Source organism: Indicator indicator, chromosome 8 (genome assembly GCF_027791375.1).
Source record: "Indicator indicator isolate 239-I01 chromosome 8, UM_Iind_1.1, whole genome shotgun sequence".
In the NCBI taxonomy this organism is placed as follows: Eukaryota; Metazoa; Chordata; class Aves; order Piciformes; family Indicatoridae; genus Indicator; species Indicator indicator.
In genome coordinates, this window is record NC_072017.1 from 15,579,640 (window position 1) to 15,651,728 (window position 72,089).

Genomic DNA, 72,089 nt, shown 5'->3' on the forward strand with positions numbered 1-72,089 from the left:
GCCCCAATACTGAGCAACGGGGAATGTCACTAGTGATCGTCTGCCACCTGGATTTAACTCCATTCACCACCACTCTCTGGGCCCATTCATCTAGGACTCATCATTTTTTAAGATAATCTCACGATTCTTTGGGAGTAAATTGTCCTGTCTGAATATGAAATTGCAAATAGTGGGTATAAATATGAATAAATGTTTCACTTCTTCAAAGATTATATTAATTGTATCATCCCATAATAGTTATTTTTTAGCACAGTAGCACAATAGCACAGCGATTTGAAAAAAACCCAATCACTTTAGATTTTTGAAATTCTGCATATTTATTTTCACTTTTAGTCATAAATTTATTAAATAGAATGAGCTCTATTAATTTAAAGTGACACACCCTACACAGCAGGAAAACTGCCTTTCTAGAAGAAAAGTTCCTGATTTAACAATATATTCAGACAAAATTATGGATAAAAATAAAAAATCAAGTATTCAATAATTTGTTTAAATTTTTCACTGCATTTCTTTTCTTTAGTCATTTCCGTCTGTAAGAACAGAAGTGTCCCTGATTTGAAGTAAGCATTTTGACCTTTCCTCATTATTTGTACTACAAATAACAAATCTAATTCAAAATGAACTTATGTAGAAACATCATTTTCAAAGCCTTCTGATTTTTAAGCCAATAGCTCAATAAACATAACTTCAGATGCATCTATTAATCATATTAGAAAGACTAGAAATAGTAAAAGCTGAAGTTGACATTTCCGTAAATAAAAGCTTCTGTTTCACACAGTTATATGATATAGTGAAGTAACCAAATTGATTTGCATTATTTTCCTTCTACTGTCACCCATCTGTTTTATAGTTTTTCTTTCAGTTTTTTATCAGAACATACTTAAATTCTCTCCACAGTAGTTTAAGGAACACAGCTAACCACTTGAGAAAATTTTATATGGAAGGTTGGATGAGAGAGTGGCATGGGATTTTTTTCTTTTTACAGCACCTTTGCAGAATAAAACTGAAACAGTAAACCATAATAAAGGTAACTTGCTTGCAAATGAAAAGCCACAGATAAACTGTCCTTTTGCTACAGCAGCTTACTGAGTTCCCCACTGCAGTATTTTTTGGTGATAGCTTTGATTTATTTAAGAGTGACATGAAGAAACAGGAAGGAAGCTAAAATGAAAACATTGTGAATGCAAGAAATACATTTCAAAAAATTTCAAAATCTACTGGCTTTTAATTTGGTTATTTTATTTGATATTGGGAAAAATTCAGGAAATAAAATGTCCATCGTTGGAGCTTCAGACACAGCCTGTGTCAACATTACACATCCTTTTCATAACAAATATAGTAAGAAAAATGTAAAAGATTTTATACAGTAAGAATAAAACTCTATTAAAACCTTCAGCTTCTGACAGTGTTTCTAATGAGCTGGAGTGGCATAGCAAACCATACTGCATAGAACTCTTTCACACTTTGGGTCCATAGTGTACTGGTGCATAAAAGACCTGTGATAAATCCTCCACAGTTACAGGTGACTGGAATAGGTGCAGTAAGAGTTGTACTCAGTATTCTTGTACAATTTCACTAAATTTGTAGCAATTTTGAACTCAGCTCATGAGATAATTACTTTTAAAGTCAAAAGTGCTTCTGTGAAAAACTTTGAAATGTGAATCAGTTTTTACCATTTTTAGGAGTAATTTGAAGTTACAAGATGAAAACCAGTTCCTTCCTTCACTAATTAGTTTGTTGCTTAAATACATACTTATTATTTTTGCAAGAATAGAGCTATCTTTTATTTTAGAGGATACTATTAAAACCTAAAAAAAAAAAAAAATACACCATTTAGCCTCACTGTAGATATTTTGACATCATTTAAAATGTTGAGATGAACTAGTTCCTTAATTTAATTCCCCTAACACTTAGCCAATTAATTAGTCTCATCAAATTTGATGGAGCCAAATGCTAAATCGCTGTCCTGTGGTTTTGACCTTTTTTAGAGCTATTTTCCGTCTTGCTCCTCTTTGCTATTTCACATTTCTTTATTAACTTCTCAACCTGTAAGTTTGTAGCCTTTTTTCCAGAATTCATTGTTAGTTGCCTTTTTTTGTGTACTCTCTATGTATTACAAGAAAGTACAGAAAAAATTTGGGCCCAGATTTTCTGCTCCAGTGAGAATCTGTGGAATCGCAATTATACGCATCCTTATGAAATGTGACTTCTACTACATTAAAAAATAAGAAAATGTTTCCACTTTGGTTTCTGTGAGCATAAGATTTTATAAAACTGAGATTTTGAAGGCAAATCTCCCTTTACATCTGTAGTTCAGCCTATAAAATGTAAAAATACAGCATTAATTAAAAAATACATTAAAAAACCCAAACCTCACCAGAATTTCAGTTGATCAAAATATTGAAATACAAGACATAAGAATATATCAATCACATGAACTGTAAATGTAATTGAAAAAAAAAATCTTGCACTCTCACTCTTCAAATTTACATCACCTCAGCTGTTTTGATAATGTTTAATTCAAAATGTCTGACATAATGGAGCAAAAAAACCCAGACAAGGAGGTGAACAACCTTTTCTTGGGCATGTAAACAGAAACTATTCCTTCTTCCATTGTTCCCATTTTTCTGATATTTAGATGCTAAATGGCATATAGTTTTGAAGTGTAACATCAAAGAAGCTGAGGTCCTATCAGTGAATAAAAATTGCTAGAGGTGAGCAAGAGGGGGGGAGTATCTGTGTGTGTATTGAAGTTCAAGTGTTGTGACTTTGTGGCTTATGTTATAACTCGGTGTGCTTTGTGAGCTTAAAGTAGTAACAATAAAGTTGGAAGTTGCTATGTCACTGTAAGCAAACTTTCAGATTAACAGCTTTTCTTTTTGATATTCCTTGTAGCATGTCAATCACTATTTTGCAGTGGTTTATATATATTAAATGTTATTGCTTTGATGATAAACAGTGCTATATTCTCTTACCAAGAATGATATGAGAACCCCGAGCCTATTATATTTGGACATAGCAAACACTGAACCTTGTGTTTATGCAATGCTTTTTCAAAGTCAGAATTCCTGTATATGTATGTATTAGGCAAAGAGTAAGCTGAGATTCTAGGAAAAAGAAAATGTAGTAGTGTATTGTATTGCATCAACATCCCTTTCCTTTATTATACTTGCAGCATGACAATCTCTTCATTTTAGATGATATATGGAAATATCTTTTCCCCTTGAAGGACCACATATGCCTTAAGGACTATATCACATAGAATTTACTTTGCATTGTAGTCTCATACATCTTTTCCATCATTTTGGAGAGGCAAGGAAAATAATCTGTAGAGAGAGTTGGGAGGATGATTTGTTTTCCATCCTGACTAAGATGTATAGATTTCTCTTTTCTCTGTACACTAGTTGTCTGCTTAATGTTGTTTGACAGTTTTACTTGTATTCTAGTGATGAGATTTATTATTGTCATTAATTTTCTTATTTTAAGTGTGGAAGTTTTGATTTACTTATAAAAGAACACTGTCACCTGAAAAGAGGAACATTTCAGAATGGCAGTGATTTTCACTTAAGAGCACTTAGACTGATCTTTAATTTCACAGTTACTGCTGCTTTGTATTTGAATGAATGCAGATGACTCTTGATTTGTATTATTTTTTTTAAAAGTAACTCAAACCAAGGCTCACCCATTCTAACAAATTCTTGCTTTTTAATAAAAGTAAACCAAAAAATGTATGCTATAAGCTGGCAAAAGCCTATAAAATGTATTGAATTATTTTAGTCACAAATAGATAGAATATTTTTTAGAGGCCTAGACTCAAAGCTGGTTAGAAATCATTGAAACATGCTAGCATGTTTCCTTTCCTCTAATATTGACTACTGACTTAATAAGACATAATCAGTGCTTGGAAGTTTGGATTCCAGTTATGTTTTGCACAAGACTTGATTTAGTGGGCATGACCACAGAATGATCACAGAAACCAACATTAGTTGGTTATCTAGCATAGAACTGTAAATAGCTTTTGGATCCCAGGCAGTAAGTACCTGAATATATGAATGTCAACAGCTTACTGCAGAACTTAGGGCTCTTAAGAGACAAAGTTCAGATTGTCTTACGTATGTGGTTGCACTTTATGTTCATGCATGACTGGAGTTCCATGTTAAATATTCTTGATAGTTTGATGGTATTTCCTTCAATGCACCTGAGAGTGCATTAGGTATAATGTGATCAGGAGCTTTGGGTCTCATATCTAAATCATGCCAAGTATTTCCCCAACTATTTTTCCTCTGTGGCAGTCCCTGTGGATTTGAGAAATGTATTAATATTGTCTTAAGGCGAAGTAACAAATGGAATTCAAATTCACCCACTAAAAATGAATGCATCCTGATTTACTGAGGTAAGGTAGAGGACTGGAAGCTTCTTCTTCGGTAGTGAATTGTGACAAGGGATTACAGAATCACAGAGTCAACCAGGTTGGAAGACCATGAAGTCCAACTGATCACCCAACCCTGACTATTCACCCAGACCATGGCACTAAGTGCCTCATCCAGTCTTTTCTTAAACACCTCCAGGGATGTCAACCCCACCACCTCCCTGGGCAGCCCATTCCAATGGGCAATCACTCTTTCTGTGAAGAGCTTCTTTCTAAGATCAAGCCTAAACCTTCCCTGTGCAGCTTAAGACTGTGTCCTCTTGTTCTGTTGATGGTTGCCTGGGAGAAGACACCGACCCCCACCTGGCTACAACCACCCCTCAGGTGTAGAAGAGCCTCCTCTTCTCCAGACTTCAAAATTTTTTGATGGATTATAATATTGATTGAAGCTAGGTCTTCCTTGGAATGTCACAAAAGGGAAAAAAGTCATGCAAAGCTGTAGATTTAGTGACTCAAGACTGTCTTCAATAGCTCCTGTTAGATAAATAATGTGCACTATGACACCCTCTCAACATACGCTTCTTTGTGCCCTTACCCTAAATATTACAACTCCTAAACAATGAGACAAAAAAAACCTTTATGGGATAGACACTGTTCTTATACAATTTGTCCTTGCACTAAAGAATCTACCTGTGTTGTTTCATGATTTAATAAATTAAGTAAAAAACCCACCAAAACCAGCAATGAATATATCTTTTGTATAACACATGAGATTTTAATCGGCAGAGAAAATCACCACCAGAAAAAAAGTAGGATATATATATTTTCGAGGAAGAAAAGTAAGATATATACACAAACTAATAAATGAACCAGAGTAGCTTTCAGGAGAATGGTATGCTTATTGGTATTTTGAGGCACAATAAAATTTCCATGTGAGGTATATCAGTGCCATCTGTGTACCTTTTGTATAGTTTTAACCATACAATCATGTGCATAGTGTGTAAGAATACCGTCTTACTGACTATGTCAAGTAGCAGTTTGAGAAGCTGAGGGTATCTGCATCAGTGATGGACTATTAATTCTGATTGACCATGACAGAATATAAAACAAAATGCATTTTACTTGCAAACAGGATGCAGTTTGGATGTAAGCCTGGAAATTCTTTGTCCTTGAGCCCATGATCAAATACGCATTAAATAGCTCAGCATTTCTTCAAGCAAATTTTCAATCTGTAGCTCAAAGGAGGCCACTACCTTGATGATAAGTTTTATAAAATTTTATATATAGCAGTTGGATGAATGGAAAGTTATGGGTAAAAAGGCTAACAGAAGCACAGGATTTGTAAAAGTGTAGTGAAAAGTGCCTGAGAAGGATGCTTTCACTGAATGAGCTTAGGGGCAAGATTGAATAATGAAACTCTGGAGGACAAAAAAGCTGTAAATAAAAATGTTTTTGATTTTTGTAGTCTTGGAAGGGAAATGCATATACAGCAGACCTCAGTACGTATCAGCAGTTGAGTGAAAACTCAAATAAGATGATTGTCAGTTAATTAGTTTACACTTTTGAATGCTATGAAAATTACTTCAGGTGTTTCATCAACCTATCTGTGAAATCAAGTCCCTTTGTTTTGGTAAATCATGGGATGTATGCTGGATTGGGTTTTTTTAGTATAGTTTTTTGTATAGATTTCTGGCACTATAAATTCTCTGCTAGGTGAGTTCCTTGCATCTCTTAGCCCTCAGATGACTATTTGCCAAGAAAACTGCATATGTTAAGAGAAAAAGGCAAATACATATTTCAAAATGTATTTCACTAAGCAGATTGCTTCTAGTGTTGGTTAACTTCAATTTACTTTTAAGTTTCTAAGACTCAATTACATTTCTATACCTAATATTCAGTGGTTCTGAAAGTATCATATTTGTAACTAGATTTATTTTGGTGACAGATATTTGGGCTTTTTTAGACACTGCATGTGACTGTACATTATCTTTAAGTTTCCTTAGTCAACAGATTTTGTTTCCATCTTTCTCTCTGGCTACTTTCAAATTTATATTGGTTTGTTGTTTATTCTTTCAAAATGGCAAGATATGCAACTAAAGGGTAAGTCTTAAACTTGCATAAAGAAAGAAAAGGAAAGACCACTTGCCAGCAGATCCATATGGCCTTAGAATATGAGCTAAACCTTTGCAAAAGCTAGAACTTGATTTCCTTTCATGAGGTATTGTTTGAGACTTAATTTTTGATAGTGTGTGTGTATATATATATATATTCTTTAGAAGTACAGCATAATACACTTGAGTCTTATAGATTTCTTTGAATAACAATAATTTAGTCTTTAAATTGCTGAGATGTCCTGAGATATCGCATAAAGTGAATCTTTGTGTCTCTAGTATTTCGGTGTTTTTTTCTGCTTGCAGAGAGCAGTCTGCACAACCTTGTTCCACTATTTAATTCCCACAGTTGTTACTGTCTTAACATAAATAGGTGAGTATTTACAAAATTTAGGCATATAGGAACAGTAGGGAAAATGCATAACAAATCTTATCTGTTTTTAATCACAATAATTTTCAATATAAAATAGGGTTCCACAAAACCAACCAAACAAAATAACACAAAAACAAGCAAGCAAGCAAGCAAGCAAGCAAACAAACCAACCAAACAAAAAAACCCACAACAGGAATGGAAGAAAAAGGAGGTTAGTGACTCAAAGTTAAGAAGTGCCCCTACTGGATTTTGACATATAAAGTAATAAATGACTTCAGATTCAGTCTGTAAAATAGTTCTGTATTAAAGTACAATAAGAAAAAATAAGAGGGCTAAAATTCAGGTTAAGGAACATTTTCCTTTCAATTCTGTTACAATGTACAAAGGTTTAAATTTTGGCCTTCCTAGACAATATGAGAAGAAATTGAGGAAAGAAAATAAAGAAATGCAACAGGAATAAAAAACATTCTAAAAAGCTTATTCAGTGTTCAGTTTTGGAAGACATTCTTTGTCTACTGCTTCCAGGAGCCTTTCATGTCCAAGAATTGATAGCAGGAAAGCTGAAAAAGTACTGAAAAGCACTCACAGTATATAGAATTGTATTGTTTCCTGTGTTCCACACCTGTATTTTTATACATCTGACAGGAATTTGCACAGTGGTGGTTCAGAGTTATCCAGTAATCAACAGGACTATCAGAAGACCTTATCTGAACTCATTGCCTCCTGCTGAAGTTATTACAGGATAAAACTTGTATTCAAGACTACTTGACGGACCCACTGTGACACTCCCAATTTCAAGGGAGTTTTAGGAAGGTTAGTATTAATAGCTTCAACATTGAAAAGTCCAGGTATAAGATAATCCACAGGAAAAAAAATTAAGTAGCTTCTATTGATTTTGAGGTGTGGCTCATGCTTAAGTTACTCTTTACAAATACTATGATGAGACAAGGGCCTGCTAAGTGTCAAAATTAAAATTCTGCTGATCCTGTCTTCTCACTTCATGGATGCTCCCCTTATACTGTTCCTGCCTTCTTCTAAACCTACTCATCCTTTCCTAGCACCAAAATGTATGTGTAATTATATACTTTATGCACAATTATGTAATTTGCTACTTAAAGTGATGCTGAAAACTTGTAAATATAGGAATTCAACTGTAAGCCACCAGAAACAGCATTTTCTTCTCTTACAGAATACTATTGGCAACACTTTTATCTTTAGGATTTCTACATGTGCTCCTACTTCTGTAGATAGTCTATAAAGCTTGATTTCTTTTCTTTCCATTTCATATTGTATAATGTTTCTTTTTGTCATGGCATTTTTAAATATATGATTAATCTTTTTTGTTTCATGATATGATGACTGTTTCAACAGTAAGTTAACATCTTTCATCTGGGAAACTCAATTGCAGCCTGTGAAAGCCTAGGGCAGCTTCACCTGCAGTGACCACAGAACAGTGGAGTTGAGGCAAAAACGATCCATATCTAGTGGATTTGGATAGTGTGTGCTTTCCTGTGGCACAACAGTTGTGGTTTTAATATGTTGAAGCTTGTTGCTGACATCTTTTACCAAAGACTGTTTTATGTTATCCTTCTTATTTTCATCTTCTTATTCAGTGTCAGCAGTCTACAGCTTTCCATCTTCTGATTTTTTTTTTCATTTTCCTGCTGACAATTTGCCAAGTGATGATATTCTTCTAAAGAGCAATCTTTGTGCCCTTGTAGAGGATTTTTACCTACTCTTACAAATGTTTACTTTGAAGTGGGGAAGCTGTGATCTGAAACATCACTGATGTAGCAGCAGGCTGAAAAGTTCAAAACAGATTTATAATGAGATCTGCAGACATAAATGATGATTAGTTCCAACACTTCAGTTAATAAGATTGCATGTGAAGATAAATATACTGACTTCTTAAACATCATGAAAATTATTGGCTAAAAGGAAACGAAGAAGAAAAATTGGATCAGACAACAATTATCAATAGTGCATTACTGCAACCTAAGTCTGAATAAACTGCTCTTAGGGAAGAAAACCGAAGGCTAACATGCTGTGTCCATTTCTAGCAATCAATATAGTGACTAATCATGTGGAGCACCGAATGGTGTCCACAGATAGAATCTTCATTTGTTTTTAAGTAGATTACATTGTAAAGTTTCCTTAAATAATTATTTGAAAACATAGATTCTCTAGTAAAATATATGTTATCAGCATTTGTATATATTTGATATTCAATTGCCCTCTTGTTTTACAAAAACTGCTTTACTCTACACATGGTCCTTGATACAATTTTCAAGCAAAAATGTTCCTATATACAGAATAAGCTTAGCTGACACTTTTCTTGATACAAAATTTTCTTTCAGGAAAATGTTGATATATTCATAGTGCAGAAAATATTTTGATATATTTCTTGATTAGCAACCCCAAAATTATTTTGAGATGGAGGAAGCATTTAAAAACTTAGAGGACTAACAACTTAAAATATACTGTGATATACTGTGATACTGTGATACCAATACTTTGTTTTCAGTACCTGGCAAAGGTGGAGGCAAAGAGTGGAGGAGGCAAAAATTGATTCAGAAAAAGGAGTATGTAGAGAACTACAGGCTTTGTCAGATTCTTTTCAGTCCCAGGGATCACTGGTTCTGTAAGCAAAGGGAGAGCACTGCATGTTGCTTATTTTGAGTTTAGCAAGATAGTGAATAGAACTCCAGTAGCCAGACTGGGGAGATGGCTTGGATAGGTGGAATATAAAGGCGTAGACTGACTACATCACTAGGCATGGGGACTATTCTACAATTTAATGTCTAATTGGTGGCTAAATATATATTAGGCATATTAAAAGGATCAATAAAAAAACTAGGGGTAGTGGAAGAAGGCAGAGGACTTGCTCACAGTTTAAGGACTGTGTACTAGTCTTTTCCTCTATCTTGAGGAATATATGAGAGAATATATGAAGAAGGAAATTTATGGACTATATAAAGCAGAGATTTTTAATTTTCCTTTCCTTACAACTGCTGCTGGAGAGCCTTGAACTACTGGAATCTGTTTTCTTAAAGACTCTGAGAATATTTGCATCTATTTCCACAAAGGCTTGAGAGAAAACTGCTTATTTAAACCATTGCAGAAGTTAGCCCATATGCTCTAGTTTAGGGCTGAAGTAGCACTATGTTAATTTGATTTAAACTGACAAGAACAGATTTAAGTCACCTTGAAGGAAGAGCTTAGGAGCTACAATTGATAACTTAATTCCTATAAGAAATATATTTGTTATGTCTATTTAGCTAGTACAGGTTTTAGACACAGCTGTGTAACTTAAGCTCAAAGTAGGTGGAAGCTTAAGAAATAAGTACTACCAGAGCCTTGGTTAATCATCTATTTCTGATTAACTGAAAGGAAACAAAGGAAAGTACAGTGCTCCAGAGGTTATTGCTGCTGTAGATGGTGGGAACCTAAATAATGACATGTAAAATAAAGGTAAAATGAATTTCAACTAATTCTAACTCAAGTTCTAGTAGACAACAATAGGTCACAAAAGGGTGTGCTCATTAAATTTCAGCTAACTTTGCCCTTAATTAGTTTAATTTTTACAAAATAGAAGTTGTACTTTAGTGTACAAATAAAACTAGCTATTTCACATGTAAAGTTTTCATGTACCAAGAAAAATAGAGATGTGATAGGGTTTTTTTTTGGTGATGTCATTCATTCAGAACTGCCCCATCATCAGAAGGAATATGTAGAAAAGTAGTTAAAGCCAATTTAAAAGTGAACAGAAACAATAGAATTGACAAATGATAGCCAGCAGGACTTTGTCCTATTGCAGCTTGCTGAACCAGATGTCCAAGACACTTCCAAAACATTGCAAACAGAAACATAATTTCTTACCTGAAAGTTAATGATATCTATTGTATACTAAAAAAACTGCAGTAGTATTTGAGAAGCTCTATATTTTGGTAAGCAAGACACTTGGAATCAAAATCTGTGCATTGCTTCACTAAAAATTCAGTTGTAGCATGCTCAGAAAAGCTACTGTTGTGGTGCTTATGCAAAATGAGATTGCCAAAACTTACACCATTACCAACTAACTACTGGTGTAGCAAGAAAGCACTGCTTGGTGCTGTGCACATCATCTATTGCAGTAGCATCATAGCGAATTAAGCAGAAAGGCAGTAAAGACAGTGAATATGTTGGTAAGGTACTTGTGAACCAAAGATCACATATTGATGATGAGATCCACCTGGGTCACTGTTTCAGGGAGTTTCCTTCACAGGAAATCTAGTATATGTCTGGACACAAGACTGCCTTCTCTAAAACAAGAAAACACTCTTACATGGAGGCATCAAAAATGCTGCTATGCAAAGATAAATCCATATATGATGAAGAAGAATTAGGGAAAAAAATAAATAAATGAAAGTGGCAGTAATTTTCAGTGAGAGTTAGATTCCTAAATCTCTCTGACCTTCATTTACTTTGATCCTTTGATGGTATGAACAAAGAACTTTCATAGCCTGTAATTTCTGAAATTTCATGGAATGTAATATCCATTGCAGAGATCATCACCTATAATATAAAAATTGTTTCCTACAATGGAAATAAGTCAAATAACTTGTCGTTACTATTCATATCTGTAGGATGGTAAAACCAGAGATGTTAAAAGAGGACTGCTGCTTCATTATGCCAGACTTTACATACCTGATTACTACAACCTGGGGTCAATCTTTTCTTCTACTAAAAATATATTTTAAAAATTATTTAAGAAACACTATACTGCTGTCATTAACAGTTCACATTCATCAACCAAAAATAAATCAAAAAGAAAGAATAAAGTTCAGAAAAAAAAATTAGTCTCAAAACAATCAAGGTATTGGACTAGGAAATATACCAAGTAAGGTCATTCTTCAGGATATTATTCTCTTCCTTCAGCTAGATCTAAACTGTCCTTTTCCTCCTCATGCTTGGAAAACAGCCAGAAAATCTATCATATGTTATGCTGTTTCTATTGTCTTCAAATGAAATACAATGTTCACTTTCTATTCTTGCCAGTGAGGTTTACCTGTCGTGCTCTGGCCTAGGTTTGAGTTTTTCACAATCTTTGGTTTAAGCATTTTGAAACCCCTTTACATAATATATGTGGTGCTATCCATTTCTGCCTGATGAACTAATTTATGGGAATAAGTTCCAAGATCCAGGAACAGAGTTTTACAGAGGAATATAAATGCTGGTAGCTCTTTGTTCAATACTGCTCAAGAAAGATGTAGCAGTATTCAGAATGGAATTCTGATTGTTTTATTCCCAGTTTTATTCTTTTACCACAGTCTTGTTTTTTTACAGATGTTTGGAATTCAGTCTTTGTTACCAGCTGATGTTAACTTCTTTTGTTTCATACACATATGTTTTGAAGTACAACAGAGGAAATGAGAAAATTAACTACCTGCAGTTGAATCTGCAGGATTTTGTCACCATTTTTGAATGTCTTACATAGTGAATGTATATAGAATTATGCAATTTATAATGATATGTCCAAATCCAAGAAAAAAAACAAAGCAATGATAAAAATGAGCAAGCTGGCCAAGGCTTGGCCAAGGGGATAAAGATAGGAGCAGATAATAACAAAGAAATGACAACAGTGTTTGTGCAGCTTGAAGGTCAAGGGAAAAAAATACAGGAGAGCAGCTAAGCCTGTGACAAATGCTTTTATAAGAGAATATAGGGCACAGTGTCAAGAAATGTAATAGTTGTGTTGCAGAAGTGTGCATATGAAAAGAAATCCATCACTTAAGTTGTATTATTTTTTGTTTCATATTTTCCTTTTGTGCCAGACAATCTAGAAAAAGCTGAAATTAATTCAAGTGCTCTGTTTTATATCATGCTTTCCTTAAGCAATTTAATTATTTTAATGGAATAATGCAATTAGATTTTTAATTATTTAGCTAATTTCTTAAATATTATTATTCTTTAAATGCCACCATCACATCTTCTAAAAATTTGGTTTTGAATTAACACCAAACCAAAATGAAAACCCCATTAATTGCATTAGGATAAGTTTTATGTTCCTTTATGTGTTGGACAGAAAGCCCAGAAAAGAAAATATCAACTGGTCATTGTATTTAAAGTGATTGGTAAAGTATTCTCTTCATCATCATGTGTTCATAAATCTAGCATATATTTATGTATTTATGATTATATTTGTATTCTATTTTGAAATGTTCTACTTCAGAAATATTTAAAGATAGCAAATGGTGATTTAATTTTTGTTATTTGTTTAAATTTGAAGACAAAGGAGAGTCAGTGACCTCTTGGCCATCTTGGCATGCCTTTCAGCACTGCTCTGAGTTCTGGTTAAGCCCTACACTGGATGAAGAATAGGATTCCAAGGAGCAGAGAAATGGTAGGAGCATGAGAGAATGGGAGGCTTGAAAGACTATACTTTCAAGAATAAAATGTCAGAAGAATTAAAAAGAAAGTGACTACCATTGCAAAATGAGCAGGATGAACAAAAATAACATTTATAAAATTTATCAGGTCCTGCTAAATGAATGTTGTACCAGGACTAGCAATGTAAGCTTATAACATTATTTGATGTCAGGGTGCATCCATGCATCTGCTTTTATTAAGTTTTTTTCTACTTTCTTACTTTTTTCTTGTTATGGTTGCAAAACAAAATGCAGTAGACACTACTGTTGCAGAAAAAATTGCCTGCTATTTAGGAGCTGACAAGTTCACTAATGTTTATGCCAAGTAGGGAAGAAAACTTCAACATTCCTACTTGTCAAATTTTGGTTATTTGAGAGAAAGTAACATTCAAATAGAAAGATAAACAGCAGAATGCCCTAATTAGGACAAGAAATAAGTATATTTTTGTCTTGATATTTTTTCCTCTGAGTTTAATAGCTTGATACATAATGTAGATATTGTTATCTATAGATATAAGCCTTGATATGTCAAAATATATAAGACATTGAAAAAAAACAAAACTGAGAAAGACCATGTTTGTTTCTCAGTATTTAACAACATTGTTTGTTTTTTTCAAGAAAGTGCTTATCTCTCTTTCTACTCTACTGAAGGGAGAATTTTTTTCCTCATGTTTCCATGGAATTTCCTATGCCTCTCCTTCCACCCGTTGCCCCTTGTCCTGTCATTGGGAATCACCAAGAAGAGCCTAACTCCATTCTCTTGGCACTGATCCTTTGCATATTTATAAACATTAATGAGGTCACCCCTTAGTCTCCTCTTCTCCAAACTAAAGAGACCCAGCTCCCTCAGTCTCTCCTTGTAAGGAAAGATCCTGATGCATCAAATTAATTTGTAGGACTTTGATGTAGTTAGACTCAATTAAGAGCCTACTTCTTGTATAATTAATGGAAAGAGGCTGGAATACATACACAATGAGGCCCATTTAAGATCTTTATTATCTGTTAGAGGTATTTATCTATTTCCCATAAAGAGAGAGAGGAAGCTGATGGTGTCTTTTCTTCCTCATTTAGATGCCATGGATAATTACCTGAGTAGGTTGACTCGGTCACTCCTTTACTTTCAAGACAAGTGAAAAGATAGGCCTGAACTAAAGATATGTACCTCGCAGTGGATATGTTCACCACATAGTTACCACATCTTGCAAAAAATTTAATCATTGAAATCCTTGGACAAATACTATTTAAGCTCATGGATGAACTTTCTAATGCTTTTGCTGGATGAGGTTTGATACTTATTTGAAGTGTCTCTAAAACTGTTTGGAGGGGCAAAATATATATATTTTTTAACTTTTTTTCTTCTGAATATAGACTCCCACTCTCCCCACTTCCAGACAGAGTATCGAAGAGGGCAAAGTTAGCCCTCTTAAAGTCCAGGGTTGAAATTTTCCTTATCACCCTGCTTCTTGGTCTGTTGATATTAAACTCTAACATGTCATGGTCACTACAGCCAAGATTACCCCCCAACCTTAACATCTACAGTCAGTCCTTCTCTGTTTGTTAATACCAGGTCCAGCATTGCACTCCTCCTTGTTAGTTCTTCATCTACCTGCTGGAGAAAGTTGTCATCAATGCACAGCAAGAACCTTTTTGGACTGTTTATGCTTGGCTGAGTGATCTTTCCAACTAATATCAGAGTGATTGAAGTCACCCGTGAGCATCAGGGCACTTGATCTTGAGGCTACTTCCATCTACCTGCAGACAGCCTCATCAACAGCTTCTTCTTGGTTTGGTGGTAAACGCCCACAACCATATCACCCATGTTTGCATGTCCCTTGATTCTTATGCATGAGCTTTCAATGCTTTTATCATCTCCCCCGGGGGTTAAGATCAACTCATTCTTATTCACATAGAGAGCAACTCCACCACCTCGCCTTGTCAGTCTGTCCTTCCTGAAAAGTGCATAGCCGTCCATTACCACATTCCAGTCATGGGAGATGTCCCACCATGTCTCTGTAACTGTGACAAGATCTGAGCCCTGTGACTGCACCCAGCTGTGACTGCACCCAGATTTCTAATTCATCTTGCTTATTTCCCATGCTTCTTGTGTTGGTATACAGACACTTCAGAGACTTAGCAGAGGATTGTGGGTGTCACATAATCTGCCACACACTCCAGCCCTGGGGATAGCAGTGGAGATGGTACCCTGCCTCACAATTGTCCCACGATTGTCTTCAGTGAGCTTGGTTTTGTCCTCTTCCCCCTTTGAAATTAGTTTAAAGACTGTTGTGCATATACATGTGTGCAGCCACACAAACATACATATATATCTATCTATCTATCTATAAATATATATCTCTATCTATCTATCTATCTATCTATCTATCTATCTATCTATCTATCCATATATATATATATATATATATTATATATATATATATATATATATATATATACACACACTGAAATGGTCTTGTGACCCTTCTTGAGTTCTACACCTGCAAAAAGGCATTAGGCAGCTGCTCTAGTGTTAGCTTATTTTCTGCCATAAGCTTTGGTGAGAATAAAATGAGCAGAATATTACAGCTTTCAGTTAGGAGTTTTAATTGGCATTAATTAAATTGGCTTCCGAAGGGCACATTATGTAGGGGACTTCCCCATTTAAATAATTACTTCATGTTTGTCAAACACATTAGTTCTGGTAGAAAGCCAAATTCAGAAAGAGGAGATATAGGCCAGGTAAGCATTCATCTTAAGTGCATCCCTAATTGTTTTTCACTAATTATAGGGAGCTTTTGTTATGCACCTGTTAATAGCATTGCAACTTTCTTCAGAAAGAAGCACTATCAACATGCTTCCGGACTGAATATGTCTTTAGAGTACCAAATCTCTTAATGGAAATATGAAAAATATTAGGAGTAGGAGTGTCCAGAAATTGTCTGTAAACAATAAGACTTGGTCTTCCCATACAACTCTAAAGTAAATGGCTTCTTGTTTAGTAAAGCCAGAAGCTAATTTTCTTAAAGCTGTATTTTGTTTAGCACAGAAACAATAAACATTTGTGTATATTTTAATTTTACTAGTTGGTAAAACATTATGTGGAAACTGCAAAATATTGAGATTCGGTGTATTCTCTTTGACAGAATTATGTTTCCATAATAATAAAACTGCCTAGTTTCCCACAAAAAAAACCCCAACAACACAAACAACAACCAAACCAAACCAAAACCAAACCAACCAACCAAAACTAACTGTTTATTTTAATATTTCAGAAGTGATTAGTCATTTAGAAAATGGTAGAATCCTGAGATGAAACCATTACCACTTACGAAAAAAAGGCTGTTTCTCAGATAAGAGCCTCAGCAAATGAGCTTGGAACAGAATACAGTATTTCAAGAAAATATTTATTAAAATTGAAAAGAACTGTCATAAATTGAATTCAATATTTATTGAGCATAAATTGAATGATACCAAAGGGACTCTACGTCTCCTTCCATGAGTGTGATACAGGATGCTCAAAGTTCAAGAATTTAAGTCATGCTTAAGTCAACACAAGATGATTATATTACTTTTCCTTTTTAGCAAGCTCCTTATAGCATGTAGCAGACATACTTTAATCTGCTTAATTTGTATTTACATTGATTTTTTTTCTTTATATCCTTTCTCCAATAAGTCTTGATTATATTTGGTTTGGCTGAGCAGGAGTTAATTCTTCCCAGAGCATCTTTCTAATGCTGTGTTTTGGGTGTTTCCAACATTCCCCTGCCCCAAGAGTACGCTGTGGGGTGAGCAAGATCTTGGGAGATGACACAGCTGGGCCAGCTGTTCCAAACTAACCAGAGGGGTATTCCATGCTAGATGATGTCAGCTCAGATATATAAGCTAAGGGAAAGAAGGATGTGTAGAAACATTAACTGACGGCATTTGTCCTCCAGAACAACTTGCCATGTGTATTGAAACCCTGCTTCCCAGGAGTGACCAAAGAATACCTGGCTTGAAGGGAAGTAGAGAATAACATCTTTCCTTTCTCTTGTTTGCACATGCAGCCTTTGCTTTGGCTTTGTTTTATTAAATTGTTACTATCTTGACTCCTGTGCCTTTGTTATATTTTCCATCTCTCCTGTCCATCTAAGAAGGGGAGTGATAGAATAGCTTTGGTGGGCATCTGGCCATAAGGATTGGTAATTTCACCATTATATTGCCTTATAATACTGAAGAAGTGCAGGAAGCCTGTGCAGAAAGCGCAGGAAATATCTAGATTTCAGCCCAAAGAATCTAGGATGTAATATTTCTCTACCAGTTCTGTAGATATTCCTGCTGAGATGCTTCTTTCTAGGCATGCACTTTTGTCTGCTGCATAAAATGTGGCCCTGTACAAGGCGAGCATACACTGCTTTAAAACACACAGCAAACTGTCTATCTGCCTAATACATAAAGTGGATACACATGGTACCGGTGCAAGCATTAATGTACTTATCAGTTCTGAGACTCCTTACTGCTCTGACCATTGATCTTGCTGATTTGTCATGTTCAAGTTGCCTGCTTTTTCCTTAAGGTGTTATATTTTCCATGTCTGGCTTTTCTCCTTGTGATTCCCTGAGCTGCCAACTATTGTCATTGCAACAATTTCTCTTCTTCCTGTGTTATTGCTTATTTCATGCGGTTCCCTCTCCTGTATTCTCAAAACTTAACAACAGCATTCTCTGTAGGACTGAGCCAAGGTCATCTAGCTGTGCTACACCAAAGTGGCCCTGAGGTCACAGAGCTCAACTCAGGGACTCTACGTTATGCTCTGCTTATAGTGTAAGTTATCTAACTGCTTACATTATTGATACATTTTATGTAGCTTATAAATTATCAGCCATAAAATAAAACTTCTGTAAATATTCCATTCTGTAGCCTTTATCAGATAGGATAAAAAAAATTATTTGCATGATATAGGACTGAATGATTATTGCATCTTTGAGAAAGAGGTAGAGGAAACCCCTATGATGCCTGGAATATGTAGGTACTTATTTATTTATTTCTACAATTCTTTCTTTGAAAACATGCAGCTCCATATTTTGGAAAAGGGATTCAGATCTTTCCAGTATTGTCTTTGGACAGCTACAGCACCAAATAATGATGTGCCAGTAACACATGGTAAACGTGTTTTATGATTTTGGGGTGTTACAGTAGAGTATAATTCCCATATTCCTGACTATTTTGGGTTTTGTTGAGGCAGGTGGAAAGATATAATAAGCATGTTGCAGTTCTTAGCAATACTTACTTTTCCTAATGTTAATTACTAGACATAATGGCAAATTTCTCTCTCTAATAAAGAGCAGGGAGGGAGCCAACTATTTTATACCCTTGAGGTCAGTGGATAAGTGTAAAAAGCAGAAGCCTAAGAGAAAATATAGAGAGGGCAGAAGAGAAGAGATCTGAGTTTTGGAACCTGAAGAGTGATTTGAGCTAGGGCAGTAGCAAATGCTGGAGAGTGCAAAGTAAAATGGAGAAAGAGATAATCTTTAGACAGAATGTTAAAGGCAGCTGGGTGCCTCCAAAGAGATGCCACAGAGTTGAGACCTCCAGTGTCTGGTGTCCAGTCCAGTGGGCAGACACAGGAAATAAAGTATTTATACCCACAAATCCTGCACCCTTATAAATCTGGCTGCAAAGTTATTGTCTCTCTCTTTCTTCCCTCTCTACTCATGTGGGAGAGAGACACTCTCTTATCTGGTACAAAAACAGGGCAGTTCAGGCCTGGCCAGCCTGATACCAGCCTAGCAATTGCAGGGAGGTGAGAGGGAAGAGTGAGCCCTGGAGGTTTTGGTGTAGTCCAGGTAGGGAGAAGGGGAGTGTTGGGGTTTTGATCTGCTGCAAACTGTAACTTGTGTGTTAAAATTAAATGGGGGATTTCTTTGAACTTTAAATGCTTTGTTCTGCTCACCACTATGCTTTGTAGTTTTTGTAGTATATGAATTGCTTTTCCATTTAAACTTTCTATTACTATCCAACCCATTTGTGTAAGCATTATTCTTTCACCCCTTTTGGAGCAATAGAGCAATCTGTCCCACTCTGAACTAGGACACAGCTCTAGAACAGCAATAGCAAATTTATGCAATGAGAACATGCTACTTTGCAGAAACAGAAAAGCTGTATTTATATCACTTCAAAATGTTGAACCTAAGTCATTGTTTTGAGACTATTTTTTTTCTCTGCAATGAAAATACGGATCTATGACATAGTTCTTTAGTGGGATTTAGCATGTGTCAGACAATGATTACATATGCTTATTTGTTTTCAGTGAGGACCAAACTTCCAGCCAAAGTTTTTATTTTAATCTGAAAATAAACCAGAGTCTCTGTGACATTGGTGTGACTCTGAAACTTATATCAATTCTGTCATAATAGTCTGCACAGATTTCCATTTCAGCCCTCGGCAAAAATCTGTGTGCCCAGTTCTCACTGATCTGAATGTATGTCAGGCATACAGGGATGTTTCATGGGCTGAGAAAGTTAGCAAATAGCTTCACGAGTTATTTTGAAAAATAAGAATGCCAGATTTGTTTCTTTCCTTTTTGAATACCTTTCCCTTTTGTTTCTGTGATGATCTTAATGTTATTCTTAGGCAGTTGACAAGATCTGCGGATTCTGCTTAACTCATTCTAGTTATATATTGTAAAATTAGCATTCAATTAAAAAATGTCTTTGCAAAGGAGAAGGAAGAATGTCTTAATTGTGGGAAGGATGCATCTTTTTTAGTGTTCACAGAGCACTTCGCAAGTTGATTTTCTGATTTTTCTCACCTTCTGTCCTTTGATTCACATTAACATCATGGTCTTGAGACATATGAGCTGGGTTTATCTTTGATGAAACTTAATTAAATCATCCTCCAGAGTTTCATTGTACACTAGCTGCAAATAGGCAGGCAATGACTACTACCAAAAAAAATGAAGCCTAGAAACAACCAAACAAAATCCTGAAATGTGTACAGTTTGTCTCAACAGAGCCACTGTAATTTGTCTGCACAACTTGATGTATAGAGTCTCATACTTCCATCATATATCAATGAAGAGTGTTTCAGTCAAAGTACTGTATTTCAATTCAGCCCAAATTGAAATTCAGGTAGCTGAAATTATCAAGACTAAGAAAACAGGAGCAGAGAAATCCTGTGGGAGTCTTTTGTGCTTGTCTTCAATAAGACTAACTTTGTTTTATCACAGATCATGAGTTGATCTGCGCTGGTAGTGGTGCAAGAAGAAACATCAATCAGTGGTGTAGTGCCTAGTAGTGGCAACATCATGAGTCTTGACTTAAACCCAAAACAACAAACCATGAACTAAATAATGATAGCCCATGACTATAAACACACATCTGATTTAATTCAGATATGTTCTCATCAGATCTCTTTATAGATTCCAATTGTTCATTCTGCAGACACCTAAGTTTTGTTCTTCAAAAATACTGTAAAGATTAAGTTTGTGAACAATAGTCACATTGCACTTCCTGACAGCTATAATTATTCAATAACTTTGTTCAAAGCATCTAATGATCACCTTCCCCTCTATCTCTTTAAATCACAGATTGCAGGGGTTTTTTTGTGTTTTTATTTGTTGTTGTTATTGGTTTGTTTATTTGGTCTTGGGTTAGTTTTTTGTTGTTTGTTTATTTGTTTATTTTGTTGTTGTCTGGGGAATTTTTTTTGTACTGTAGGTTTTAATAGATCATTTTGAGTAAAAGGCCTTGTAAAACTAATAAAATAAAAATCCTGTCGTGATATTGTTTCTATAATGAAAGCATCTGCAAAGAAAGGCAGCACAATTCATGAGGATATTTTTAAACCATTTTATTAACAAAAAGAAGGATCTCAATTTATAATCTTTGCATTGAGGAGCATTTTTATTATTCATTTAAGAGGCTAGCCTTAGATTTATGAGTGTCTCCAAAAACAGTGACAAAAATGTTTCCATGTTTACTCTTCTCAGATTCTGCACAGCTCAAGTAATAAAATTCTGTTATGAGTAAAAAAAAAATTAGAAGAAGACTTTTGAAAATTTTCCACCCCACCCACTCAATTTTCTCCTGTTGGAGTCTCCTCCCACCCCAGGTGTGGCCACTTTTCCCTCCCCACCCGCTCCCCTTTTTAATCCCCACCAGGAAAGACAGAAATCCTAAGCTAAGCCCCTGTGGGCTGAGGATCCTCCTCTCATCACTGGTGAGTCCTCATGGTTCATGCCATGTGACTGGGGGGGCACAAAGGCCAGGGGGCCTGGTGGCCCCCTGGTTAGGTAGGGATAGGGTTGATGACTACTTCGCTATCACCCACAGCTGCTGGCTGGGCCTCCTTACTGGGGCTGATCTCCTCTGTGTGGTATCTTTGTGGTTGAAGGTCTTGCCTCTTGCTCTGGGATGGGTGGTGAAAAGTGGCAGTGGTGGAGCAGGAAGAGCTGTTTAGGCAGGGTAGAGGATGGTCCTGGAGGTCCTATTTCACCTTAGCAAAACTGAAGCATGGCATTGTTCTCCTTTGAAGGGATCTGTCTTTGGGAGAATGTGGATAAAGCTGATGCTGTGAAATGCCCTGAAATGGTGCTGGGGAGGGTTAGGTTGGACATCAGGAAACATTTCTTTGTTGCAAAAGTGCTTAGGGATTGGAACAGGCTGCCCAGGGAGATGGTGGAATCCCAATCTCTGGAGGTGTTCCACAAACATATCGCCATGGTGGTGTTGGGTTGCTGGGTGGACTGGACGATCTTAAGGGGCTTTTCCAACCCAAACAATTCTATGATTCTGTGACTCTAAATCTAGGTGTTTTATTATCATTTTCTCTTCTCCTTCTTCTTCTCCCTCCTCCTCTGCTCTACTTATTTTTCAGCTGTCAGTCTTTCTTCTTCTTCTTTTCTTTTCCTTTATAATGATTTGAATGGGAGAAGTGTCGCAGAATAGCTGCCGGGAAGGCAAGTTGCTGTGCCTGAAATTAATTCTTACCTCTATTAAAGGCAAGAATTATTCTGAAAGCAGTCCTAGTGTAGATGCTTCCAACAGGACGATGTGGGCACCTGGATCACACTGAGCAATAGGATATTCTAACTGGGCTTCTGGCACTGGAATGAGAGCTGTAGTGCTTTGTTCCAAAGAGCAGTGAGATCAATATATCCAGCATATTTGCTGCCTAGAAATCATATCAATGGGCTTTCATTCTATGCTTTTCCCCATTTTCTTTCCTTTCTCATGCTGTTTTTTTCCCTCTTTCTCATGCATATGCCACCAGCATCCTGGTCTGGATCAGCAATGGTGTGGCCAGCAGGACCAGGGGAGGGATGGTACCCTGGACCCAATACTGGTAAGGGCACCTAGAGTGCTGTGGTCAGTTTTGGGGCCCTCACTCCAGGAGGGGCTGGAGCAGGTCCAGAGAAGGGCAGCAAAGCTGGGGAAGGGCCTGGAGAACAGGGTTGGAGAGAAGCAGCTGAAGGAACTGGAGGTATTCAGCCTGGAGGAGACTGAGAGAAGACCACACTGCTATCTACAGCTCCCTGAAAGGAGGTTGGAGCCAGGTGTGGGTTGGCCTCCTCTCCTAGGTAGAGAGCGACAGGACAAGAGAAAATGGCTTCAAATTGTACCAGGGGAAGTTCAGGTTGGATATTAGGAAAAAATTCCTCTCTAAAGGGGTCATCAGATTTTGAACAGGGAGGTGGTGAAGTCAGGATCACTGAAGGTGTTTAAAAGACGTTTAGATGAGGTGCACAGGGACATGGTCTGAGGGTTGTGTGCAGGGAGGTGTTAGGTGATGGTTGGAATTGATGATCTGCAGGTGTTTTCCACCAGGTGATTCTGTGATTCTATGGTTGTTATGAGAAGGTCTGAGAGGAGAAATTCTCAGGATGCTTTGAGAGCTATCACAGGTCCACAGTGGATCTGGGAGAAAGCTGCTGGTGAAGCTGAGGGAGAGGTAGACGAAGTGTGAAATAAGCTGACTGAGGCTGCTGGATTGAGCTGTTTGGAGAAGAAGGCTGAAGCTATAAACATCAGATTTAGATTTTTACAAGTTCAGGGGAGGAGGAATCCTGTTGCTTTGAGTCCCTCTAGTACAGAGCTGGGCTCAGAATGGAGTTAGTTTACTTAACACTATCAGTAAAGTGTCCATAGAATCCTCCACTCAAAACTCCATCATTGATCTAAAAAAAAAAATAAATCCAATAAATCAATTCTCTGAGTATATGATGAATGTTTTAAGGAGATTGAGGCTTTGAAAGTATTTGTGGTTTCTGAAGGCATCTGAAAGCAGCTGACACACTTGGATGGTTTTGCTTTCTTTCCCAAACCTAACCAGGGTGCTGGTCTAGTAAATGACAAAATTGAGATTGAGTGTGGGAGCAGCAGGATCCTTTATTAAAGAACTGGGATGTTGATAAATGTTTCCAGTAGCAGCTTGATCTACAGATGGAATCGTTTGGCTGTTTGACACACCACAGCCCACTCATTGGGGCTTCCCAAGGATCTCTCTGCTACATTAACTTAATCACAACTCCCATCAAAGGGCCTCCACCAGAGCCAGGGTGGCTTCTTTTTCAGAGCATGTTCAAACAGCAGGAATAAACATCCAGAGATTCTGCCCTTTCCCTTCCCTGCCACTAAAGGAGAATCAGATGTGAGGCAGCATTACTCCCACAAAGATGAGCATGCACATTCCTTCAAAAAAAAAAAAAAAAAACAACTTTAAAAAAGAACCCCAAAAATGCACTTGGCCAATAAATTCAAAGACACAAAGAAGGTTTGTTCAAGGTTGAATCTCCATTACACAGAATCACAGAATGGTAGGGGTTGGAAGAACCTTGAAAGATCATCCAGTCCAACCTCCCTGCCAGAGCAGGGTCACCTAGGACAGGTCACTCAGGAACACATCCAGGTGAATTTGGAAACTCTCCAGAGAAGGAGACTCCATAGCCTCTCTGGGCAGGCTGCTCCAGGGCTCTGCCAACCTCACAGTGACAAAGTTTTCCCTTCTGTTCCCATGGCACCTCCTCTGCTCCAGAAGAAGAGGAAGTAAGGCCTGGCTGTTGTCTGTGAAACAGAAATAAGTCCAGTGCATAAAATTTAGCAATGAAGGGTGAATATTTTCCTATGAGTTATATTTATGAATTTATTTTTTTCTGAAGGTGGTGGGATCTTTTACAAGAGGAAAAATAAAATTAATATATGTATAAAAACAAAATTTATGACCATCTGACAACTTTTGAATCCTTTGTCTGTAAGTAGTAGCATAAGGATATTTTTATGGGTGTCTGTGGAGTTGGATTTCAGCTCTTTGACTTCAGCTAGTGACTAATCATTCATGAATGAATATATTTATTAGTCCAATTATAGATCATGGAGAGCAGCAGCTCAGCAACTCCAAAAAAATTTATTTCCTCCTTGCAGATATGTAGGTATGAGATAAATACATAATGTTCATATGGATCTATAGAGGATTATACAGAATTATTGCTCTGTTACAGAAACTTGATCACAGTAGATTTTTTTTTTTATACTTTGAATAATACAGGTTTCTTTTATCCTCCATTTTTTCCTATGGTTTAAGTCCCACTAGAATTTGTTTGTACTTTGCCCGAAGCTTCCCCCTATCTGTGACTACCAGTTGTTTATTCCTCATCTTTTTGTTTATAGGACATGGAGTAGGGAAATGCTTCTGTGCTGAATTACACAAGATGCAGCAATTGACATGTAAGGAGATCATTCTAGTTAATGTAGGAGTTTTTTATCTTGCTAATTTAAATTATTTTTGGTGGTTAGTCATTCTTTTAAAATAATCATATCTTAACATCTCTGAATAATCTCATGCCTATTGCATGTTCTGGTCTTGGAAAATCAGTTATGTTCACCTAACCAGGTGTTCTGGATTGAGCTAGAAAAAAACTAATTCCATTTCGTGATTTTTCGTGAAGTCTTTTCTAAGTGACTGCACTTTCTGAAGTTAACAGCATGTATTTGTAGGCAGTGTCTCCTTCTAGTTGTGGTATCACTTGATATTTATAGTTGCTATTAAGGATTGGTATGCAGAAAGTGTCTTGCTAATGCTCCTATAGAGACCAAGATCACTACTGAATCTTGTGTACCGCACTGGGGTGCTGCAAAGTAAAAGGTCACACCTGTAGGAAGAAGTGGACAGGACAGGTGACCCTAACTGACAAACAATGCCATCTATGTCATATTTTATATGAAGCTGAAGGATCACAAAGTAATCTCCCTTCTTTAATGGCTGGAGTTGAAAGAGGACCCTGTCCATTCTGCCTTTTGTTCCAATCTGTGTGTTCCTAAATCTAGTTCCTGAATCCAGTTCTGATTTGCATCTGACTCTAGTCTGGAACTTCTCAAGTACCTGCCCAAAGTATCAGTGATGATGGTGATGTAACTGTCATCAGGAGGGTTGGTTTCAATACTGGGTTTGTATATATTTGCATACATTTCATTTTATTGTCTTAATTTTCATTACATCTGTTTGTTTGTCTTTTCCAATCCTCAAGTCTTTCCTTATTCTCTTTTCAGTTTCCTTTTAGGAAGGGAGAGGACTTAATAAAGAGTCTGTCATTTGTCTAGTGGCTAGGTTACCACAGTTGTACTAATTGCTTGTTTCTCTGAAAATTAAAATACAACATCCTCTTGGAAGTCTTATTTAAAATAAATATCATTGTAAACCAACATTGAACACTTTAAAAAGTTATTTCTTAGTTTTCTAAAATGCAGAGGGTTAAGAATCCTCATGACATGAATTACCTGTTTTCTCAAAAATCTTGGTTCAGACTTTAAGTTCCTGTTCCCACAGAATACCAAATTTACATGGCTTTCAGTATTATCAGACTGACATCCTTTTTGTTCATTGCAGTTAGACATCCTTTGATCACAAATGCTCTTAATGCATTATTAAACAAAAGTATTGGAGCCCTGAGGAAGGGAGAGGGGAAATGCAACTCAAAGCAGTTTCTATAACTTCTTACTTGATGAAATTATTTCTGAATAGTTTGTTAAAGCCTATTAAATTGAAACACTTGGGCATCACATACTTGTGTGATATGTGATGGATAATTGTGTCTTCAGGCCACAAAGGCTTAGCTGAGTGCAAGCCTCGTATGCCAGTGATGAACAAGTCTAAGATGGAAGTGCAGAAAAGGGAATTCTGACTCCTCTTCCTGCCATGTCCTGTTTCCAGATTTCTTGTTGTGTGAATCAGGGGCAAGCTGCCTTTCAAATGCTCTGTCTGAGAGGTCTCAATCAGCACTGAGATGAATGCACCTGTCAACTTCATACAGATAACTTATCAAAAACTGTCATGCATGGGTAAACAAAATGCAGACTGATTGCAATTGCAGTATTTTGAGTTCACAACAGAATTCTTTCATTGCAATGAAAGAAAATTAATTGTAAAACATTTCATGCCTATTTGATTTCAGTATTAATTAAGGAAATATAGACATCAAAATTCACAGAATGTGTATTAGATAATAGGTTAAAATGTTATACCTATTAAAATGAAAATAAAGCAGCATAGTCTTTCCTTGTAATAGTTATAGATGTTGGTATCTTTAAGAGTATGTGGTTTATTCAGTTTCATAAAAATATATTACCCTCTTCTAGTTTCTTTTGCAACAGACACCTTGGCATGGACAAACACACAGGCTTTAGGGAGAACTGGAATTACCCAGGCTGAGGTGTCAGAAAATAATTGCTTCATAGAACTAATGTTTATCTTTCAGAGATGACAGCTTTTCTTAAAAAGAGAAGTATCCATGCTTGTTACAGAGGACCTAATCTTTAAGTCTTGTTTTATGAACAAATGGATGTATTTTGTAGATTATAACTTCTACCTAAGAGAGAATATCAAAGTGAAGGAAAAATTGAAGTAATTTTGTCCTAAGGAATTCACAGGCAAGATCACTTGAAATCTTTACACTAAATTAGTATGAGAATTTGACCTGCTACTAATTTAACTTTCTGGTTTGTACTACAGTAATGAATACTTTTGATAAAAGTCATGGGGGAAAAATAAGTGCTGTGATATTTGATCTACTGAGGTCAGTTACCAAATAAATATAACCTGGACTGCTGATTCTCTAGACATATTAGAAAGTACTAGGTTCTGTTACTTTTTTGTTGTTTGTTTTTTCTTTTTGGTTTTGTTGTGTTTTTTCTTTGTTTTTGTTTTGTTGAGTTTTTGTTTTTTGTTGAGGGTTTTTTTTGGGGGGGTTGGGTGTCTTTTTAAATTGTTGCTATTTCTGTGTATGTATATTGGGTTTGGCTGACATGGAGTTAATTCTCCCCACAGCATCTTTAGTAGTATTGTATGTTGTAGTGGTAGCTGGATGGGTGTTGATAACACCAGCGTTTTGGCTACTGCTGAGCAGTGCTTGCGCAGCACCAAGACACTGTTTTTCCAATATTGCCCCCAACAGGGAATGAATGACCATGTAAATGCATCAATCTAACATCTAGAAAACAAATTAACCTTGCTCTACTATGAGCCTGTATTTTTGTTTGTGAAGTTTAGTGCACACTGTGTTAAGTACCAGTCTGCTTTTACACTTTTTATATGGGAGTAACTGCTTTAAATCCAGCATGTATCAAAGATAATAATTGTCATATTAGAATATTACTGTAGTCAGGTAGTTTTGAGAATCACAGAATCTTAGGGATTGGAAGGGACCTCTGGACATCATCTAGTGCAACCCTTCTGTAATGCAGGTAAGCCTAGATTGGGTTGCAAAGGAAAATGTCTAAGTAGGTTTTGAAAGCTTCAAGAGAAGGAAAGTTTGCAACCTCTTTGGGCAGCCTGTTCCAGTGCTCAGTTAGCATCAAAGTTAAAGAAATTTTTCTTCATGTTTAGGTGGAACTAACTGTGTTCTAGTTTGTGTCTATTGTTCCTTGTATTATCACTGGGCACCACTGAAAAGAAATTGGCCCCATCTCTTGACTTTGGCTTTTTAGATATTGATAAGATCCTCTCTCAATTGTCTCTTCCACAGGCTAACAGGTCTCCCAGCCTTTTCTTGACAGATATGCTCTAGTTCCCTAATCGTCTTTGTAGCCCTCTGTTGGACTCTCTCCAGTGGTCGCCCCTGTCTCTTGAACTGGTGTGTCGGTGTGAGTCTGAGGAGCCTAGAACTGGACACAATACTCCAGGTGTGGCCTTACTAGGGTAGAAGAGGAGGAGAATCTCCCTCAGCTTGCTGGTCACATTTCTGGATAATATCACCTGAACAGTTTGATGGCAATCTTTAAATTCATTGTACACAGACCTGAACATTCCTAAGTTAGTAAATTTGAAACTACCAATTATTTAAAAACATATTTTCATAATTGAAGTTATGCTGCTGAGGAGTTTGAAAGCCTATTTCACTGAAATTAAAAGTGTGACATTGCCCAAAACACTTCAGGACTGTGCATAAACAAAGATGAAATTAAGTGTAATAGAACCATTAGATGAGTATCTCTGCAGGAAAGTGGATCTAATTTAGCAGCAAGCATGATACTGGCAACAAAAGTTAAGACCTTTGAAGCAGAAGACAGAGCAAAAAGCTTGACTACAGCTTTATTGGTCACAGGCTTGATCATAGTTATCAGACAATACAATGAAATTATAGTGACAGTAAATGATTAAATCACAGCCAATTCTCTGGGAGATTATTTTGAAAGGAGCAAAGAATAAAACACCTGGTTGTTTTGAGGCAAAAATGTGATTTGATTTATATCTAGGAGTGTGCTGCAGGTAACTCTCTCTAATTAACACCTCACATCAAACATGGACAAGACGGCAAACATGTAACCACTTGGGACTGATGTTAGATCCACAGAAAAAGCTTTCTGTCCTGCCAACTAATTATATAGGTGAAGAAGGTGGAAAAATTACTTACACTGAGATTAGCCACACCAGTGAAGCTCATCAAATCAACAAGTGGGGGGGGAGAAAAGTACATGGACTACAAAAATGAACATATTTGCTTTCTAGTCATAAAGTGGATCTTCAGAATAATAGATGATCTGCAGATTATTTAATTGCTGCTGCGGTGAGCATCTATCACATATTAGTGCTGTTACAGATGTTGCTTGAGGTTTCATTTTAGTTAAATTGTGTAGCTCTGCTTTTATGAATTGTACTGAAATAGATGACATTACTCACCTGACTAAGCTTAGCAATATTTGACCCATTAGTTCTTAATTTGTGGGTTAAATTTCTTTTCATAAATAGTTTATAGGCATCATATTGCTTATTGCACATTTATTTCCTTTCTTCAGAAACTCATCCTTGAGTCTTGGCTTATACTGAAAGCAAATGGCCATTCTTCTCATTATTATTATTTATTTATTGTTTTACCTTCTTGAAAAAAAATAACTAATTAGCACTAATTCTGATTTCCATAGTTAGAGGTTGTCAGAAGAACTGACCTTAGGGAAAAATAATAGCTGTAGAATCAATGAAAAATTTTGGTCTTTTTGAGAATTATTTTAAGTCATTTATGATTAACATTTCTGTAGGTAGCTTGAAAAAAGTTAGTTTTCACATTAGATATGTTTCTTATCTCACATGTTTGTATTTTCTATAACCAAACTTCATTGCTAGCATTGTAAGTCAAGATCCACTGACATTGTAGGTCTTTCTTTGCTCCCACTAGTCTGTTTTTTCCTAAGATAGAGCAGAATTTATTGTACCCTAATATAAACAAATTAAATGTTTTTGTCTTTATATACAATGTCATGTTCTGTATAAATTTCTCTAGTGTTTGTTTGTCATGCAGAATGACAGAATGATGACTGTCTAAATTATACGATAAGCTGCAGTGCCCAAAATGGCTTATCTTTCCTTATTTATAAGTATTCTGATAACTATTTTCCAGACTTCCATAACATATACTATGTAGATACTCAGGAATCATATTCCTTTGTCTTAAGCTCTTTCTTCCTTTATTGAGATAATGTCTAAATCATGGTACTAGTCCAGTTTACTGAAGTGGAACTGCAGTGCAAGCACACGTGCAGGATGTGTCTGAGTTGCACTGTTCTGCGTTTTCTAGGTACTTGTGATAACAGCATGCCAAATGACTAAAAAACATTTTTTCATGAAGAAGGAAGATACGCCAGGAACAGATAGGCAGAATGTTAAATTTTCTGACTCTGAAACAAGTTTTGCACAGCTGCTAACAGACCCTATATCTCAGTGCTGGTCTTTTTAATCAAAAGTTTTTTTTCAACTTGCTAAGCATGAGCTATACAGCTTTCCAAAGGCTTTCACATCATGTTTTCAACTCCTGAAAAGATTCTTCTTTTCATTCATTGTTTACTTTAATTTACCAGGCATTTTAGCATATTGGTTCATTTCAACTTGTTTATCCATGACAAATCATGTTATTAATGTCACATAAAATGTACCATTATGAAAAAGCCAAAACCCAGGAGCTATGATCAATTATTTAATAGAAAAATGAATTGTCTCTGAGCACAAATGGATTAATTTTCAGTACCCAAACTGCTTTAGAAGTCTTAATTTTTCTGTTTTCTCATGTACTTTTGAGATCAAATTATTATCTAACAGTTCTTTCATAAAGCAAATGTTAAGTTCTGACTGGAAAAGTTATTTAACTACAAAGCAACAAAAAAGCTCCACCAGCATTTATTTTCATTTGTAGGTAGACTACAGGAAAGTAATATTTTACATAGCCAGCTTGACAGTTGCTTATTTCTTTATGTACAAACTCTGTTGTTCTTCCTCAGAAAACAGATATATATATTATGGTTTTGACAAAGGAGAATCTTGTTTGTGGGACTAACTTTTTGTAGGACACCGCATATGTTACTTGTCAAAGCTTTGATCCAGATCTGTAGGAGTTCATCAATTATATTGAATTACATCCATTTGCTTATCACTGAAGAAATGTAACATGCACAACTGGTGATAGCATACATTCCAATGACCTCACTTTTTCAGTAGAGACTTCTATTTTCAATTCTTCTTGCCTTTAAGCATCCTACATTTTCCTTATTTTTGTGAATATAACAGGGAAAATTCTTTGCTGCTTCTTAGCGTAACTCATGTATACGTGTGCATATGCAATGTGTGCAAACCAGAGGTCTAGATATTTTTCTAAGTACTTGGAGTTCCACCCATCCATGAAGAAAAAGGTGCAACTAATTTCAGGGTACAGGGCTAAGAAAGAGAATGGGATTGTTGAACGAAAAAAATTCAAACCAGACATGTTGCAAGGTGTACTTCCAAAGTAATGTAGTAGCAATAAGGGCTTTTTAAAGGACTGATTTTAAAATTTAAAAAACTTGCTGTCTTTAAGAAAGAGCAGAAAACTTACTAATTTAAGATAGTTTGCTATGACCTAGGAATTTTTGGAATCCTTTGCAACAGCGGTGTAACTTGTGATGTTGCCCTTCAGGCAATTTAATTCCTGATCATCTCCATACTGAACATAGATACAACACAGGTCTTTCAGTTGCAAGATAGCTGATTTTGGTGATAAGAATACCTCTGTGTTCCTCCTGATACAATTCTACATTAGAAAATATTCTTATGAAATCATACAATGGTGCTTTAGTAAAGAATACCACTAAAAGCAAAGCATCCTGTTTAACTAGTCAGATCACTTACGGGAATGAATTTCTTGTCAGAATTAGAACAACACTGAGTTCAGCCTTCATATTGTTGGGCTTTTTAATATTTATTATTTAAAAAGTTACTCTGAACTGTGTTGGTATTTTAAAATTATTACTGCTGTTGTCTTTAACTTAGGTCTACCCCCACTTTAACCAGCAACATAAGTTTTGGAGGAAATTCATTGCTACCACAGAAGTCGTCATTTTGTAACTAAACTGTTGGCAGCTCTGACAAGATGACATCATTAATGCCACAAACTTTGTTATTTAGCACTGTAGGTGTTTGTGGGTTTGGTGTTTCTTGCTTTTATGCATTTCTTGAGCCCTTTGTAAACAGATAACATTCATATGTATTGCATTGCAACTCTGGCTTTAATGTGGATTAATAAACTATTTACAACAAATTCAGTCACCTTGTGTGTCTTTGAAGGTATATTATTGTATGAACAACCAAGTTCTTGGGGTAGGATGAAAGTTATTGCACATGCATTTGAAATAATTATATATTATGCAGTTGAGGAAGATGATGGCATTGTATGTTCCTGAGTTTAATAATCTGATGTCATACAGTCATTTGAATAATTGACATACAAGTTTCCACTGTGTTAACAAATCAAGCAATTTAAAATACAAGTTGAAGAGCAATAAGGACTCAGGAGGCTTAAGATGCAGCAGAAAATTTAAGCAAACTTTAGACAGCAACATAAGCCAGAAGAGCAATGAACTTCCCAAGTAAAAGATGGAAAAAACTTCTAACATGCCATTTCACAGCGAGGGCTTCTTCCATGTTTATGAACACTGAACAAATTTCACAGGTACCTGCAGCACCAATCCATTGCACATAACTCTGACATAAAGAGTCAGAAGACTCAGGCACTTCACTGCAAAATATGGCAGTCAAGGTTTAGAGAGTATGCTTCTAGTTCAGGGCAGGTTGTTTGGGGTTTTCTTTGTTTGGGTTTTTTTTCTTCTTTCTTTTTTTGTAATGGGTACTCCAAATCATCTTAAAACTGGTTGGAGTAAAGGGAAACTTGTTACAAAGGGAAAATTATGTGTCGTGTTCTTCACTAAGATCATAGCACTGAAAGGATTTGTTTAGCAAGTGTTAGTATTAAAGTTTCAAAGGATTGTATTCATCATTATGAAATGAAATCTAACACTAAAAAGAGTTAACTAAAGCAAAGTATGTTCAGAATGGAACAAATACTAAGTGCATATGTGGGAAATCCTTTTTCTATGAATAGAAGGGCCAGCTTTGAAATTGTCAGTTATAAAATATAAACATCTTGAGGAGTAAATATATGAAGAAAGAAATATTCTTTACATGATTGAATGAAACTAAAAGACAAATTATCTTTAAGATTAAGATTATAATACATTCTTTGCCATTAGACTAATTATCTCAGAGTTCACAAAACTCAACTATCTTCGAAGAATTAAACTGCTTGTGGCCAAGTCCCTCTGATGCAATTTTTTAATGCTTTATTCACTCCCACTGCAGTTTTTTACCACTTTTAATTGGAGTAAGTCTTAAATGACTTCAGCTGAAAAATCAGTTTGATAGGTCTACTGTGATGGTACCTTAAGGTCCATCATATTAAAATCACACACACATATATATAGCAGCAGCATTATTATCGATCAATCACTCATCTGTTATAATTGTCTGTAATATAACTGTGTGCCAGTGCATTTAATTTCAAAGCTATTTTCTGAAGGCTTATAGGTTTTGCTGGCCTGGGAAACCACTTAATTGTAATTATTCACTTTTCAAATTTTTGAAATAACTTATTCCACATTCAGTTGCAGTCACATTTCTGAGTGTATTGAAATGTAGCATTAATTGAGATTTTCAGTACTGAGAGACATTTCCTGAGGAGAGCAGGCTGCTGATGCTTCTCTTCTTGTTCCTGTTATCTCCTTCACTGTTAGTGACCTTTGTTATTTTGACAAGTGCACAAGCATAGCTTTGTAACCCAGGGAATATTGAGGTACAGTTGTAACAAGCTTATAGGATTTGTGTTAAGCTAACAACAAAGGCTTCAAATGCATCAGGACTGATCTTGACCAATTTGGAGCTGTATTTTAGCTTGTAATAGCAATGAGCTAATGACTGGGTGATAACAGCAGATGTGGTTTTGGCTTTTGCTTACTTTAGTATAATTTTGCCTTGTTACTCATATTTTTCTAACCAACAGATGGGAATAGCAAGTATTTCTGTAGCAAGAACTCTCTCTGGCCCTTGAATACAATACAGTATTGAGAAGTACAGGCATGGGATGATTGCAGGAACTTAAAAGTACAGGCACCTGTTGATACTGGAAGCCCTATGGCCTCACCGATGTACGCTAGTAGTCATCAAAGAAATGCAATGCTAGGAGATACGGAAAATCAGTTGAAAAGTCAGAGATTTAAAAAAAATACCCAACCAAACCAAAAGCAAGCAACCAAAAAAGCCCCCAACACCCACAACCTATCCAAATAGGCGAAGCATCCCATACTTCCATGTTCTGATAGAACAAACCTGAAAAAGAGCAAACCATAGAATGTGTTAACAAACTAAATGTTACCACCAGCAATCCTAAAATGAGGAGGAAGATAACATTGACTTGATGCTGTGCTGGTAACAGACTTGGGATTTTCACAGCTCACTATACACCCCTTGTCAAACTATCAACTTTAACAGCCAGAAAAAGTGGAAGGCTGAGCATAACACCAGAGAAATCTACATAGGGGTTTCATATATTTGTATGTGTTTTGCAATATCTTCTAGATTTAAACTAATATGGAGTGAATTAGCTCATTCCCTTAAATGTCTGCATTTCCCAGACTGTTTTCTTGAAGTTTGAAACTCTCCATTTACAATTCTGTTAATGCAGCTCTTTGAGTTGAGAGATTCAATTTTTCTCTATATTTTCAACTTTTGTTGAGCTTATTGTTTGTATGTTAGAATAGCATAACCTCATTTACTTTCTCAGATTAATTTCTCAAGTTTTCCTTAAATAGCTGTCATTCTGTTTTGAAAAAAAATCAGGTTTTCTGAGAATTTGTTTTATATCTTCCACCACTATTTTTAATCTATGATTTAATACTTGCAAAGGCTTGCCTTGAATTCCTGACATCTCTAAAAATTGACTGACAAAAACTGAAACTACTTTCTTTATCTTTCTCTTTAGACTTTGGTATATTTTGATGTAGTTGTGTAAATTTTCTTTTGTATGGATTGTATTCAAGTGTGAAAGCAGTAAAACAATTTGATCACACTATCGCAGTATATCAGAGGTTTGAAGGGACCTCAAGAGATCATCAGGTCCAACCCCCCTGCCAGAGCAGGATCACTTAGGATAGTCCCCACAGAAACGCATCCTGGTGGGTTTTGAAACTCTCCAGAGAAGGAAACTCCACAACCCACTTGGGGACCCTGTTCCAGTGCTCTGTCACCCTCACTGTAAAGAAGAACTGGACCCAGTACCAATCCCTGGGGGACACCCCTTGCCATAGGCCTCCAAGTTGACTCTGTGCCATTGATGACGACCCTCTGAACTCTGTTGTGGGACCAGTTTTCAATCCACCTCACTGCCCAACCATCTATGCTACATCTCCTGAGCTTGCTATTTCAATTCTTTCCACCTCTCCTTATTTTTAAAATCTCTCTACATATCTAGATACTATGTATCTATCTCTATGTGATACATATGTTCTTTGAAGAAAACCACTTTTTAGAAGGTGTTTTGTCATTACACTGCAATTTCCCCATTCCTATCACACCACTGTTCAGTGATGTAGGAAGCACCTGTCTTGCACTGACCAAAAAATGAAGCAATCATGAGGAAAGATGCAAAACAGATGAATAAATCTTTTACATGAAGTTGGTATTTTTGATGGCCTGGAATCATATGCTTTCTAGTTTTTTGTAGGCGTTCCTCTCCCAGTTGCATTACGTACAGCTCTGAGATAGTCCTTCTCTACTTCTTGAAGTCTGTCGCTTAAGCTCGCTGTAAACTAATATTTTTTCCCAAATTTTTTAACTTGTGTGATAATACCAACACTGGCCTGTATTAAAAAATAAAGGAGGAGTCAGGTGAAGCAGTTGGTGGCATATTTTGAAGTAATGCATACTTCTTAAATACACTGTTTAATGATGGCCTCTCTTACACTTGCCTTGTCTACCTATTTCTATTCCTTTTATAAACCATACACTAAAGTGGGTTTTCAGGCTTATTTACTCGTGCAATGTAAGAGCAAGTAATTGTACAACATTCATTAAAAAGTGTATTATTTTTTGGTATGAACAAGATACACTTTACCTGTGGCTGTAACTTGACAAAAATCTTCATACTTTAATAATGCCTTGGGTTTTTTCATAGTAGCATCATTAAACATCTGGGAGTTTTTTACAATTCAGTATTGGATGAAATATATTCTTAGAATGATAGAGATTATACTAGGATACATCCTATTTCAAAGATTGTTTTGCATTTCTTTCACTACCATCACATGAAAAACAAGCAAAATGCAAAAAATTCTAATTAGAGGAAACACTGAAGCTACTTCTGCCTTGAAGAATCAAAGGACTGACAAACTTAAACCAGGTGCAGAGTCCATTAAAAGCAAAGTAAGCTTTTGTTATTAGTATTTCTCAAACCCAGCTGCAGTTAAGAGGAGAGTTATTTCTAACTAAAACTGATGATGGGTACTGAATACTGCCTTAGCATGTACTTTCAAGTGGAAGAAGCATTTCCTAAATATCAGCAGTTTGGAATACTGTGGTTTTTTTTGCCAATGAAACAAGCTGTACTGAAAAATGGAACCACTCAAGGCCACACCTTGAGTAATGTGTTCAGTGCTGAACCTCTCACTACAGGAGGGACGTTGAGATGCTGGAGTGTGTCCAGAGAAGAGTAACAACACAGATGAGGGGTCTTGGAACCAGGTCCTATAGGGAGCAGCTGAGGGAGCTAGGGTTGCTCAGCCTGGAGGAGAGGACACTGAGGGGAGAACTCATTGCTTTCTACAACTACCTCAAAGAAGGTTGTAGCAAGGTGGGGGCCAGCCTCTTCTCCCAAGTAAAAAGTGATAGGAAGAGAGGAAATAGCCTCAAGTTGCGCCAGGGGATGTTTAGAACAGACAATAGGAAAAATTTCTCTCTGAAATGGTCATCAGGCCATCAGGAATAGGTTGCCCAGAGAAGTGGTGGAGTCACCATCCCTGGAGGTGTTCAAGAGACATCTGGATGATGTGATTAGTGACATGGCCAAACGGTTGTGTATGGGAAGATGTTAGGCTGTGGTTGGACTTGATGATCTTAAGGTCTTTTCCAAGAAGGCCATTCTATGATGCTGGCAAAAATATTGTTAATAAATTTAGATTCTACTGAGTTCGCTAACTTTGAACATTTACATTACACTGCTTGTGTTTCTGAAAAGTTTCTTTGAGCTAAGTGAATTCACTTGTTGGTAGACTGAAATACGGGTCTATTATTGAAGAAAATTATTACCTTTTCTGCTGACTGGTAATGAAACACAGGATATTTTCCTGAAGCTGAAATTTTGGCTTGTTAGACTTTTTATTAATAAAAAAATTGCAAAGTGAAGTTGTAATATCATGAACTGGATAATATATTGAGAGTGGAACAAATTAATTCAAGTGGATATTTCATTTTGTAATAAAAGTGGAAACTAATTAAACAGATAAAAGTCATAATTAGCTCTTAAGAAAAAGAGCCAAGGGAAAATTTTGGAATATCAGCAGTCTGAATATTGAGAAACAGGCATATATAGTTTTATGTGTTTGATCCATTCTAATGAAGTATTAATAACAGATATTCCAAGAAAATGTTGAGAAATGGTAAAGAAAAACCATGCTAGCTACCACAATGAATACCAGTTTCTCAAAGCAAAGTTGCCATGTATTGCCATATGTTGATTTTTGCTTCCTCACCAGGTTTGTATAGGTGGAAGACTTTCAGCAAATTTCTGCTTCTGTTGCAATGGAAACCCCAGCTAGCTGTAGCTCATTAAATACTCTATAGCTTCCACTTCAGATGTCCAGCTTCTCTTAACTAGTTAACTAATAGACTTTTTTTCCCCAACAAAGTTGTTATGAGGTTACTGCATAACAGTATTACAAAATGCTGTGTGCAGGATGAGTCATTTTCATCAAATATTGTGAATGATTTTAAGAACACCAAAGTCTTTTGAACTTAATGGAAAATCCATTCACAGTTTTAGCATAATTTAAAATTTATTTTTTAAATTAGCACTTAGAGTTTTATTAGCATAAAAACAGTCACATAAACATCATCAGTAATGGTTTAATTTGTACTTCTCTCTTTCAGTACATAATCCAGCTCTATTTTACTTGAATCTTAACATAATTTTCCTCTGATAAAATCACTTAGCATTCAAACCAAGCTTCAATATTTTTATATTTTTTTTTCTACTTGAAGAAATAGGAACCTAAACACACTTCCAAGTTTCTCCTTTGTCTTTTCACAGGGCTATGTACAGGATCTGGTGATCTGGTACTCAGAAGCTCTTATCTAAACTTTCAATAACAAAATGTGATAAATCACCAAGTTTTACCTTGCAAAATATTTTAAGTAGGGTCTCCAAAAGTATAAACATGAAGTGATAGCACAAGTTGAACTGCAAGCACAGAGCAGTGTCAGAGGCCCTGGAAATATAACTCAAAAATGGTCAGTACAATTAAAGAAATTTAACCCTGGGAGCTGGCTTTATGGGTTTGGTTATTTGGTTTTTTTTTTCTGGGGGGAAGGAAGAGTGTTGTTGTGTTTTTTTTGTTTTGTTTTGTTTTTAATATTGATGAGAGGAAGGAAATATAAATCACATTACATATAGAAAATTCAGATACATGCTTTTACCCAGTAAAGAAGTCAAAGCAATTATGCCATATGTGTTAGTAACTTATAGGGGCCTAAATATCATAGTGTGCATCTGAAAAAAACACATATATCTATTCATAACCAAACTTTCAGAAAGAAACTCTGTTTTAGTATGAAAAGAGGAAGAAATTCCCCATTTTGTCTGACAGGTTGCTATATTTCTTAATTAAGAATAATGTTAATAATATGGACTTCAAAATTCCAGTTCCATGACCTTCTATCACAGTCAATTGTTCTTTTTAGACCTTGTTTTAAGATTAAGAGAATTGAAATCCCAAATATTCATGCCAAAGCCACAAAAATAAATTTCATAAATGTAATATTGAGTAACATAATACTAAACTGTTAGCTTGATGCTCACTTCTTCAATTTTGGTAATGAAATATGAAACTATTGTGTTAAAAATGGAAGGAGTACTTTAAAAACTGGAATCAATTGAAAAACAGTTATATAAATTTCTTTCCATGCAAAAATCTCTATTTTACATTTATTTACATGACATATTAAAAAAATATATGGAACATCAATTTGAGGAATTTGTGAATCTTGTATTTCTTGTTATATCTGAGAAAGTGCTGATGTGGTATAATGACTGAATATTCTATTCTTTCAGGACTAAGGGACAGTTGCTCCTTGGACATGACTGACATCTTTTTCTGGACCAAATCATATTTCATGGAATGAAATAACTTGACATCTGTCGTAATGTTTATTTAAACATCTTTGTTTCTTGCAGTACATACAAAGCCACATAGATCTCTAAAACAGATACTTGTCAATTATTTTCAAAAACAAAATTACAAAAAAAAAAAAAAAAAAAGGAAAGTGTAATTTTTGAATTCTTTAAACGTTTAGAACAATTTCCAAACCTGGAAATTAGTTTCTTAATTTTTTTCTTTATTTGTTTGGTTCAAAACAAATTACATGGTGGATATTTTTTTGAAAGAAAACTTCCAGGTTTTGCCAGTTCAAGTTTTTTATATTGTATTTTAAATGATTTAGCATATGAATTCATGGTGGTAACTGGCAATGATTTTTCAGATTTGTCACTTAACAGGTCTTAATAAATTTCTTGTTAAAAATGTTCTGCAAATGCCATACAGTGCTTGTTTTTGAATCAAAATACTGTTACATCCATTGTGGAATTCCAAGTCTATTATATGTTTAGCTTTGTCTCACTTCAACTATTTTCCAAAAAAACTTTGTTGAATAAGTACATTGCTGTTCTTAAATCTATGTTAATTGAAACTCAGATCCAATTTTCATCATTTTACCTCAGACTTGATGGAAGAGTAACAAGCCTGCAGTTACTTGGGTCATTTAGTTTCTTTTTTAAGATGTTGTATAACCCCCATCAATCTTCAGACTGATGAAAATTCCATGGTATTCCAGGATTTATTAAAAATTTATAACAGCATTAAATGTTCATAACATGTAGTTGTTGTTTTATACCTCTTTGCTTGCTAATGGACTGTAAAGTGTTTTATCTTCCTTGTGTGATAAGAGAATTCATCATGCTGTTTCCTTCTCAGTCAAGAATAGAAATATATATTGGATTCTTCTATTTTCTTCCATCACTAACCACATTACCATCATATTCTAGTAATTATTCTTTGTTAGCATGTTTTTGCTATCATACTCTTCACACACTTATCTCTGTCATCTTTTGTCCTGGAGTCTGTGCATTTTTTCTGGTAGTATGTGCTCCTTTAATCAAATTTCTGAAGTCATAACTGCATTCCCTTTTGTAACTCTTGTGCGTTTCTTTTTTACTTAGTTGTTGTGCTTACTTTCTACAGAAATGGGCTAGGTATTTAGATAAGTCATATTGCAGGATAAGCAAGATGTCTTGTTTAGATGTATTTGTATCACACATTGTAAAAGACCTGATGTTCCACAGCTAGTAATATGATTTATTCTCCAATGCACATTTGGGTAAAGGAACGGGGTGAATGTTCAAACAATCTGTTCTTCTCAGACGAAAATACATCTAGCCTCCATTTAAAATTCATCACCTCCATTTAAAATAACATCTGAATCTTCCTTCTTGGAGTTGCAGAATGTTAAAGGTATAAATCTATAGTTCCCAATCTTTTGTACTTGAAAAAAAAAAATGTAGAAGTAATTTGGAGCGAAGGGAAGATTCTCACAGGCCAGTTGCAGATTCTTAACAACACAATTTTTTTACGAAGTCCCAGATTGTAGCGAATACAAAACAATATGGCAATCTTCCTTCGTATTTTATTGAATGAGATTCTGGTATTGTATGGAAGATAAAAGGAACCACTCGTAATTAAATCATGGGCAGTTAAAATTCTATTTAGTATTGATCACGCATTTAACAGCAAAGACTCCAAGACACCAGATCACTATCTATTGACATCCTACCCCCTTGAGAGGTAATTAACGATGAAGCCAGCAGTATCGGATTAAACATTTTGCTTGTGGTTTATTCTCTTTGTGGGATTTTCTTCTGGCCTTCCTTTCAATGATCGCACTTGGGAATAAATGAACAAATTCAAGTTAAGGTGCCATAAATGTCATATCAAATAAAAAAGACAGTCATTTATTTTTTTGCAATGATTAAATAATTTTGAAAAATTAAAAGGCTTTTAAAAAGTATTTTCTGCTAAGTTTGTACAAAGTATCTTGAAAAAATAACCATTTGTGTAACTTCTAAGAATATATGTCTGAGAATAATCTGAAGAAGAAATTAATTTTGTATTGAGTAAATCTATTAGCATTTTTAAAAATAATACAAATGCAGAATTTTAAAGTAGCACTGTAAAACTAAGTACTGTATACTGATTTTTATTTTTTTCAGTGTTAATAAGAGATAATATGGTCTTGTGATTTCATTTAGGTAGATTTTGACCTGTATTGTTTTGAGATTAATTAAAATACATTATGGAGAAAGAGGAATAAATATTAGAAAAGTGAGAAAATACTAAATGCTTGCTTCAAGGCAGAAGAAAGATATACTGTTTAAAGATTTAATGAGTTCTTTAGTGTATTTAAAAATATTAGTTTCACTTTTTCAGTCATACCTTACAGAATAATTTGTCAGTCAAGAACTGGAACTTGAAAACATAGGCTTGGTTTTTAGTAGTAGCCAAAAAGCTAGTGTAATACTAAGGACTGAAGAAAATAGAAAGCAGAACGGGAAAGATGATCATGTCACTGAAAAAAACTGCTAGTACATTTGCAGCTTGCCTAATGTGTGCTATATTGAAAGCTGAAGCAGAAATTATAATAATAAGAAAAGAGAAAGATACAGGAAAAGAGAAAAATGATAAACTGTAGAGAGCTTCCTGTGAGGACTGAATACATAGGTTTAGACCCTTCAATATGGAGAAAGAGGTGACTTCATGGGAGGGTGTTGGAAAGCTAGAAACTCATGAAAGCATTAGAGAAAGAGAATAGGAATGCACTCTTTACTTTTCACTGCTAGGTGGTATTCAATACAATTAGCAAGGGATATGCTCAAAATAAACAACAGGGGGAACTTCACACAATGTGTAACTGAACCTTAAAGTTGCTTCATGTGGATGCTAGCAGCTCACAGATCTTAAAATCTATCAAGATTAAAAAAAAATATTGAAAAGTAAAAAACATGACATGTTCTGAATCACTGAACTGCAAAGTGCTGGAGGCTGAGAGAATATTTTGCAGAAATACCATTGCGTGCTTGTCCTGTTATACTTTTTCCTAGATGTTGCCCATTAGCTGACATATTATTATGGGCCATGTAAACTTCTAGCCTGATGTAGGCATTCCTGTCTTTTATATTTAAAGGATCTACTGAACAGAGATAAAAGTACTACTTGATGAAATGTTTACTGTATGCTGTTTGCTGTGCACATCAGTCTGTGATAAAAAATCTGACAAAGTCTTTAAAAAGAAAAGTCAGACAATGAGCTTTTGGCGGAGTACTGTAACTGGCTGCTCAGACAGGTAGTGAAGTCTGTGTCTCTGGAGAATTTCAAGGCTCACCTGGATGTGTTCCTGTGTGATCTGATTTAGGTGATCATGCTATGACAGAGGAGCAAATCTCTTTGTGTGAATAGCATAAATAGCTTTTGGCTTGATCCAGCATTTTTTTTTCCTTTGTAGAAAAACATTTGAATAACTTTTAAAAGTAATTTCATACAAAAGGGAGAATGTTCTAAATAAAGATTTCCTATTGAGACTGAGTTCTATTGTTCTAAGACACTGCAGCACATACTATCTCTCCCTACTGAAATACTGCTCTCCATCCTTTTGCATTTTCTCTTGTAAATATTTTTGTGGAAGAAAAGTGACAATTCTGTATTGCGTTCGTAATTTCAGATGTCAGCCAAATATGTTAGTAAGAAGACTTCAAACAAGAGTTTGCATTAATAATTGTGATATTCCTACTAATTGAGTGATGTACAAGTATTTGCCTGTAAATCCTTTGGATTATTATGGCATTTCAGGGATTCACACACTGATTTTAGAATCTAAGAACTACTCAGGAAGCAATTCATAAAACTTTTCAGTTTGACATTTTTGGAGTGTGGCTTCCTACTGACCAAGACCTTATTGGGAATACCATATTCACAGCAATGTCAGTGGCCACTTCATGAGGCAGACCTCTAATGACAAAACAAAACAAATCCAAGTGCAATTATAAAGTACCTGAACACAAAACTGTCATGTGCACAGAAATGGTGGTGCTGCTTTCAAAGAGGAAGGCAATTTACATAAACTAAAATTAGAAATCAGTGGGGACACCAAGCACTTTGTGTGTCACATTGCATAGGTATGGCTTAATGCAATCTCTGGATGTAGACAGGGGAAGCACCACAAAGGAAATTACCTGGTTTTATCTCTAAATATTTATTCATAATAGTTAGCATATGTATTGGCTTACTATACATATGTAGTATAGCTCAGGTCAACGTTGAAATCTGTTTGTGATGAATATTGTTAAAAGAATGAATAGGGTAAATAAGGAAACATACAGACATTAGTTTGATGGATTTGGAGAGATCTATTTTTCTTGTCAAAATGAAGAGGTGATACGATTGCAGGCCATAAATATTTTCACAGGGTGAAAATAAAAGATTCATTAATTTAGCAGAAAGAGCATAATAAAGACAGCTGGCAGGAAGATGATTTCACACAAATTCAAATACAAACATAGAATGTAATTGAGAGTATGGCTGATTCTCTTTTAGTGTACATGGAGAGCTATAGCTTATCTGTTTCAGATGAGAACAGTACTTCTCACATAGATAGGTTTTTATTAGCAGGTTTTGTGGAACTCAGTTCACTGTAGCTCCAAATATTTTAAAATATTTATTTCAGGCTAACTGTTGTAGTTTTAGGCTGTACCTTGAAATTTTTCCACAGATCTTGAACAGGAAGTGGTAGAATGTAAAAAAAATTACCATTGGATGTAAAAAGGAAAATAATGAGAAGTTCTAAATAAGAAGTTGAAAAATTAAAACCAAACAAACCAACCATGGCAAGACAAATTATTTCCTTTTCTTTTTCCCCTTTTCCTTAAACATAGGAGTCAGTAGCATTTAAATACTTCTTTTTTTCTGAAAAAGTGATTTAGCCAAAACAGTTTTTATACTCTAAATTTATTAAAATTATCATTTAACTTTCAAGCTGTTAATTTCAAACTAGATGGAAATCTAATAGAAGTCAAGCTAGTCAAGTTTGAAGAGCCTCTTTTGGAAAGTAGAAGAGTTTGTACTGGAGGTATTACTAAAACTGATAAAGTAGGTGATCCATTTCCAGAGATGGTAAATTGTTTTGCATATGATCTAGTGCTCCATTTCTCTTCTGTTACACTCAAGGGTGGAAAAGGTTACAACTCTGAATGTGGGAAGGCTTAGGTTGCATGTGTTCAACTAATAAGTCTCCAATAGACAGCCAGCCTCTTTCTCATCTTTTTACTTGAAATCTTGGATAATTTCACTTCCTTTATCCCAACTTCTGAGTTTCAGATCAATACAGCTGAAAATTTTGTTTATGAAGCTGCTCATCAAGTGGGTTCCAGATACTACTGAGGCACTAAAGTCTATTTACATTTCTGCTGTGTTCTGTTTAGTTAATAAACTTGTTTAGCTTACAATCAATACAGATGAAAGACTATTTGCATGATGCTTGCTAAGTATTATTATCTGTTATTGTTATCTGCTGAGTGAGACAGAAGAACTTATATTTGGTACTTGACTCTTCCTGAAAATTATGTGGGCCAAGGTAACTTCTATCTGTAGAGATAAACATAACATTTCTCTTTCATTGTAACATCAGACACAAATTAAGATAATGCCAAATCTTGAAATTAAAAATGAGATGTTGTCCTGGTTTGAGTTAGAACATGCATAAAGCATTCTTGTGAAGAGCTCTGTTGTATTTCTCAAAGCCATGACAATGAAAGAAATATTAAGTTTGCAAAAGGGGCAGAGCAGAGAAGGCTATAGGAAAGAAAAATTATAGTCTTGAAAGTCTTTATTTATGGAAGAAACAAAATTTTTATGTGGAAGACAAGTGCGATTGAATGCATAAGAATTCTCCAAGTAGACATAAGAAAAACATTAACAAAAATCATAACTGCACATAATACTCTTTAGCAAGTATTAGTTATTTAATTGACAGGTCAATTGAGGTCTCCCAGGTTTATGCCAACATAACTGCACACACTCCTGAGAAGATAATTTAGTCCATTAATATATTATCTTGGAACATTCCTAATGCAAACACGTAAATTGCTAACACAGAACCACATTAATTAAACTGCATCTTATTAATTACTTGTAGACCTCTAAAAAGGCAGTCAAATGTTGCAGATACCAATTTATAGTTTTTAATGATGCCCTGTTATAGGAGATCCTATTATACTGCCATGATACCCTCTATAAATTGGCCGTTCATTTTAATCGGCACTGCAGCATTAGAGATACTGTGCATGCTGTTCTGGATTTCTGTTCTTTAGAAACTTTGTATAGACTGAAAGGAACATTCATGATAAAATTTTTTTGAGCTGAGAAAGATTATCAGAAACACAAAACATGTCATGACACTGCATACTTTAGTTTCTGCCAGCTGTACCCAAGCTCACTCAGTTTTGCTAACCTTTTCCTCAGCTACTAAAAAGGTATCAGTGCCATGTTTCCATTATGTCCTTAGAAACCACTACTCTTTTTTAATGCCTAGGACATTTTACTATATTATGGTATGAGTAAAAAAGTTCTCTATTTTCCCCTAACTTTCCCTTCTATATTCACGAGAATGATTCTAAGTTCCTATCTCATAATTCCTCTCTGCTTTAACCTTCATGTTCTTTTCCCTCATAGATTCTCTCCCCACAAATATGCAGTATAAACTTCTTTACAGTGGGGGTGACAAAGCACTGGAATAGGCTGCCCAGGGGGGTTATGAAGTCTCCTTCTCTGCAGACTCTTAAGACCCACCTGAGTGCATTCCTGTGTGACTATGCTAGGTGATCCTGATTTTGGCAGGGGGGACTGGATTCAATGATCTCCAGGTCCCTTCCAACCTCTAATGTTCTGTGATCATATATGACACATTTTTATAAATTATTTTAAAACATAATCCAGCACATAAAAAAGCCCAACAATAAACTAATAAAAAAATTGCAAAACATTGTCTGTTAGCAATTTCTTTTTCTATTTGTATTGAAAATAGTTTAATTTTAGTCTAAGTCAGTGACAACACTTCCTGAGCCTACTTAAGTACTAGAGATAATGATGAGGAAGTATTTTACAAGTTTTCAAGACAGTAACTTACTCCTTTTTGAAACTTATTCCTTTTGAGTACTGAGTTTGGTTTTGGGCTCCCCAGTTTAGGAGGGACAGGGACCTGCCAGACAGGCTCTTCTCACTTGCTCCTTGTGATAGGGCCAGGAGCAATGGATGTAAGCTGCAGCACAGGAGGTTCCACCTCAACACAAGGGGGAACTTCTTTACTGTAAGGGTCACAGACCACTGGAACAGGCTCCCCAGAGAGGTTGTGGAGTCTTCTTCTCTGGAGACTTTCAGGGCTCATCTGGATGAGTTACTCTGTGACCTGAGCCTAGATTGTATGGCCCTGCTCTGGCAGGGGGGTTGGACTTGATGATCTCTTTGGGTCCCTTCAAGCCCCTGGCATCCTGTGAAATATTTAAATATTTGCCCTTTTTTTTTTTTTTTTTTCTTGATGGAGACTATGGAAATTTCCCTTGAAAAACACTATGAAAACTTCTGACTTTGGAAAATGCAAGATTAAGACAATAACTTTCATTGTACCAATTTCCCTATGTGCACTTAACTTACATGCACTTAAAAATAGTGTCTAGATTATGTTGAAACTTTTTGCTGAGAAATACAAAGAGCTGCTTCCTAACACAATCTCTTTCTAGGACCTGCTACAGTGCCATACAAATCTCTCCCTGAATAATGATATGATTTTCTAACCCCTGTCAGTAGGGAAAGAAGTAGTTTAAGCATGACTTTAAAGGAATGAATGCATTTGGACATGATACACATGAAAGAATTTTTAAGTTTCATTCATATCTTCTGGTGGTCACTGTAGTTCATGGATACTAAAGCTGTGATTTTAGACAAATATGGCAGGAAGTTATTCTAGCTGATTTGGGTTTAAAAATGTGTGTATCTCTTCAGGGCTATAATAAAAGAGGTAAAACTCAGTGATTCTGCTTTTTTCGTGAGTGCTGATTGAAGGAAGATAAACTTTTAGCCCCAGAGGGGCAATATCCAAACTATTTGCTTAACAGCAATACCAGTTCAAAACAATAATAGATGTCTGTTTAAAGTATTTTTCCCTAGCATGGTAGAAATTTAGAATGGAGCATAATGCTTTAAAGGTGCAGAGGGGTATTATTATCTCAATTTTATAACTGGGTAAAAGAAGTACTGACTCTTTACTGAAATTACGCATAAAGATCTGCCAGAACACAAAACAAAATTAGATCTTTTGAATCCCCCGTTAGTTTCTTTAGTGACACTAGCTATTTTTCAAATCACTATGCTGAGTTGCACTGATTGTGGTGTCAGGTTACCTTGTCTCCAGAATCAATATCAGGATCTAAAAGAAAAAAATAAAAAGGTATAAGCTATGTAAAACGTGACACACTTGATGCACAGTACATAAGAACTACCTACTTCCTCTGCTCAGCTGCAAATACAGATCAGAAGTTCCAAACCCATTGCTGATCCACTCAGAAATCTCATTTAATTCCTCATAAATCTTAACTAAGATTTAGTTATTTATTTATTTGTTAATTTTTTTTTTTTTTTAAGAAAGGTCAGATTTCAAGGAAGAGAGGATTATCCTTGTACATTCCAGTGACTGCCCATTTTTGGGCATTAGGTGAAGTGGAAATGAAGCAGGTTATGATCTGGCCTGGCATTGTTTCTTGTTATGCAGAGATTATTGTATTATGTAAAAAACAAAATCAACCCAAAAGCTTTTTTCACTATTAATAAGATAGGGATGGAGAAATATTTTGACAGCCATTTATTCTAGAACTGACTCTTTTATGCATGAGACATCTACAGTTCACCTCTTCTATGGATTATTGGCCCGCTGCACTTGTTTTATTGCTTGGCTGCAGATCAGTCGCTCGTGATTAACAGTCGCCTAGAGTAGAGGATCACTACATTCAGATTTCTATTTATGTTCTCTGAAATGTTTACCTTCTTTTCACTTGCCATTTTGTTGATTTTTGGACATTGGAATCGATGAGTTTTATTCATGTTTTATATTTTTTGCTTCAAAAAATCCCCAAACTCATTAGTTTCCTGATTATCTTGTCTTTATGTGTGTTGTTTGGTTTTGCTTTTGTTGGTTTTGTTTTGTGTTGTGTTTTTATTGTTGGCTGGTTGTTTTTTGGGTTCATAGGGTTTGGCGTTTTTATTTTGGTTTTGTTTTGACATTTGTTTTTTCCACACTGCATTTTAAATAATGAAGTCTGGGATAAATTATCTTGCCAAAAATTGGAATCCATCAAATATTATGAATTAAAATCACCCCTTGTGTGATTTCACTGAATTCATTTGTGATGTGCTGGACATTAATTTAGTCTCCTGAGTCCTTGTTTTGACAATGAAAATAAATTATTAAGATTTGTACTCTTGGAAGGGTATACCTTTCTTAGTAAAATTGTAAAATAGAATAAAATCATGAAGACTTAGCAATAACTGCAAAGTCCACCTTCATACTACTCTGTTTCTTTAAAATATTACAGGGAGGGATATAGAATTAGATGGGTTTTTAACTTCTGCTTTTAGTTTTTTCTCTTCTAATAGCTGTTGTACCCGTCCCGCACATCTATTGTGAAAGACTAATAACATTATTTTTTTGTCTTTCTCAAACATCATAAAGCCACCTGAGCTTCTCCAGAGACCTTCACATTAGAGATATATGAGCAACAACTTTTTTTTTTTTTTTATACATTCTGTCCAATGATAAAATCATGTCATTTATCATTTTCCATTCATCAAGTGAACTGGATAAGGATTTTTAATCAATAGTTGCCACCTCTAATTGCATCCTTTGGTTTTTTTCTGTCTCTCTGGATTCCTACTAAATCATTTAAAAATCATATGCTCTACCATTACTCATAAGAATACATTGAAAATATTGAAACCCCTAAGGATCTTTAAACAGATGGAGAGAATTTTAACAGAGTGGCAAACATTTTAGGATTCGGTACAAGTATGTCCATGTACTTTTTTTTTTTTTTTTAAATTCATGGAAATTTGAGGGGTTTTATTCAATGGTTACATTTACTTACATACCCAAAAAGGTTAAGGATTATTTTAACCTTACACTAACAATGCTAAAAACATGTAGTTCATGCTGATAATGATCTCAGGAAGAAGGGACTTCCTATTGAGCAGTTTGCTCAAAAAGTGACAGTATAAACCTAATAAGCACACCTGAATGTATTTGTACTTAATGATTTTTTTTTCATGAAAATTAAACTTTAAAAATAACACAGCTTTGACAATGTAGAAGGTTTTTATTTTTAGCTATGGTTGCTTTTTTGTTAGGTAAACATAAATACCAGCAGGTGGAAATGGTTTATTTTCTTCTCCTTTTCATTTAATGGGAAAAATTTGCCACTGAAATATAATCATAAAATGATCACTTGTGTTGTTATAAAACTGTAGTTTTTTATCTCATATCAATCAAATACAAGCTCTTTCTTAGCATAACAAATATGAGGTCTGAGAATTAATTACTAATCTTTTCCTACTAAACTCAAAGTGTTATTTATAAAGATTACTAGTGTATGCCAAATGTTTATATAATTAGATCATAATAAATTGAATTTACTTGGTAGTCATATTACGAATTTCAATAATTCTGGACAAAAATGGAGAAGACCAATTTGATCTTTTTTAAAGTTGCACTGTACTTGCATATAAAGTTAAAACAGTACATGATAAATTATTACATCAGCAATGTTATGACTATCTTGGCATAAATCTTTTCAAAGTCATCGCTGTCCCATGGTAGTCTTCTTGTAAAGTTCAAAAGGTTTTAAGATATGGTAAGTTTTAGTCATAGATTGAACAATATTAATTTTATTATATTGCTAATATAATCCTCTGCAAAGGATTTATGTCCAAATCTATAACCATAATCTTATTATGTGTCATATCAACCTGTATTAATTTGCAGGGTATTGTCAATTTGTAATTTACACTTTCAGATATTGCACTAGTTTTAAATGCTGCATTATCAGAATTATAAATGAAAAGTTTTTTTTTTCAGTCTATTATTTTAGAATGTTAAAAAGCAAAGTGACATTTTACTAGCATGATTTTTGACAGTAGATCATGTATGTGAATGCTGCTGTGCTAGTTCAAATTCCATATATTAAATCTGGTTAATTAGATAAAATCAATTTAATACACTATAAACAATTTTTTTTGTTTTGCTAGAGTAGGCTAGAGATAATTATTTTCCTAACTTGCACATTGTGACTAAAATTCATAGCATGACGCAAAACTTCCATCTTCATTCAAAAAAAGTTTCTTTAATTTGTCCAGTAAAATCCTAATGTACCCAGACTGATTCATCGATTTACAATAGCAAAAAAAAAAAAAAAAAAAAAAAAAAAAAAAAAAGAAAACACCAAAAACCACAAAACCAAAAAACAAGACAAAGAAATCCTTTTGTTTTTAAAATCACATATCTGACATTTGATTTTTGGAATGTTGTTTAAGGCTTTCATTAGCATAATGATGTAAAGACTGTAATCAAGATATAGATCTTTCTGCACACAATTAAGTATACATTTATTTATTTTGCATATGAGAGTGGGTGGAAGTAACTGGTCTCAAGGCTACTCTTTTGATCTAGAATGAAACTACAGCTGTAGCTTTAATCTTTGTTGTCAGAATATATTTTTCCTTTCCATAAAGTGGAGAGTGGATGAATCACATAGTTAGAGCAGTGATATTCTGCAGCTGTTTCCTCCACAACTAAATGTGTTTCTGTCAGTGTGAGTTCAAGATGACTATGTCCAAAAGTCCAGAGTAATAGAGCTGATAATCCTTTCAGATAGTTCAAAGAGTCATTTGAACTATGGTTTCAGTATGTTCATCTGTCCAGTCAGAGAAACACTGCATTTCAGTGTTTCAGAAAAACATGTGTTCAGAAAAACATCTTTGTAGGCAAAAAGAAAATGATTAATTTTTAATCTTGCAATATTGTTGTTAAAAAGAGAAAATGTTATTTAAAAGGGTATCTTTTCCAGCATAATAAAACCATGAAGCATCACTATCACTAATGAAAGAGTTATCTGTGCTGTGATTGCAAATTAAATATGGTTTTGATTCAATGGCTTTTGTCATAATTCTGCCTTAGATACTGTTTTGGACTTTCCTAAAGCCATTGAAGTAAAAGATTTTTTTAAATTTTATTTTATTATTATTGTTACTTATTTAAAAGAAAAAGCGAAAGGGATTTGTGTATTTCAGTCTTCTCAGAACAGCATACCTACACTAGTGACTCCCTTCAGGCAAGTAATTATTTAGGAATATGGAATCCCAAACATGCTTGGAAGGGACATCGAGGGGTCTCCTATTCCACTCTAATTCCTGACGCAGGAGCACTGCCAGCAGCAGGCAGGTCAGTTGGAGCTTTGTGCCTGTGTGTGTTGAAAAACTCCAAGAGTGGAGGTTCTACAGATTCACTGAGCAGCCTGGCTGTTGCAATAGTCTGAAGTGAAAAGTACTTTCCTAATGGTGAGTAAGGATCAAGGCAACAGCAGGAATGACTCCTAAACTACAGACACCAACATGTATTGTTTTACAGTGCACTGTGCTGTAGAGCCTTTTTAAATTAGCCTTAACAGTGGAAGAACTTCCTGCAGTATTCTCCCCAGTTGTTCATTTGAAGCATTCCACAAGATCTGAAGAAATTCGAAGCATGATCTTTCCAGCTGAGGGACACTGGTCCAGCTGAGCTGCTCTCACAGAACCTCATTGTCATTTCATTGGTAGTTTGGTTTGCTTCTATTTGCACTCAGACAATTTTCCGTGGAGAGCTTATTTTAAAAGGCACAATACAGTGTTGAGGCTTTTTGTCCTTTGGAACAGGAACTGTGTCCTTTACAATATGTACCAGGTTGGCAATTCACTCACATATCACTAATAATTGTAAACCTGTGAGAAAGAATATAATCTTTCTGTGCAAGATAGGCACAAAGCAGGACAATTAAATGGAATTTGTAAATGCTTTGTAAAGGGGAGGGAAAAAAAATATCATTTCAGTGAAGCCATGGTGCTAGTACTGTCAGGTTAAAATGGTATTTTAAATGCAGTTATTTTTCTCAGAACGCCTTCTTAAACATTCTGTTATTGACATTATCAGTATTTAACACTTCAGGCATCACAACAAAGCATATATAGTAACAAGAAAAATGTCCTTATAAAAAGCCAAAGAAGTGTAAATGTATTACTTCACTACTCATGCTTTGAATTTTGTCACAGAAAAAGTTTTGATTGCTCAAATTGACAATTAAATTTATGAATTAGACAATCATGCAATTTTAATTTTTTTTACTATTGTGTTATAAACTTTTTTTTCTCAGTTTCAACCTCACAGGGGTTTACTATAAAATGTGTAGCTTTTGGCAAAGTGAAGAGCATGACAGCACAAGTATTGAGCAGTTATTCACTCCAGCTAATAGGCAGTGTTTGCTTTCTTTTTTCTTTAAATTTAAAGTTATTACCTACTTTGAATAGTTATCTCCTGCACCAAAGCCACACAGCTTTCTCGCTTAAATATCTCAGGGACCTATAATTCCCTGCGAAATTAAAGGAAACTGAAGATATTTGGCAATTTTGTTTCTCTCCTTCATACTGTTGGTATTTTGTGCTTTAAAACACTTCACGTTTTAATCTGTGCATAGAATCTAGATTCTGAAAAGGCATTATGAGCTTAAAATCAACTCATTGAAATCAGAAGATGGACAGTCTAAGAAGCAAAGTCTAGTAGGCACTAACAACAAAAACTACCTTCTTTGCAAAAGAAGACTGAGTTGAGACAAATTTCTCTGCTGAGGAGAGAATAACTTTTTGAGTCCAAGTGGCCTTGGTCTTTTCCTTTGAGACTGTTCACAAGGGTCTAATTTGGATTCTTCTACAAAGTTAAAGATTTTTAACCTGTGAATACTATGTATTTTTTCTAACTAAGAGAAGAAATAAGGAGAAGAAATTTTCACTTTCACCTGAAATTTCTTTCTCACTGGAGTATCTCACATGAGTCTGTGCAGTCCCATAGCTAAAGTTCAGCTAGTATTCAAATTATTCAGTTTAACTGCTATACTAGAAGCTACTTGGACTTTTCTACTCTATGATGCAGCCAAACATGTCTGCAGTAAGATTTCAGATACTTCTTCAGCTTGGAGAAACAGTAGTATGATTATCTATAAAATTCTTAGGTCACACTAGATAGGTGTGAATCAAGTGGTATAAATCTAGGAATCTAATTTTAGTTCATGGTAAGATTTCTCTGATCTTTTATAGATAGATGTGATTTACCATTATGGACACAGTTACATACTTTATATCTAATCCTGTCCGGGATGAGGGGTTGCTTAGATGGATAGTTTAGAATGTGTAGGATGATTGTGACAGCTTGCAATAGATCTATTATGGAGACATTTCCTATCTTCCTCTTTTACTGACAAGTGTATGAAGAGACTCCCTTCACCTAATGTTGTAGACCAAATCCCACTGAATTTGTGTCCTGTAGCTATATTTTGTCTCATCTGTTAAAACAACCAAAAAAACATTTGTTATACGGGATAGCGTTTGATTTAGTGTGTATCAGCTGTTGAATTTGATTACCTGATAGGATTGAATAGAATAATTTATTGGGTTTTATTGCTGCACAACAAAAATATTATGTATTTTTGGAATATGGAAGACTTACCTGCTACCTTATGTAGTATTAGGAAAACAAGGGCAATTAATTTATTATAATCACACAGAAATTTATTTCTCAAAAAAAATACTAAGACTTAGAAATATGTTTTAGAAAGTAATGACTTTGAAAATGGAAATTCTTTCAAGAATCAAAGCTTTTTCCATTTATTTTTTTTGGCCATATGTAACATTGTGACAGATTGTCTCTCTATATTTATGCAAACCAAATAAAATATTAGAAAGTAGAAAAGTTATTCTGAGACTAAGAATCTGGAAGAGGTTTTAAAGCTGAGAAAAACAATTGTAACACAACAGTATTTTTAAGCTTCTGAAGTTGGGAAATGCTGAATGAAGAACTGTAGATTTCGGACACAGATTAATAAGGCCATCTCTCTATTGATACCATATTGTACCTTATAGGGAATTGTCCAGCATTGTCCTGTTATTTGGGGTAGATCCCACAATATGAAGCTTACATCATTTAATACTTTAAGAATCAGACAAAACAAGACTATGCGGGGGCATATATACTGATAATAGTGTTTATCTCTCCAAGGAATAGATGGAGAGAAACATGGTATCTGCTGGGAAGTAAGTGTTCAGAGAAGTGAAGCAGACCTTGATAAGGTGCATCTTGACTATTTTTTGACTGAGATTTGTTTTCATGTTTGCTGTCCACTACTACACATAAATCTCTTTAACCATACCAGCTTTTCATACCAGCATATCTCTTTCATACTGTCCTGGTTTCAGTTTGTCTTTCCTCAGGTGTATTAGCCTGTAGTTTTTTATGTCTATTTTGTAATTTCCTGTCTGTGTTTCTCAGGACACTTATGTCTCTGCTGTTGTCCTTCCCAATTAATACTATATGTGAATTTGGTTCTGCTAAATAGTAACAGACTTGCTATTATATCTGACACAAAAATTACCCATGAAAGCTCATGTGACCATTCATGATTTATTATAGAGCATTTTTATTAGTATTGCATTATTGTTTCACTTAAAGAAAAATTGCAAGTGAACATTGCACAAATGCTCTCTAAATGCTTAAATTAAAGATACACTGCTATTATAATACTTCTGGTTTTGCAGCCTAAAAAAAAAATAAATGAAAAAAATAAAATACCTGCTTCAGGACAGCTAATTGAACTAGTAATTACTTTTGAACATGTGGGTTGGTTGTTTCCTGCTTGAAATAATTAGCCAATGAATCCTATACCAGGGCTAGCAGCAGGAAGCTGACAACTGGTGTATTGGTGGAGAGTTTATAAAGTCCTCCTATGTTTTCCTTTCCTTTTTCTTTTCTTTTTTTTTTTTTCCCTGTCTTTGGCAGACGGAGGAACAGATGGATATGTAATGCACTCAAAATCTAAGTACACGATCTCAGCTCTCAACCAGCAGCCACAGTGAAATGTACAAAAATTAGGTATAGCTAGTCTACAGTTGCTGACTGCAAAGGGATTGACTTCTTGCTCTGCAACCAAATTTCCAAAGTAAGTCAGTTTTCAACTTCCAAACATCAGTTAGACACTTTGTTCCTATGTAATAGAATTATTGCCATCATTAGAGTGATTTATGATTGCAAATCATCAGATAAATATTCATTCATTAAGTTTCACTTTATGGCTTTTGATAGGTGTTTTGTGCTTCTGCTATGCACTTTCATATTTCTAAAATATCTCTTTAGTATTTATTTGTTCTTCTCAGTGGTTGTATGCACTACTATTAGAAGGCTGATTTTCAGTAACAGTACTTGAACTTTCAAGCATAATCATATATGTACATATATGTATGTATACCTGTACTATTCCCAATATAATTGACACTTCAGTCTCAGCACAGTAAGAACACAATCACAGTTGTAAATGCATTGTCAGATTGTGCTTTGGTTTGCTATAAGTGTTCCTATATTAATTTGGGGTCATTGACTGTTAACAATATGAAATGTCATGAATATGAACTAAATCAATGTGATTATCACAGTGGAAAAATTAATCACCTAGCTTGCCTTTATCATTTGACTACCAACAGATAGGAATCTATAAACTTAAAGGCAACTAAAAACCACCTAGATATGTACTTGCATTTTTATCCTTTTGATAATAATATCTTTAAAAAGAAGGCTGTAAGGGACACATTCAACTTTTGATGGACAAAACCTAGAAGTGAAAAAATATTAAGTAAATAAACATAATTTACAATTATGTTTCTAACTCATAATAAATATTCAAAATATTAAGTCATCAAATACTTCAGTAAAGAGTCAAGGAGTAGGTATGCGAGGTGTAAGGAAACCAACAAAAAGCAACCCAGAAGGTTCTAAAGCTGGCAACATGGAGTCCTTTTGTTTCCGTGATCACCTGCAGAAAAATTTAGATGCACACAAAAAGACACAATAAACATTTAAGCAGATAATACTAAAAAACAAACCAAACAGCTTTTGATAGTATTTGTATTGCAATGGCTGTTTAAAAAACAAAACTAGAATAATATATTTGAATGTGCAACCGAATTGTAAACCCAAGAAGTCAAATCAGTTGATAAATGGTTCAGTATAATAAATGAAAGGGATTGTGAAAGATAAATGGCAAAGTCTTTAAAATACAATAAATACTGGATTCATTACAGGTGTATATATTAATTTAATAAATATTTTCTCCTATTTCTGTAGGAAATGTTATACTGCTGTTCACATTGCTCAGTGATATCCATAATTTGTTTTCATTACCAAAAATTAATCATGTCCTACCTCTCAGTGAACCAGATCAAGAACCATGAGTACTGCTTGAATAAGTTTCAAAGTCACCTGATGTTTGGATTTGAAAGCAGTATTTCCTGGCATAATTGCTATCAGGTTCATATGCTATAGATAAAGGAGCACTGTAATGTGGCACTCGAAGAATCGAGTAATTGTAGAGCTCATGTAACAAAGTCAGTGCTATCTACAGAACTCTTTGGAATACATGTGCTATATGAAAAAGCAGAAAAAATAGAAATAGTTTTATTAATATATTATGAATTTTATTATACCCCGCTCTTTACATAAGTTAACATTTTCAGAACATATTCATTGAAGAATTGTTGACAAATGTTCTTCAAGGTCAAAACAGGAGTTACAGACTAAATATAACTTAAAATCTTCTCAGTATTTCCAAAACAGAAGTTGAACAGAATCTAACCTCTATTTTCCAGTAAAGTTTTGGACAGACAACTGAGAATCATTTTATCTTTACGTCTTATGCACAATTTAGCAATCATATTGTAAACAATGTTTGTTTGTTTGGTTTGGTAGTTTGTTGTTTTTTTTTTTTGTTTGTTTGTTTTTGGTTTTTTGGGTTTTTTTTGTGTTTTTTTTTTGTGGCAGTGCAGCAAAATATTGACTATAGTTTTGTTATAATGTATTTTTCCAGGTATTTAACCTATTCTAAATGTGCTGATAGATTTTCCTATAAAAGAACTATGAATTATATGTATTGTAAAATTAATTGGGTTTTTTATGATTTATCTTTCTTCCAGCACTGTGGTGCAGTGCTGTGTTTTGAATTTTTCTAAGAACAATGTCAATAACACTGATGTTTTAGTTGTTACCAAGTGGTGCTTATCCTAAATCAAGGATTTTTCAGTTTCCCATGCTCTGCCAGTGAGCAGGTGCACAAGAAGCTGGGAGGGAGGATAGCCAGAACACAAACTAGCCAGAGATATTCCATACCATAGTACATCATACTTAGTTCTATTTGGCTTACAATGTTTCCTCTATTCTGCAGCTTTTGATAGCTCATCTCTTTTATAACTACTAGAATATTCAAAGCTCCTACTTAGTATTCTTTTATTGTCAGTCCCCAATGTCACCAGTGACTCCGAGAAGCTGACCTAATTACTCCCTAGATGAGTTCCCAGCTATCTGAACACAGTTTCATAGACCATCTCTGCTAAACACCTGAACATGCAATGAATGACTATAATAACCAAAAGATTTCTTCCACAGAAAATTCATTACTATAAGTCAGTACAGTGAGAGGCCTCGTAATGGAAGGAGACCTAAATCCAGGATCTGAAAATTGGAAAAAGCTGAGAAAGTAAAATATTTTTAAAACATTTGGAAGCTTTACCATCGTGTATATTTTATAACCTAATCAGAAATTAATACACATTTTTGTTACTGACTTGGGAAACTGACAAATGCAATGCTTTTAATACACTGCGTTTCCCCGCCTATGTTTTCCCCGCTCAAAGAATTCAAATTCAATGTACCACTTCAAAAATAAGTCTAACATTAATAGAAAAAAAAATATACCTGAAGACATATTAGTATACAGTACTTTTGTATCAGAAAGTTTATGTCAAAATCATGAGTGAAATATGAAAAGTTACCAACATAATTTGGATGTTTCTAGCAGAGGTCAAAATGCCAATGAGAACGAAATGCTAAAATTCAATGTTATTTTAACTGAAGTTCTAAAAATCTGTCAATTACAGGTCTTTAAGTATAGCAGTGTTCCTTGAAGCCTAAATCAGTGGATATTTATTCAGGGCTTTATATTAAAATAAGAACACATCTCATTTTTCAGAATATCCTCTTGGAACTTGTATTTCTAGTGTGAAGGCTCTGGGCCCTGACAACTGGGAATTTTACTCACCTTATGATATTTAAGCTTGTAGTTAAACTCATAACATACTACTCATTCCTTTTGCTCTGGATGGTAGGTACCAGTATGAACCAGGGTAAGAAATGAGATGGATTTGGAGCTGTATCCCTTTCTGCACTGGTCAGTTCAGGACGGAAGCACAGGGAATCAGGACATGTTGCTGAAACTAAAGAGAAATAGAAAGGAAAAGTCTTTTGACTGGGAAATGGAAGGAAGATGCAAAGGGATGACGTTCTCTGCCACAGTACAGAGATATGTACATGGTGTGTTAATTTTCAGCCTCTGCACAGAAAGTTAATTATTGGAAATAATTAATCCACCTGGATGCATTCCCTTGCAGCCTCCCCTAGGTGATCATGTTTGGCAGGGGAGTTGGACTTGATCTTGGTCCCTTTCAATGCCTAACACTGTGATTCTGTGTTTATTCTTTGAGTAAAAGTATATATTCATAAAATAAAGCAGTTGCATTAATGTAACACATTAGGGCACAGAATAGTTATTCTGTGCATTCAGATACTTCATTACATGAAAGTGAACTTAGAAAGATTCACTTCTGTGGGCATACTTCTCGATTTATAAAGTGCATTGAAAATTTTGTACTGAATTTCCAGAGAATTTTCTGTAATCAATATAATTTGGATATCTCCAGTTGGAATGTCTTTTGTTCAGTGTAAGGAGGCCTTATACAGTAGCCTTAGAAAAATAGTAGGCACATTAGGGAGAAAAAAAATAATCAAAAAAATCCAAACAATCAAAACCCAACAAAAATATTTTGGTAATGTTATTCTGGTTTAATTAAAGAAGGAAGCCAGAATATTCTGGAGATGATCTTTGCCAGTGTGTATAGTCTTCATCAATAGCTTTCCTCAAACTGAATTGATGAATCCTACAAGATCAACAGTGAGATGATGTAGAAAGTATGATTCACATTTAGAAGTACCATTCAGTTTTTATGAATTAATTAGATTTCTGTAAAATAAAATTTGAGTTAGATTTTTTAAAAAGAAAATTTGCTGGGAAAAAAAAATAGTGTTCCAAATCTTTTTGCATGTTCTCTACAACTGTGGATGCAAATTTATAAAATATGACCAATGTAGCTTTATTTCATTCAAGTATTAATCCTAAAGGTTTGTTAATTTACTTCTTAAAAACAAACAAACAAACAAAAGTTCTTCTCCTTCATATGGTTTCCTAGAATAACTTACTCAGATTTTCTCCTGGTTTTATATGTGAGTCTTAAAAGCAAAATACTCTGGTTATTTTGGTAGCATGTCCACTTGTGAGATACCTTTCAAATGAAAAGTTATTCAAAGTATAAAATCAATTTTCTATACAGTATCATGTTTTCAGATAGGAATAACCACAGAATAACACAGAATCATAGAATGGTAGAGGTTAGAAGGTCATCTAGTCCAATGCCCCCCTGCTAAAGCAGATTTCCCTAGAGCAGACTGCCCAGGACTTCATCCAGGCAGTTTTGAAAGGCTCCAGAGAAGGAGTCTCCACAACCTCTTCAAGCAGCCTGTTCCAGTGAATAATGAAAAGATGACTAGAAGTTATTTATTACAATGATAGAATGAGTTTTTACCTTTGGTTATTATCATCCTATATATTCATTACATACTCAATTTTAAAAATTATTATTATATTGATTTCTTTTATTCCCAAGACACTTTGTGCTTGTATGAAATTTAGAAAACATTGATTTACTTAAATTATTCAATGCTTTAGTGTATGGCTATTATGTCATTTAACACTTTAGACAAATCAATACACTTTAAAAAATTGCTTTCCTTATTCAGAAGGTTTGCAAATGTACTTTTCTGGAATCATTAGTCTGCTATAAGGTGAGAATGTTTTGTAAATAATCTATTTTAAAACTATAAAGGGTTATATATATTTATAAATACATGAATAGTCACGAGTAAAATGAATAATTTAAGTTTGCCTCAAGCATGCTCTGATGTAGAATATGACTTTGAATTTACAACAATATTGTCAAATCTATCATGGTAGGACCCTATAAAGGTCTTTTGTTTAACTAGTCTTTAATTTAACATCACTGGATATTAAGGATGTTTCTTTCAGCTATTTAAAGATTGGAAACTGTGACTGTTTGACACAGAACTACCTTCAGTCAGCTGTTTAATAGTCTAAGGCAGGGGATAACTCTTGAACGCTAATGGGTGTGTTGTAGTGCTATTTGAATTTGTAGTTGTAGTTGAATTACAAAGTATATGATCAAATATGACAAGAGAAAACATCATCTGCAGGTAGATAATTTCACCATAAGAAAAGGAATGAGTGTCATGTTCTTACTGAAACGCAGTCCTGAAAACAAAGCTTTCGTACACTGTGGGCACTTCAGCCATTATTCCTTGTACGCGGTGATTTATGATGCCTGAACAAAGGTTATTTTACAAATAAGGAGTCTCACGTTGATCAAAAGAGGCATTGATTCACATTAATGTAAATTAAAAAAACGTATGTTTTATTAAAGGCATACTAGAACAAAGAAACCGTTGAACAAGCAGCTTGTACAGCAGGCTTTGCAAAATAATGTTTTTCACCTTCTAAATAGAGCAATGAGAGGCTGAGGATTAATCCTGAAAGGACTTATTACTCCTCGTGTTGTCAATGTATTGACAACAATACACAAGCAAGCATTTCTGTTCCATCCATTTTGCAGCAAACGACATTGCTCACATCTGATGGAATACTTATTTTATTTATCTTCCTCATTGCAAAATTCTCTGGAAAACCAAACCAAACCACCCTGTACTTTGTTATTGGTAAGAAACTTCTTCAAAATTTAAGTGCATATCTTTTCTTTTTATCCCCTTGTTTAAAGTTCCTGATTTCCAGGTATCTGCTGTTCCAGTTACAAGGAAAAAAACCCTCTGCTTAGGTATTACTTTTAGTCCTTTTTTTTGTTTCATCTCTTTCCTTAGCAATATTAACTCCCATAGACTAATACTTACTCACATTAGTTCTCTGCTGCAACGCCTATCTCATAAGCACCATTATACAAGAGTATTTGTAAAGCTTAAAAATGTACATACAATCCATATGCATAATTCATTTCCATAGAGGTTTAAAGTTCAAACTCTCTGCATTGCAAGGTTCCTTCTGTTTTGCCCCAGGGCCCCTTGAACTGTTTTAGATCATGAAAATACAAATACTCTGTAGGTAGCAGTATGGATTGGTTTGTTCAATAATCTATTTTACCCGAAATAGTACAGTGTAGTAGTTAACACCTATAAGAATTTAAAACAATCAATTTTTGGAGGTCAAAATACATTTATGTTGAAACAAAAACTACCTTCATTCTGAAGGAATTGGCTAGGGGTTTCTACAGTAATACATGTTTTCTGCATCAGTTGTATTAAATATATTTTGTCAGATTTAGAAATATTTTATTGGCTGAAGTTTGGGAATTATGCAGTCGTAATGCAGGGTCACATCTGTTTATCTAGTGAGGTGCTGTAAGGATGTGTTTTACTATTCAATGTATTAATATATATATATATATATATGTATGTAATTCTTACTGTGCAATAGAGATATACTCAGTAACTAGCAAAATATGTCCCTATCCATGGCAGAGTGATTGGACTAGATTATCTTTAAAAGTCCTTTCTAACCCACCATCTGGCCCCATGGAAATTTTGCCTGACCTGGAGGGACACCGAAAGAGCCAACTGGAATTTCCCACTGTCTTATTGCACTAAATAGTGCTCTTAAAAAGACTGAGCCGTCAAGATACATCCTCTTCAGTAGAAGATCCTCTCTTCCAAGAGGCAAAAGACGTAAGATACAAACTGTGTATATCCTGAATCATGGGAATTATATGTTTACATAAGGATTTTAAATTTAATAATAATCAATCTAACAAAAATCACACTGCTAGTGAGCATTCCAGGAGAGACATAGAGCTTGTTTGTAGCTCTGCTAGGCATGTCTTTCAAACAAACAAAGAATATATCACAATACATAGAAATATTGAAAGATGCTCTTGGGGAGGTTTTACTTTTTACTTGCTGAATGGTTAGTTTCTGTGTGAGGCACCGTGATGGTCTTGCCTGATTAAAAAGCAAGCAAGCAAACAAACAAAACCCACTGATGTATCATGGTGAATAAAACCATGAAAATATAAGGACGAAAATGAAAACTATCGATGTACACTATAGTGGTGTTCCCTTATGAAATACAGATTTTACAGCGAGACAGAGAGAGATGACTCATCCAACACATTTAGTAGAAGAGCAGAATAATTTTAATTTAAAGCACTGGGAGACATTTTACTGTGAAATTGAGACAAGGTCACTTGTTTCCTACTTCTTAAAAATACTTTCCATATAACTTATAGCATTCTGGTGGACTGAGCCACCAACAGCTTGGTTCATTCCATATGTAACAATCAGGACCTAGTTCACCTAATTAATAAACAGATGGCAATAGCCCTGTGGGTCCTCAAGTCAGTAAGGGCTTTTGTGCTCCACTGATTATGTCACAATATCCTTTCTTAAGGCATGCATATGCCAAGACTAAATAATGGCCCAGCAGACACTTCATCTTGATAGCAGGATGGCAGGAAGCCAGCCAAGATCTGAAGGTAGTGTCCAGACAGTTATGGAATGAGCTTAATCTTGTTACAGCAGGAGGTAGAGTCTTCCCCAAGAGTGATGAAGTGAATAATCCAGCATTGAAGTGTTTTTGAAATTCAGAGAGCAAGAAGGATTGTAATGATGTGACCTCTTTAGGTAACACACTGCATGACCAACATCCCTGAAAAATGCTTGGCACCCTCTAATCTATGAGTGTGCAGGTGGCCTTTCTGGTTTAGTTTTGTCTGATGGAATTCCCAGACACTTTGTAGGAACAGCAATTCAAAACCATCTTGCAAGTTCTTATACAAAGAGGTGGGCACACGAATAAGACAAAAGTCATCTTGCAATGGTGAACATCTAGCTAATCCTGTATTAAAGGCCTGAATGCTACCTGCAACTATAGTAGAAAACAGCATGATTTCATCTTGCATTTACAGTGTAATTTTTTGGCACACTCATGGTACCTGGTAGAGGAAGACAATTCTCCCCCTCTATACCACTCTTGTGAGACCCCACCTGCAGTACTGCGTCCAGTTCTGGAGCCCCTATTACAAGAAAGATATGGACATGCTGGAATGTGTCCAGAGAAGGGCCACCAGGATGATCAGAGGACTGGAGCACCTCTCCTGTGAGGTCAGGCTGAGAGAATTGTTCAGTCTGGAAAGGAGAAGGCTCCAAAGAGGCCTTATTGTGATCTTCCAATAAGGGGGCCTACAAGAAAGCTGGTGAGGGACTTTTTAGGATATGAGGTAGTGATAGGTCTAGGAGAATGGATACAAGCTAGAGGAGGGTAGATTTAGATTAGATTTCAGGAAGAAGGTCTTCACCATGGGGTTGGTGAGACACTGGAACAGGTTGCCCAAAGAGGTGGTGGAAGCCCCATCCCTGGAATTTTTTAAGGCCAGGCTGGATGCGTCTCTGGGCAACCTGATCCAGTGGAATGTGTCCCTGCCCACAGCAAAGGGGTTGGAACTAGATGACCTTTGAGGTTCCTTGAAACCCTGACAGTTCTGTGATTCTGTGATACAGAAATCTAACATTCAAGGCTTTCAGGGACAGTCAGTGACAACTGAAATATAGTCCTGTTTCTGGCCACTTTGAAAATGCAAGAACTCTTAAGGCAATGATTAGGAGCTACAAACATGAATAAATGTACCTCTAAATATATGACCTGGTATGATACCAGGATGGATCACATTTTTGGGGGTTCCGAATGATGTAGGTTGGACTTGGATGTTCTCAGACAAGTAGAGAATGATTCTTGATAGCTATTTAAAGACATTTTTGTATGGTTTTGCCATTCAGAGATATATTTTATGTTTTATAGTCGCTTTCATTAGTTTTTTGAGTAATTGTAAGGGAATAGAAATTAAGGCAGAATGTAATTGGTTTAGGCAACTGCTTTGCTTTGTGGCAAGCTGAATTAGTTTGAACAGAGAAAGCTCTCAGTTAAGAAATCTTGTTATTCCTTACCATGCCTGCTATGACTGCACTCTCATAGAATGGGCAGTAAATATGGAAGCTGAGCAGAGGGCTCTTACCATTTTCTACTACATTCTAAAGAATCCACATGATCTGAAAACTACTGAGTTCACTTGATACAAATGTGATCTAGAGAGTAATGAATGACAAGTACTATTAATGTCATAGTTTAGAAGTACAGAGTATGTGTGTAGTCCTGTCATGTAGAACATGTTTTTTTAGACATGGAAAATTTGTGCCTTGGTTCTTCAATCTTTCTGCTTTAATTGAAACTAATATTGTTGACTGATTCTCTTCAAAAATAATATACAAAATTAGCTTACAAAATAGTTTTAGAGAATTAAAAATTGCTTAATGTACCATTTAGGCAAAACTAATTTCAGAATAGTCCTGTAATTGCAGAGGAAGATAGAGTCACTCATGCCCCTGTACTAGAAGTAATGTTCTGTTTTTTTCTTTTCTACTAATGCATTAAAATCAGAAGAGGAACTAACCTAACTAGTCATTCCTCGTCAGTCATAGAAATGTGTCTACATTAGTGTTTAACTGAGGTCAGGAGTGCAGTTTTGAAGCAAAAGTCCCCACCATTCCACTTAACTGTGCTTTGTCTCACATCACCCAGTAATCACAGAGTACATGCAGTGGGTTCTTCTGGGAAAAAAAAAACTAAACTGAAAGACATATTCCAGGAGCAAATCTGATGTTCTTCAACAGGCAGGGAGTCCACAGAACCAGGCTGGCATTAGTCTGTAGTGCTTAAATTTTATTCCATTTTCCCTGACTTTAATATTTCCTCTCTGGTGTCATTGTTGCATGTTAAAATCTGTTATTCAGTATGCTTTTTGCATCCTTTTACCAAATGCCGGTGTCCTTTGACTTCTGCCTTCTTTAAGGCAGTATTTCACGATGCTGAAATATTTGAATTCCTTTGTCCACTTGGAAAGTCAAATCTCAGAGACACCATAAGATTTCACAACTTTGTTTCCATGTAATCTTCCATTTCATGTGAATAGTATCCTCAGCTTCCCAAGCTGCTGTGTTGTCACTACCTTTTCTGCTTGCCCTTTAGAATGACTGGATTCTATGGAAACTGGCATATAAAAAAGGTTCTGTCTTCTACATATTCTTTTCTTCTGTCACTCTCTGCTGCACTTATTAACTAGTTTTACTTTTGCTTTGGAATTTTTAAGATCTTCTGTTTCTATGTAGTACCAAACAATGCTCTCTGATCAAGCAGTCAGCAGAGGACCTAAGATAAAGTTATTGCAAAGACAGACAGAGTGATGACAACTACACAGATTCTCGAACAGGTTGTCAGAGAACAGATCCTGCCTGACACTGGCACTTCTGCCTGCACAGGGAAGAACATGGGGTCTGGAGTAGCTGGAAGGAAGATAAGAATAAGGGAATCTGCACCCTAGGAACCAAAATATTCTGTCAGATGTCTGACAGATATCATATAGCTACATAATATGGATCGATGCTTAGATTTAAGTTCTTCAAAGACAGATGAAATGATATTTTAGATGCTTCAAGGGAAAGTTATATTAGTTCACTTTCTGGATAAATGTCTCTACTGTTAGGGGAAAAATCCTTTAGTAGCAAACCCTTCTGGATCAGTCTGACAGAAAGAGTGAGAACATAAGCACTACCGATCAAAACACAAATGCTCTTGTGGAGTTATTTCATGAAAAACAGCAATGCTACCAAACATTTCCCAGTAAGGCAAAAATGGAGGCAACTCAGGATACCCACCGTATGCTGGCTTCTGTTTTATGATAGCTAAGTGCATCAATGAATACCATTACAGAAAATTTACAAGAAGTACAGTTTTTGCTATGTCTCCTAATGACTGGGCTTATCAGCACACAAGATCTTCACAAAATCCCTACACAGCATGCCTGATACCCTCTACAGTTCCTAATAGCACAACAATCAGTTGGTGAAAGAAGCTACTTACAGCCAGGTTTGTTTTTCATGATAGCCCACAGCATATAGATAAAAGGTTTAAATTAGCAATGATCTTTATCTGCCCCCCCTTACCTCTAAATTAATCTTCCATTCTAAATCTCACATCTACCACCACATACCTACATTTCTGGTTGATAGAGGTGAACCTCTCATTGCAATGTACTTTTTTTGATAGTTACTCTTTTACTTCCCCCCCCCCCCCCCCCCCCCCCCTTACAAGTCTTATTTTCACCAGGCTGGGAAATCATTTTCCCTTGTGCTTCCTCTTCAGCTCAGTAGATTCAATGCTAAATTTGAGTATTCTTTTTGATTCTCATAATGCAGTATCCAGTACTGGCCTCTAGGCAGGAACTGTTTTTGGTTTAATTGGCTATCATTTTCAAAAGACATGTGATACTCACAAATATAGTAAACTATTCTTGGCAACATTTTATTTCCTTTGGGTCCTTTGGGTGCCTCCTCTGATTTAGTGCAATACATTATTGTATATATAATATCTTAGCCCTAAGAGAGATAGAGAAATCCTTTGATATTAACCTTAAAATGTTTTGAGCACATTTTAGTTCTGTATTCTTCCATCATGAATGCATATCTTTCATTAATTTAATTTGTGAAGGGATTACTTTAGAGTAATCTCATTAGAGATGATCATACTACCAGAGAAGCTTACACAAGACCATCTCATTAACTGTGCCTCTCGATGGCACTTTAAATATCTATTTCATACGCCAGATATAAATGGATTACATGCTTCAAATTAGCTTCAAAACTTAAACTAAAAAATAGTCTATATAATAGGTGTTAAACACACTTTTAGTGTCTTTTGTAATTTGTAAATATACATTTCCAGTAAAATATTAAAGAATGTAAATACTAGTAGGGGTTTAAAGTCCTATGTAAGCATATACCCTAGTTATTCTCTATCTCATATACGTAAATCATATCTTCAAATTACTGTAGGTGTTGTTGCTCATTTAGCTTTTCATCTGTTTTTTTGTTTTGTTTTGTTTTGTTTTTTAATATATCTGCAAGCATCTAATAAAGACTAGCTGAAATTAGGTGATTCCTGATGGTTTTGAGATTATAATTAGCCTTTCTTGTTCCTAACTGTACAGAGATAAATTCAAACTGAAGAAGTGACCCTCAGTTTATTATAAGAGGAAAAGGATTCTATCACAAAACATGTGGTGATGAAGGAACTGTGCTACATCACAGAAATATGGCACTGCAAATCATGAAACAATTTGTATGTAGTTATTGTGTTTTCTGTACATTGTTTTTTTAAATGTTGGCTATGCCTTCTGAAACAAAGCAGCACATTGTGTGAATTCAAACTGGTGGAAAAAAGAAGGTTTGTACAGACATAGTGAAACATGAAGAATTCTCTGCTCTTTTGATATAACTTAAGACCTCGAAAAATCTTTCCCTTGTCATTCAGTAAACCTGTCACTGAACTTATTGAGTTAAACCATTCTCGATAGGTTTTGATGCCAACTGAATCTTCAGTGCTTGTCTTCACTGAGCAGGATGGAGAAGATTTCTCAGACAGCTATTTCAGTTCCCTAAACTGCCAATCTAATCCCTCTTCAGTTGTTCATTCAACCCAAAAAAGAATGGTGCTTTTTCTCTTCTTCTGTCCTTTCTTTCCAGTACAAACTAATTTACCTTTGTCTAATTGCAATAAAATAGCCTTTTTGTAACATATAACAAATTTCTATAAGACCATAAAACACATTATGACAATTCTAGATGATCACAGATGACATATGCATTACAATTGTGTTCAAGTTGTACTTATGACTTGTCTGAAAGATATGTCAAAAACTGTGGGAAATATTAAAGTGCAGTGTGAGGAGAAGAGTATGGATATGAGAAATTGCATTTCTACCACTAGACCGTTCTGCAGGACTATGAAGTGAGATCTATGATTTTAGGCTGTCGTGTTGAATGTCTACATGCAGGGAGTAGAAGAACTGTTCAAGTGGCATTCAGTCAAGTGCCCACATTATAATGATAACATATAGCTCTACTTTGTCTTTATCTCACATAAGACTGCCCTTGTCACAAGAATAGTTAAAAGTGCTTGAAAAGCTGTTCTTGATGAGGAATGGCAGACTGAAGCACTGCACTAGAAAGACAGAGGAAAGAAAAATTGCAGGAATGGTGTGTATGGAAAGAACAAAAAGCAGCTCATTAATTTAGTTTAAGGTTTACATAAGGCAGAACAGCATTCCAAAGTAATGCTTTCTATCAGTTCTGATTGGCTGGGAGGCAGTGTTGCATTCTGGAAGCTGTCTTTGTTTTGTATTATTTATGTTTGTCAGTTCTTGGCAGGGCTGAGGTAAAGCAACATAGTAGAATTTGAAGCTAGGAAACTGGAATTTATCCAACCATCATGGAGGATTGTGAGGACAGGGCAGCAGAAACTATTTTAGGAGTGATGCTGGTATTTGAAATTTGTGACATGTAGTCCCCAAAATTCACTTACTAAATTTATCTTATGGTACTATGGATGGGAATTTTACTACAGAATGATCCAATGGTAAGACTTTTTTTTCACAGCAAGACACCAAGAGAACTCTGCTGATGTTAGCTCCAAATGCACCATGCTGGTAGAGACACAGGTCTCGGAAAGGCAACTCTCAAACCGTATGCACTTGTGTAGATCCAAACAGCATTCTATGTCTACAATGACTACACACTAGTCACAAAAAATCAGTGATAATTTAAGTAATAATTATATTGGAATATGAAGCTGCTTAACCTGTCAGTTTCAGACTTGGTGTGGATTTACAGTGTAGTCTCATAACCTTGATGCAATAATGACACCAGAAATATCAATATTGGAAGAAAAAGAACTGAAATTAGAACTCTTAGTGCTGTCACTCACCCTCACTAACTGAGCATACCATTGCTGAAACAATCTCACACATTTGGAAAATATCAGAAATTATACTCTTTTATTTGGCTGTAACTTGTAGAAAATGGAATTTTCTGGTTCACTAAAGTAAAAATATGTCTAAATGAACACACACATTTATTCAGTAGCTTTTTTTGGGGACTGGGTAGTGTTATTGTAAAAGCTTGGTGAAACTCTTTGCTTAAGGGTTCTGATGAAATAGTTTTTTACAACACTTCAGATGTATATCAACATCTGAAGAACAGGCTGGGAGCAATTGCAGTTTTCCCTGTGGACTTGGCAAAAAATTGAAAATCACTACCCAAAAAAACCTGTATTACCTTTCTTTACATCTGCAGAATTTTCCTATCTATCCAAAATGTCAAAAGGAAATACCTTTGAATTTGTTTCTACTGAATTTAATAATTTAAATCTCAGAAATATTTTTATATTATACAGTGGGCTCAGCCTAACACAGTCTGTTTACACTGCTCTGCAAAAAATTTTTATATTACTGTGCTTCTTTGGACAGTAGGGCAAACAAGGAAAAGAGAATTTCTTCAGAAGCTAGTCTCCTGACCAGTCTTAGAATTCTTCCCAGGTTTTCACAGTTCACTTACACCTTTTTTTGTTCTCTCACCATCTTTCAATGCAATACATGAACTGCAATTCTATATATTTCTGGTTTTGCTACATGCTCAAGCCTAGAAAGTGCTTTTTTTTTTTCCCAGAGTAACTAATAATCTAACATCTGTGCTCATATTTTGGAAGTATAACCTTGATCACTCATTTAGCATTTAATTTCCATTGTAAGCAAATCATAAGCCATATTTCTGCTTTCCACATCAGCAATACCATCATTTTGGTTTTGTGCCTGTTTGTAGTTGCATGGATTGGCAAAACATTTTGGGAGATATATACATCAGCACTGAAATTTCTACTGGAAAAAAAATTAATTCTATGAGAGTACATCAAAGCAACGAATATTTTTGGTCTTTTCTGTTTTCATATGCTCCAAAAGAGTCTAATGAACCTAAGATCAATCATAAAACTTCTGAGGTTGGAAGAACCCTTTAAGATCATCAAGTCCAACTGCTCACCTAGAGCTCATGATCCCACCACTGAATCACTGCAGCTAGTAAGACTGCTTTATCTTTAGACAGTATATTGTTTATGCTGTCATTTGAATATATTTTATGGAACTATTAGTGAAGCTGTACAACTGAAACCTGAATTAAGAGAAGATACTGAAGCTTCTAAACTATGTTTTCTTTCTTGGTTAATCCTCATATTTCTCATTCACTCTCTGGTAATTTTGGCATAAAATACATAAGTTAACATGGACATTTGTGTTGGTTACTTATATAAAGAAAAGAAATACATCCCCAAACACACTTAATTACTCACAAAATCATAGGAATATTGTCTTTATTAAAACTTTGTCCCTGAAGAAGGAATGATTACATGTTTTATTTGTAAATTATTCTGATTGGGGAATTTCTATGTTACATATTTACAAGAGTAAATGTACTTCTGCCACTGCTAACACGTTCCAACAGAGACAACATTTCAGATCCAGCTGCTGTAGTAAGAGATCTAATGCTTTTATCTCTTTTGGCTTTATACCAAACCTTTCAGGCAAAAATTCTCATCTGTACAGAACTGTCCTGAAGGAAGGAAGAGAAAGATGTGTTTCAGATTGAATTCTTTCAAGGGAATCTAAAACGACGAAAAAATTCTGAAGATTGTCATCAGCTTATCTCTTCTACAACATAGGAGTGCAGCTTTAGCAGAGATAGACATTTGATAAAGCAATTGGTTTTGATGATAGATTTCATCCTTCTATATACCACATATTATTTTCTATGATCTTGACCATCTGTATGGGGTTATCAGATTTCCAGCACTGAAAACAATGCACTAAGTTTACAGACAAGTATGGGCACTTTTGCCCATGCCATCTGTTTCTGAATCATACATATTCCCACACATGCAGACACACTGCTGGTTAGCAAAGTATGTTCTCAATTACATTTCCTTCTGAGGAGATTAAGTTGTTTCATTTCTGTACTCACAAAGGTTATGTGAGGAAAAGTAACAGAATTATTTTTAAAGTCCTTGACGTTATGCAAGAGTATAAGCAATGTAAATAGTTGGGTTGTTAATGTAAAAAGTACCCCAAAAAATTGCATGTCTCTTATTCCAGTATTTCTCAGACAGGAATTGGTTATTTTGGAGACTGTTTAGG